At 35.2% G+C, this 72,089-nt stretch overlaps 1 protein-coding gene and 1 long non-coding RNA gene across 3 annotated transcripts; both read left to right on the forward strand.

Moving 5' to 3' along the window:
* Nucleotides 1-24,297: 24,297 nt before the first annotated feature.
* Nucleotides 24,298-28,072, forward strand: LOC110874569. 2 transcript variants are annotated; one of them, XR_002556058.2, is made up of 4 exons: nt 24,303-24,541; nt 25,313-25,773; nt 26,053-26,557; nt 27,721-28,072. It is a non-coding gene; the product is annotated as an uncharacterized LOC110874569 (long non-coding RNA). The 2 variants fall into 2 exon arrangements; XR_004867007.1 differs by having other exon boundaries at nt 24,298-24,541; nt 25,313-26,557.
* Nucleotides 28,073-38,991: 10,919 nt separating this feature from the next.
* LOC110878290 (transcription factor TGA1) lies at nt 38,992-43,056 on the forward strand. Its single transcript, XM_022126568.2, has 8 exons — nt 38,992-39,215; nt 39,663-39,892; nt 39,974-40,048; nt 40,703-40,762; nt 41,083-41,160; nt 41,245-41,583; nt 41,853-42,074; nt 42,526-43,056. Exons 2-8 carry the CDS (start codon nt 39,740-39,742, stop codon nt 42,676-42,678), a joined length of 1,080 nt encoding a protein of 359 aa, XP_021982260.1. The 5' UTR covers nt 38,992-39,215; nt 39,663-39,739; the 3' UTR covers nt 42,679-43,056.
* Nucleotides 43,057-72,089: the final 29,033 nt, after the last annotated feature.

Here is a 72,089-nt window from a genome sequence, read left to right on the forward strand (position 1 = left end):
CTGACGGCGAGGAGGGAGTCCAGGTAGTTCCTCAGGAAATACCTCGGGATAATCGCGTACTACAGGAAAATCTTCAATCCTCTTTTCCTTTTCGTGAGTATTAGTGACGAGTGCTAAGATAGCGGTGTGCCCTTTCTGTAAACACTTCTGGGCTTTTAAAAGCGAGATAATGCCTGTGACCTCTCCACCTTTGTTGCCTTTGACGATGAGGGGTTGACCAGAACGACGAGGTATACGAACTGCTTTCTCTTGACAGAGGATCTCAGCGCGATGTTTGGATAACCAATCCATACCAATGACGACGTCGAAGCTTCCAAGTTTGACAGGGAAAAGATCGATACTAAACGTGTGGCCAGACAATTCTAAGGTGCAGTCGTGGATCATGTGCGTGGCCTCGATATTCTTACCATTAGCTATCTCGACGATATGCTTAGAACTTAATAATGCAGGCGAGTGCTTAAGTTTCTTACTAATGCGAAGGGATACATAACTGGCATCGGCACCGGAATCAAATAACACAGAAACATAACGATCATCAAGTAGGAACTTACCCGCCACGACGTTGGGATCGTTCCTCGCTTCACCAGCTCCAATCACGAAAGCTCTGCCCCTCGCATTCCCAGCATTGTTGTTCTGCTCATTGTTCCCAGCTCCCTGATTGTTGTTGCGATTTTGATTCAGTTCAGGGCAATCCTTTCGCATGTGCCCTGTTGCCCCGCATTTAAAACATGCTCTGTTGTTTCCCTGCTGCTGTTGCTGTTGGGGTTGTTGCTGATTCTGCCTTGCCGGGAACTGACTTCTACAATCCTTTGCTTCGTGCCCCATCTTGTGGCATCGCTGGCACTGACCCTTGTTGCATGCCCCGTTGTGGTGCCTGTTACACTTGTTGCACTTAGGGTAGTTTCCCCGGTAGCCACCCTGTTGCTGCGTGCCTTTGTTGTTGTCAGTTTTCCTTTGCTGAGCTGGGGCTTGAGTAGGGTTAGCATCCTTGCCCTGATTTCCATCCCACTTTCGTTTACCATCACTAGAAGTTCCTTCCGCAGCACTGATCCTTTTGGGCAACCTGCCCTCTTCCACAGCCTGATCAGTGAGTTTGTGAGCAAGTCGAACGATCGGCTGAATGGTAGTGTGGTTGGCTGAAGTTACATGGCTTCGAATTTCTGGAGCCAGACCCTTGATGTACAGTTCGATCCTTCGATACATAGGTCGAGACATGTTTGGACAAAGAGCAGCATAGTCGTTGGACAACTTGGTGTAGGTCTCAATCTCTGACCCAACCATCTTGAGTTCATAGTACTCATTTTCCAGCTTGTGGATGTCATCCCTGTGACAGTACTCTTCCTTGATCATATCCTTGAAATCTTCCCACGCAGTAGCGTTTGCAGTCTCCAAACCAAGCATTTGAATTTGCGCCTTCCACCATGAAAGTGCGCTTCCCTCTAGAGTACCAGTAGCAAACTTCACCCAATTAGCAGGGGGACATTCGCAGACAGCGAAGACAGCTTCGACCTTCTCGATCCAGTGCAGGAGTCCTATGGCACCCTCAGTGCCACTGAACGGAAGAGGCTTGCAATCCATGAAGGTCTTGAAGGTACAGACACGTGGTTGCACAGGCGCAGGCTGACCTATCGGGTGAGCTGCGAAAGCTGCAGCCACAGTGTTGAGCAGGTTTGTGAACTGAGCCTGAGTCATGTTGACGTTTCCTCGTCCGCGTCCACTCATTGTCTTCATAACCAGAAAACATAGTATGAGTGCGTGATAGCGAGAATAAGATAGGAGAGAGAAGGTGTATCTATCTAATCAGGCAAACTAGTACGTATAGTAAAGCAGAAAGCATAAGACAATTAAGCAAGTAACTATGGGTCCGAGCTATGAGGTCAGATAAGTCGAGCCTTGTACTTGGAGTGTAGTGTCGTCACGAGTCACGGGTTATAGTCTGGTTTTTCTCAAAAAGATTTTTCCCTTTTTAAAACCAAGTTCACTATAACCAATGGCTCTGATACCAATCTGTCACACCCCCAAATCCCACCTGCGGATAACACCCGCTTCGAGGGCGTGACTGACCAGGATCCAGCCACCAATTATACTAAGCATTGGTTAATATTAAAGTAGTACTTACTAACCATAAGATTAGCAAATGTCAAGTTCAGAGTTTTAAGTTCAGAGTAAATGTAGCGGAAGCATAATTAACAGTTTTAAACATTGTTCGCAAGGTAAACATAATAAATGCCCAACACACGGGCAGACGACCACTACACATCCCAAGCAGCTGCTCCAGTCACTGGCCACCTGCAAAGCATGCAGTAAGGGGTCAACATTAATGCTGAGTGAGTTCACTAATTGTCCAGTTTTAATTACCAAAAACTTGTTTCACCAGTTAATTTATCCGTTTATACATGCCATGGGGAGCTACCCCAAAAGTTAGCGACTAAACTGTTTTTCCAATACCGAACACTAGGTAACCGAATGCGTTTCCGCAGGATGCCCCAATGTCAATGTTCTATCATCATTGACGGATGCCTGAGTACATTAGTTCACGACCGATCCCATACCATGGCACGGTGTGAGGCTGGTAAGACCTAAATAGCGCTATCAACTAATAACCCGTTCGCCTGGCACCGGCGACTAATCGGTATTATGTAGTAGGGACTTGAGTGATAGAGTTGCGTTTAGTGCCGTTAGTTGCATTCCGTATAAACAGTAATTAACTAAAAAGGGTTTCCCAATACAAGGGAAGATAAAGTAAGTTTGTTTCCCAATAACTAGGGAAGGAATGTAGACGGTATCCCCTTTACAAGGGGATAGGGTTGTTTCAGTCTCGTGTCCCAAACCACCGGGACGCATGCTTTTAAGTTGTGAACTCACCTTGGGTTGCTCGGTATGATACGTTACTTGGTTAAGTATGTTGGTCACCACGTCCTAGCATGGTTACCAAGTATGGGTCAAGTTGGGTACAAGTAAACACGTCTAGCATACACGTATACAAGCAGTTAACAGGCAGAAATACAAACAGTAACATGTATACAGGAGGCCCAACAGTTGAAGCCCAAAACAACAAGACCAACAGTCAAGGCCCAATAACATAAAACAGCCCAGTCGAAACTAAGGTGGTTGCGACTCGCAACCGAGGTCACGACTCGCAACTGCGGTCTCGGTCCGTCACGTTTTGGTTACGACTCGTAACCGGAGATTGCGACTTGGCAGGTGTGGTTGCGACTCGCAACCAGGTTTGATGCGTGCTGATTGCGACTCGCAACTGGGAGGTTTCGGCTGGTCATGTGCGGTTTCGAGTAGCAACCAAAGGTTGCGACTCGCAACCGTGATAACGTGCATGGCAATCCCTTCTAGAACCTGCAGACTTGTACTATCCAATGAAATTGCATTTTCATGTAAATGTTGTACCATTTCCACTAAAACATGTTTGTTTGTCTGATCATTAGCCAAAACAGATCAAATATACACATTTCAAAATATTTCAAAGGCATTCAAATTGTTCTTCATGTTCATCATCATTTTACATAACATTCAAGCAATAAACTGAAAATCGTTCAAACAAAGACATATTACTAAAACCCAAAATTGTGCACTTAAAACCTCATAATCAAGCCCTTGATATGATCATTCAAGCAATTTGCACATATCCGAAACATACATTTATAATGACCACAAACCATCTAAACTTCCTAACAAACCGAGATACACACAAGCCGGAATCACAATAATTTGCAAAACAACAAGCATCCTTTTTAATCATCAACATCAACAAGCACAACCCAATAAGGATCATATAAAAGCCAAACACTAACCGGTTACCCATTTAACACATTTTGATCCACACAAACATGTCAAACAAACATCATCCATACACAAGAATCATAGTAACACATAACATATATTTGTCCTAGTGACCTTATTATCACATGAACATCTAGAAAGAGCTAAAACCACTAACCGGTTATAGATTCAAGGTGTGCGGGTATGATGGATCGATGAACGAGCTTCCGGTTGGCGGTTCCGAGCTATAGCCGAGTATGTTCTTGATGTTGGTTGAACCCGAGAAGAAGGAGAAGGATTGTAGTGTTGTTCTAGGGTTTTAGGGTTTAGTGAAGAAGATGGGAGGAGAGTGTGATGAGTGTGTAAAATGGATAAGGGAGGTGGGGTTGGGTTTATATAGTGCACCGAGTTGGGCTAGGGGGGGTTTCCGGGTTGGGTTTAATTCCTACAAGGCCAAGGCCTAGCCGGCCCATTACTAATGTTCACTCGAGACCGTGGTCTCGAGTCGGGTTGCTTATGGTTTCGGCTCATATGTATTACACACACATATATATACATATCTAAATACACCAATACGTAGATACACATAACATGTAACACGAAAGTTCACGGGTTTTCATTTAATAAATATATACACACGTAAGTTACATCGAAGGGTTGTCCGGGAAATTCCGAAGTGTCACATGTTCTTTTTTCGCTCTAGGGTTTCAAATCTTTAGGTCGGTGCACTAACTTGAGGCCCACGACTCATAGCTTGCACTCTTGTTCACGGCCCGTAAGCTAGTGGATTGGGCCTGCCTTCTGCACAACTTCAGTAATCTCTAATTCTGGCCCGGAAATCCTTCAGTTCACTTAGGAACATGTAAAACACTTAGAAACAAACATTTAATCTATTCCATGCAATATTTACAACAAACAACTATCAAAATACGGGTTTAAACACTATGAAAACATGTCTTTCAGACACATCAAGCTCCGAATTCTTTTTAGAAAACATTAATTTTTAACATTTTTAAGTTAATTTAACATGTTAAATGTATGGTTACTCAATTCCTCACTTTTTAGTGTTCCCTAATGAACCATCCCATATATATATATATATATATATATATATATATATATATATATAGATATAGGGTAGGGTTCTAGAGTGAACACTAGGTTGAGAGTGAACTGTGTGAATTAATCTGGACCATTGGATTACGTCATCTAAAGATTTTTAAACAATGGCAAGATTGTAATTATAATGTTGTAACCTCCCTTTAAATTAATTGACATAAGGGTATTTGCGTCTTTTGTAAATTGCATTTATTAAACAATATAATCAAAATCTCTAAAATCTTGCTAGTTTCCGTATATACAAGATACACAGTTGTTAGTGTATACACATGTGTACAGTATCGCTAGTATTAGTTTATACAAGATATACAGATTTTAGTTTATACACATGTGTACAGTCTCGCTGACTATCAGTTTATACAAGATTCACAACTGTTAGTTTATACACATGTGTACAGTTTCGCTAACTATCAGGTTATATAAGATACACAACTGTTAGTTTATACACATGTGTACAGTCTTTTATACATCTATGTATTATATTAAAAAATGGTTACATATGTGTACATTAAAAACATATAGTATATTATGCATGCGCACGAGTAGATTCATATAAAAACTATGAAATTAACAAAAACGAAACATATCATATGTATGCAAAAATAAATAACTTGATCACATATTCAAAAAAAGAGTTAATGCCTAAAAATAATTACAATTTTAATCTCAGAGAAAATTTTCAATATTTGTTGAAAATTATAAAAAGTTAAAAACAATATATTATGATCTATATATATATATATATATATATATATAATAAAAGAAAACAATATTAAAGCTAAAATTAAAACAAAATCTATGGATAAAGAAAATGATAGAGAAATAATTAGAAATGAGAGAGAGAGAGAGAGAGAGAGAGAGTTAAGAGAGGAGAAAATTAACGGATTTTAATTAAACATACTTGGTTAATGTCAATCTTACCCCTTTTAATCTAAAAAATGATAAAGGGTCAAGATTAGTTCACACAGTTCACTCTCAAGAAGTTGTTCACTCTTGAACCTAATCCTATATATATATATAGAAACGGGATCAGGAGAAAACGCTCAAAAGTATGAGAACGGTGAGAACGCTTCCTGGCCTAACACGTGTCACGCCGCTTGGAGAAAGGCGGAGGGGCTTTTTTGTCCTTTCATATTTCTTTTTTTTAACGCGTGTCACTTCATCTTTCCATTTTTTTTGGGCGTTTAATAAATACGCGGCGTTTTTATTGTTTTTAGATCAGAATCATAGTAAATGTTTTGGTGTTTTAAGTGTTGTTTTGGCGTTTTTATTGTTTTTTAGATCAGGATGCAGGCTTTTAATGTAAAAGACATCAGTAATTTTCTTGATTTTATTATATCAAGTGTTTTGTCATTTAGGATACAGGTCTATAATGTGACAGGCAATTATTGCGTTTGAAAAGATAAATAATTTTCCATGTGACAGGTCTTGATTTTATTAACTATAATGTTTTGGCAATAATGATACCATCTCTTTATTTTATTGTTTCTTTCAATTTTCATTTGTCAATTAGTGTTGATTTTTCCAGTAATACTTTGTTTGCGTTTTTGGCGTTTTATATAGCAACCTCGTATTTTGCTAGCATTCGTTCTCACAGTTTTCAAACTTTCAGACGTTTTAGTGTTTGTAGTTTTTGGCGTTTTATACTCATTCTTTTTAAAATAGTAGAGAATTAGATTATAAACAACAGAGAATTACATAACAAACAATATAAAATGAAAAAAATTAAAAATTATAATCTAATTTCTCATTCAAATCTTTACTGTCATCAGCCTCCTCTACTTTAACCTTTTTGGCGTTTTGAACCTGTTTTTGAATGCCTTATGTAGATCCTTATTTTCCTACATAACGGCCGTCTTTAGAAGATGCTTATTTTTTGTGACATCCTTTATGGTGGGTGGATACATACTTGTTTAATGACATGTTGAAGACCAACGTCTGCTCTAATGTATTGATCCTTTCATGCCATCAATATATCCATCAAGAACAAAGTGACATGATGTCATATCAGTGTCATCAGTCTCTTTATCTTGAATATTTGTCCATCTCATTCAGCAAAAGATTATAGAGATTCCTAACTCAGAGAAGGATCCATTCAGTGAAACTTCATTTAGATCAATACTCAATATAGCAGAATCGAGGTTCTGGATCTGTGGCTTTTTTAAGTATTTTTTGGCGTTTTTAAAGTGAATGGTTTCTAGGAAATATGGCGTTTGTTTCTGGTTTTGTTATAAGTTGTTTGTGCAGAGAAATCTCTCTTTATAGGATGTTTTTGGCGCGTAGTTTAGGCGGGATTTTATTTATAATAAATGATATTAATAAAGTAGCTGTCTTTTCAGTTACTGTATATTTTTACTGTTTTTGTTCAGCTTTTTATGAGTTTTTAGGGTCATAGACTTTCCATCTCCCAAGTTTGGCGTTTCTGAATGGGTTTAAGTAGTTTTTGGCGGTTTTTTTTTTCATTTTTAGCTTTTATTAATTAATACTTCTGCAAATTACTTTCATTATAGTTTGGGAGTTTTTGGTGTTTTTACTCCATTTATGGCGTTTCATATGCATTATGACTGTTTGGCGTTTTATTTAGATAATGTATTTTTTTATTCTAAGTTGAAAAATACATAGCAAACAACAGAAAAAAAAATTAAAAAAAAATAAAAATAAAAACAATTCATCTTCCAAATCTTTACTGTCATCAGTCTCTTTCTTCATTGAATCATGTTCGCTGGTGGTTTGGCTTAGCCATGCTTGTGTTTTTGTGGCTGTTTGGAAAGGCAAAATGACATGAGTTTTTTTTTTAATATGTATCTTCAAACAGCTCATTAGTGTCATTCGTCTTTTCATGCCATTAAAATATTCATCAAGAACAAAACATAGAAAATGACATGAGTCTGACCCCAGCATCTTTTTGTTTATGATTTGTCCATCTCATACAACAAAATGTTATTTGAGTCACAACACCTCAGGGAAGAATGCATTATCCGAAACTTTGGCGTAGAACAATATTTGAATATACAAGAAACGATATTTGGCATTTTTGGCGTTTTTCTAAGGAAATAGTGTATCTGAAAGAACCGTCGATTTTTTTTTGGAATCTTTGATGTTTGAGTGTTTTAGCGTTTTCTAAGATGAATGGTATATAGTAGAAAATATGGCGTTTTTTGAGTAGTTGTGTTTGATGTTTTGGGGATTTTTTGACGTTTGTAAGTTGAATGGTATATAGTAGAAAATACGGCGTTTCAGGTTCTGGGAGGTGTGTTTTTATGTTTGGGATGTTTTTGTTTATATAGCAATGTGTTTTAGTCTGTAATGGCGTTTTATTCATCAGTATGGCATTTTGGTATAGAGGTGTAAAGACGCTTTTACCCTTAATGAGGCGCGTCCCACGTAATAAAATTGATGTTATTTACGAAAACGCCACCGCGCCAATCTAGTCCATAGATTGTTTTAGTTGGACGATCGATAAGCGTTCTCACCGTTCTCACACTTTCTACCGTTTTCTCCAAATCCCAACCATATATATATATATATATATATATATATATATATATATATATATATATATATATAGGGTATGGTTCATGAGTGAACAATGATTTATCTGTGAAAAAAATGAACTTTTCCTGACCATTGATTTTGTAGATCTAGATTTTTTCTTTAATGACAAGATTTTAATTATCTTTTGTAACTTATAAGTATTTTAATAGACACAAGGGTATAATTGTATATTTCTATCTTCATTTAATTAATTAATTTTTTCTCTCTGCTGATTTCTCTTTCCAATTAAAAGAATATTTAATTACATTCTCTATATTTTTTTTCTCTCACATATTACCTAACCTAATATTTCATAATTTTAAAAAAATACAAACATTATCAAATATTGTTCCAGCTAGAACACAATTAAAAATATTTAATTACATTCTCTATACATATATGTATTAGATCAATGTTTGATGAAAAAATGTATAGTGGAAACAATATGTAGTAATACACAAGTGTATAGGTCTGATATATATCGACATGTATACACTATGTACTTGAATAATACACAGGTGTATACGTCTGGTATATACCGACCCGTATACACATATGTACTTGAATAATACACAAGTGTATAAATCTGGTTTATACTAACCCATGAAAACAAGATGTAATAATACACAAGTCTATAATTCTTGTATATACTGACCTGTATACACATATGTTAAATATCATAATTTAATTAGGTTTAATATTTAATTTTAAAAGGAACATAACAATTTATTTAAAAAAAACATTAGCCCTTCAATCTCTTATAATTAAAATGATAGAGAAATAATTAAAAATGAGAGAGATAGAGAGTTAATAGAGGAGAAAATTAAGTGATTTTAATTAAAAGTACTTGGCTAATGTCAATCTTACCCTTTTAATCTAAAAAGTGATTAAGGGTCAAAATTAGAAGGGTCAAAATTAGTTCACTCGGTTCTCTGTCAAGAAGTTGTTCACTCATGATCTTAATCCTGTATATATATATATATATATATATATATATATATATATATATATATATATATATATATATATATATATATATATATATATATATATATATATATATATATATATATATATATATATATGGAGAGGCTCATGAGAAAACTGCATCTAAATGAGAAAACTAGAAAACTAACTAAAAAAGTGTAAAAAAAAGCTAAAAACATACCAAATTTTTTTATTTTTTTTTTACAATTTTTTTATAAAAAACGCTATTTTTTATATATATATAAAAGTTCAAAAAAACTTCTTTTTGTTGTATTGCACATGTGCATTATATGTGTACCACATGTGCACTATATCCGTAATAGTGAACATGTGCAATACAACAAAAAAAATTATTTTTTTTTGAATTTTTTTTCATACATAAAAACTAGCGATTTTTTTATAAAAATTTGTAAAAAAAAATTTGGTATGTTTTTTAGGCTTTTTTAGTTAGTTTTTTGGTTTTCTTATTTAAACTATAGTTTTCTCATGATTCATCCCCTATATATATGGTGAGGTTCTAAAGTAAACACTAGTATATTTGTGAACTGAGTAAACAAATTCTGATCATTGATTTAAATCATCAAATCGTAACATTCAAACAAAATTTTAATGTGAAAATGAACAATTAAGGCGAATGATACAAACCACAAAAACAAAAAAAAAAAGGCATGTCAGCAAAATTAGTAAAACATCTCACATCACCTTATGAATTCTAGAAAATAACTTGAACCTGTGATCATGACTAATTTGTTGGGTGGGAATCGTAAACTCTTTTTTTTTTTTTTTTTTTGAAATAAAAAAAGAATGGATGTAGAGTTGGAACAAATGCATATGACATTATGGCATCGCATATATATAGCTATGAAATTCTGAAAATTGAAACACTGATTATATAAGTTCTGCTAACAACCGAATCAAATTGATCCATGTCCATCATCTTAATGAGGAGTCATATATGTTTCATATAATAAAGAATAAATGGAAGAAAAAAAATGTTTCATGTAGTTAAAATATTCATATCAACAATCATGTTAACAAAAAGTTATTACTCTAAAGATGAATACCGATTGAAGTACACATTTTAAACTAAAATTGTTTCACTTTTTTGATGAAAGTGAAAAAATCATTGGTGGTTTGGAATGCAATCCAACACACACAATCCACTAGGATTCCACATCCATTTATGGCTTCCACCATTTCATACGTAGGAAACCTCTTTTAATTGTGTAAAGTAATTCCATATTCTTTTCTTTTGAATTACATTTACATATAATATAAATACTTTTAGCAAACATTTTATAAATAGGTATAATGCTTGTGGATTTTACTAATCATACTAAGTTTTAGTTTAGGTTAACCTTAAGCTTTTTTTTTTTTTTTTTTTTTTTTTGGTTTATAAAACCCAATCTAATATCATTTATGGTTAAGCCAAAATAGAGCTTAAGCAAAAGTTTAGATTTAATAGAAATCCAAACCTAACTGATTTGGTTAATATATTGAATTTCTACAAACTGACTATGAATTGAGACACAAACATACTAGATAACTAAATGCATAATAGTTTTATAATTTTAAAGGGGGATAATACCATTAAAAACGTATCTCTTGTTTAACATTTTAGGTAAATCACACATAATTTTAAACTGACCACATAAGAGATATTGGGCCATAACGAACGCCTCGCGTCAAATGTCAACGTGTTTTGGACGCAGTGACTATGAATGATGTCCCATCTCATTAACGTGTTTTGGGAGCAATGGTTGTGGATGAGAGAAAAACTCCATTGTTAAGTGAGAACCACTCATAATGGATGACCTCGTAGGAAGTTTCTACTCTAAAAATAACAAACAAATCCATGACCTTCTAGTGAACAAAACGAATAATATTAGTTGGTATGAGTAGCTGAATGTTATGATTTTTCATTTTGCACAAAAGCAAGCCAATATGCTTGTGACTGTGTTAGCAGTAACCTCGACATTTGTGGTTGCTCACCTTCTCGTCTTTTTAGCTTCTAGGTTTCTTAGAAAATGGAAGTTTAGGTACCTATGTCAACCCCCAGTCATAAGTAATCATGACGTAGTTATGGGTGCTTGTGACTTAATACATTACGCTTCAATTTTGAACCTCTTGTTTATGAGATTCTTCTTGGAACTTTATAAGCTTATAAATTTTTTGAGTTTCCAAGCTTCCAAGCTCCATTTTTTGTTTATGAAGTTGTAACACTTCCTTTGAAACTTCCAAGTTTATGAGCTTCTTTCGTTATCTAAGAATCTACTAATAAGGTGTTTAAAAGGATTTACACTTGTTTCAAGTAAACTGTTGAATTTGACATTTTTATAAAAGGGCATATCTTTGCCCGAGTATGGCTTGGTCACATGTTCCATGTCTATACTCTACGTACGTGTTTATCATCTTTATTGTAGTAGCTTCCGGGCTTGTAGGCTTTATGGCTTCAAGCTTCATGGCTTGTAGCTTCCGAGCTTGAGCTTATAGTTTCTGTGCCTGAGCTTATAGCTTCTCAGCCTATAACTTTAAGCTTGTGGCCTGAAGCTTATAGCTTCCGACTTCTGGCTTCTGAGCTTATAGCTTTTGAGCCTAACTTATAGCTTCTTAGCCTATAACTTTAAGCTTGTGGGTTGAATCTTATAGCTTCCGACTTCTCTTTTGAGCTTATAGCTTCCGAGGCAGGGGCGGACCTAGCATAGAACAAGAGGCAACCCCCGTTGCCCTTTGACGCTACAGCGGTAGTGTAAAATTAGTGTAAATTTTGGAGAAAATTGACGTTTTTTCTATTTCGTTGCCCCTTTTTATAGAAACGTTGCCCCTTTAGGTTTTTTCTAGATTCGCCACTGTTCCGAGGCTGAGCTTATAGCTTCTCAGCCTATAGCTTTAAGCTTGTGGCTTGAAGCTTATAGCTTGCGGCTTCTGAGCTTATAACTTCCGAGCCTGAGCTTATAACTTATTACTTGTTGCCTTCTTAGCTTCTTGACTATAGGACTATGCAAGAAGCTTTTATGTTGTATCTTTCATGTGTTTTAGTCGGGTCCGCATACTTACTTTCACTATCAATCCTCAATTAGAGGTGTTTATGGTGCGGATGTAAGTGCTTCTGGTCTTAAGCCGTCGTGCTTCTAACTTCTCCACTTATTGGTCTACCTTTACTGCTGTAAAAGCTGCTTAAAGTGACAACTATGATGTCATGATTGATGTGAATAGTGACAAGGTGTCTCTTTATGAAAGCACATGCATTTTTCATGTTCATATATAAAGATATTAAAGATTTTTTAAGGTCCCCTTGTTCCCACACCACCTATATCTTATTTTCACATCCCCTAGTGTATACGGGCCGTATACTTTTATACAGCCCGTATAGAATGTTTTTGAATAGGAAAATGCGTAGAGAATGTTTTTTTTGATTTTACTATATATGACCCGTATATAGTTATATGAGCCGTATACATGTTTATACAATTTGTAAAACTTATACGGCTCAATGGATTTATTTTGTGAGGTTTTTGATGTTACCAAATGTATACGGGCTGTATAACTGTATACGAGCCGTATATAAGGATGTTTTTTCAAGTATCACGTTTTTTTCCGGTAAAAACACCATCATTCTATGGTTTCTAAACTCTTCATCACCTTTAACAACGTTGATCGGAACACGCCTCTTAAATCGGAGCACAAGTAGAGTAACGTTACCGATGAGTCCGTTGATCGAGTAACTAGCAGAAGAACCCGACACAAACAAGTTCTCCACAGTTTGTTATTCAGGTCTCTATTCGGTCATCTTTCCAAACTACAACACATGATAACTTTAAACTTTATATTGTATGATTTGACAAGGAAATGATTGGAGATGATTGCTACTTTTAATAAATTGTCATAGTTGTCAAATTCGATTTCAACAAATCTTTTTCCTTTTCCTTCAATTTCTAAAACATTCTCCGTAACATGAAGATTGAATGTGCAAACCGCAACCGTTTTTTACTACGGAAACGGTGGTTATGCGAAATACAAACCGCAATCTTTTGTGACTATGGGAAACACAAGTTTTCTTTTGAGCTTGATGGATGTCCGTTATCTCAGTTGAGGCGGGCATTGTTTAAATCTGAATATAACTAGATGTTATGTGTAACTTCATTAAACCAAGAACAAAGCCTATTTTCGAAACACATGTGTTCGTATCAGCGTTATTTATCAACCTGTGTGAGCATTGGAAACCCGACAAACAGTCTTGACAACTGTGCAGCTTATCTATCTGTGTGTGTCACATCCATCCTGTTATAGCAATCGATATGATTAATTTTATAGATTTTTTCTAATTAGCGTTGTTAACTACCAAAAGAATGCATACACAAATAGTTCTAGTGGACGAAGCAAAGAGACCGTTGTGTATCTGAATCTGGCCATAAGCGTTGTGGATTCTCAGCGTTATTCGAATGTAAGTGGATCGAGTGATATGCTTATCTATTCTGGTTAAGGTGGGCATGGTTTGTTTGGGAGTAAATCACCACCCAAAGATCAACAACTTGTGAATGGGAATATGGCTATGAAGAATAGTATGGATAAGAAATCACCGGTACGCGTGATAAGGAAAGTTGCCTCGTTCTAATTGATTAAAAGAAGGATCGTTCTAATAGATTAAAAGAAGGGGTTTACGGTGTTTTGGTAGGTTGAAAGAGGTGAATGGTCCTTGTTTTCCATGTATGTGACAAAACAAGGATCGTTCTAATCATCACAGAAGACGTGTCGAGTTCTTCTGCTAGTTATTCGGAATGTTTCGAATCATCACAGAAGACGTGTCGGGTTTGTGTTTCCCATAGCCACTGTTTCCGTATACAAAACGGATGCGATTTGCGTATTCAATCTTCATTGCTTCATTAAAATTACAACACACAATAAAATGCTTGGAAAATTGCATCAACTCTCCTATATCAACATACTCTTCTCCAGACGCTTAGTTGTTATGAATGACAACTTGAGGGGTCTAGTTAACTTTCAGATTCAGATTCAGGAAGCAGATGATTTGTCAAAATACATGGTCAATGTAGTAAAATGTGAGCTTTACACCAACCATATCGAGATACTTTGTGTTTGTTTGATTTGAATTTTGAAAGTTTGAAAGATGTATTCGATGGATGTTCGTTAGTGGTGGTATTACCGGTTTGGCAAAGGGCGGATGCATATGAAACCTTTAAGGTCTCATATAGGTTCTCAGGTAATCTCTGCCTTAGATCGGTCATTCCTTGTGATACATGAACGTTGTATTCTTGTCTTTCTGAACCAACCGAAATCCACAAATTAAACGCATGTACGTGACAAAACAAGGATCGTTCTAATAGATTAAAGAGAATAAACCATTTTTTTACCAATTTTTACCCATAGTATACGGGCCGTATACAAACATCGTATACATTGTATATGATCGGTTAAAATTTTTTCACATGTTGTATACGGCCGTATAATAGTATACGGCCCGTATTAATGGGGTAAAAAATGATCTGGTAATTTTCTTTTACATGGTGTATACGGGCCGTATAATAGTATACGGCCCGTATTCTTAGGGTAAAAATGGTTTATTCTCTTTAATCTATTAGAGCGATCCAAAAAACGAAGAACAAAGTCAAAATGGTTTACACGTTATATAGTGTGTGATTTGATCGGTTGTATTCAGTTATTTCTGTTGATCCACAAATTCCAACAAAGTTAATATTCACTGTGGTGGATGCAAGCATAAAGTTAGAAAAATACTCAAGAAGATTAAAGGGTACACAACTGAAGGTTCAGTGCATAAAAAGTTTCTTAAGAACGATTTGTATCAGGAAGCTCAACTTGAACGAACGATATGTACCAGGAAGCTCAACTTGAACGGACGATATGTATCAGGAAGCTCAACTTGAACGAACGATATGTGATATGCGTGAAGTGTCGTATAATTTTTAATGTATATTTTAAGCCCTTTAACACTTTTTAGCCAAGTTTTAAATTTATAAAACACGATATTCACTAACACTAAACACACATATGGGCAAGTGCACCCATCGTGAACGTAGTATAGTGTTGGTAAGATACCGAGGTCATCCAAGGACACAAGAGCTTTTAGTACCGGTTTATCCTCAACGTCTAATCAAATCAAAAGTTAGAAAAAGATTATTAAACTAGAAAAATAAAACTAACTAAAATGCTGAAAAACAAAATAAAAGTAAAAACAGATAGACAAGATGAATCACTTGGATCCGACTCGTGTGTAGTGTAACCTTTGATTATTTCCGCACTTTTGCACTTTTTAAGAGATTATCTTAGTTATTGTAGTAGGCCCCTCTTTTGAAGGTGACGTTACCCTCAACCCAGTAGTTTGAGTCAGCAAGGATACAATCCTAAAGGGTTGGATTATTGAAAGATAATTAATTAAGTTATTAATGCATAATGTGGTAGGCCCCTCTTTTGAAGGTGACGTTACCCTCGGCTAAGTAGTCTGAGTCAGCAGGGATACAGTCCTAAGTAGCCGGGTTAAAGTTTTAATAGTAGCTTACATATGAGGGGATCAAAGATTTTGGACCCCCGCCATCCAATACCGGTGGGTATTGAAGGAGGTCCTACTAAATTTGACCCAGGTCCTTGCAGGATCTATACACTGAACAAGGCAAGACTCTTACCAAACCGTTCCCTTAACCCCCGACCAGGTAGCCAACATATCTCTGTATAGACCGTGGAGATATGAATGGTGAAAATCTTTTATTTTATATAGACAGTAAAATAATGTCAAGACACCACAGACAAACGATAAGGAAGAATCACCTTCAACATAAGAAACTAGTTATTAAAGTCATTAATACATAACCAAATAAAAAGTGCGAAAAGATTAAAAATAAAAAGTATTACACTAGACACTTGTCTTCACCAAGTGATGTAAGAGACTTGGGCAAACATGGCCTTTGATTGTCAAGAACTCTTACGATCAATCTTGGATCCCAAGACGACTCACACACTCTATGATGGATGATGGATGATGGTGGTGGATGATGGTGTTGTGATGGTGGTGGTGGGTGGGTGAAGTGTGAGAGAGGTAGTGTGCCAAGGGATGGTTTGCAAATGAGCCAAGCACCCCTATTTATAGCCTGAACAGCAGCTCGGGCACTCCCCGTGTCCATCCTCCTTCTCTTTCTTCATTAATTGCAGTTTGTCTGCATTAGTTGACCACGCCCCCGTGTCTGCTGGGCACGACCCCGTGTGCAGAAGCGTATCTGTACTATCAAGATTTCCCTAGATTTAGCGAATCTTAGAGTTGACCACGGCCCCGTGTCCAGTGGGCACACCCCCGTGGTGGGTGATAGAAGCTTCTACAACTTTGTCTTTTCTGCTGACACTTGGGCACGCCCCCGTGCTCATTGAGCGCGGGGCGTGTTCAGCCTTCTGTTCTCTTGTTTTGCTTGGGAAGATGCTGTCGGGAGGTTGGGCATGCCACGTTTGTTCCTTTTCTTGTATTTATGTTAGATTTACCTGCCTTTTTGCTTCTTTTGTTCATTTGAGCTCATTTAATCCTGAAAATACAAAAGGAAGACAAAAACACATTTTTTCCAACATTAGTACTAAAAAGGGTTAGTTTTATGCCACAATTGATGTAATTTATATGTTGCATTTTGTGCACATCAATATGTATCAGGAAGCTCAACTTGAACGGACGATATGTATCAGGAAGCTCAACTTGAACGGACGATATGTATCTTCTATCATGCGACGGACCCAATTCTTGCTCAACTCTTGTGGGCCATTATTCGACCGAGTAATCAGTTGTATTTTTTTAGTTGCTTTTCTTGTTAAGTTTCTGAACCAACCGAAATCCACAAATTCCAACAGTTTCTTCGTAGATTCCGTCCGGTTTTCAAAGCCGGTTGATGAAACCGAAGTTGTTATTTCTGTTGTTCAGTACTTCCGAGATCTGAACCAACCGAAATCCACAATTTCCAACAAATTGCATCAGGAAGGTTAACTTGAACGGACGATATGTATTTTCTATCATGCGACGGACCCAATTCTTGCAAGTTAAATCCACAATCAACGTATACAGGTGCAAGAGAATGGCAAGTTATTTAAGTTATTTCTGTTGATCCACAAATTCCAATGTTTAAATCAGAATCAGGTTCTCAAGACAAGGATCGTTCTAATAGATTAAAGAGAATAAACCCTCGTTTCTTCATCTTCATCTTCAAGAACAACCGCATCCGTTTTAGTGCTTCTCAAAGCCGTTTAATGAAACCAAAGCTGTTATTTCTGTTGTTCAGTACTTCCGAGACGATTCAAGTGAATCCTATGAAAACAAGGATCGTTCTAATAGATTAAAGAGAATAAACCATTTTTACCCATAGTATACGATCGGTTAAAATATTTTTTACCGAGTGTATACGGCCGTATACACCGTATACGTATTCATAGGGTAAAAATGGTAAAAATCTCTTTTATCTATTAGAACGATCCAATATCGAAGAACAAAGCCTATTTTCAAAACACAAGTAGATGAAGTCAAATGTAATCAAACTTAGACATCAGACGTAAATCTTGAAGCAAAAAAAGTTGCATCAGGAAGCTTAACTTGAACGGACGATATGTATCTTCTATCATGCGACGGACCCAATTCTTGCTCAACTATTGTGGGCCCGTATCATACAGTGTTGTAATAGGTTGTGGTTCAGCCAAAATGACATCTAGCATTACTAACGGTTCAAGTAAGTGTCTAAAAATCTGAAAATTTAGGTTCACCTTGTTAGTTTCATTCAATAATGTTGGAAGGATTGTAGTTATAGAACCTGACAAACCAACAAAATCCCAATACTTCAAACATTCTAAACCCTAACTGTGTATGTGCTTGTGCTATAGAAACCGGTGATGAATTTGTGTATCTGAATCAGGTTCTCAAACAAACACTACTAAAGAATGGACCCAACAGTGAAATTAGCGAATCTGGAAGTGATAATGGTTTATTCTCTTTAATCTATTAGAACGATCCAAAAAACGAAAGGGATTTCGAGCAGTTGGTATTAAACCAATCATTTGTTGATCCACAAATTCAAACCAATTGTGGGTTAATAGATTCCGAAGCTGTTATTTCAGTTATTTCTGTTGATCTACAAATACTTCAAACATTCTAAAACCTATTTGGAAACAAACCAACAAAATCCTGATAGTGAAAAACATCAGCAACCATTTTTTCTTTTCCTTCAATTTCGAGAACATTCTCCCTGTGTATGTGCTTGTGTTGTAGAAACCGGTGACGAATTTGTGTACACAACTGAACGTTCATTACTGATCTGGAATTGCAGAACCGTTGTGTATTTGCTTACTCTGGAATTGGAGAACCGTTGTTTATCTGAATCAGGTTCTCAAACAAACACTACTAAAGATGAGTTGATATTGAATCGACATTTCCTTCAAACATTCTAAACCCTACTTGGAAACCGGTGTATGTGCTTGTGCTGTAGAAACCGATGGTGAATTTGCGTACACAACTAAAGGTTCAGTGCACGAAAAGTTGCTTACGAAATGTACGTGACAAAACAAGGATGTTGGGAATTAAATGCATGTATGTGACAAAACAAGGATCGTTCTAATAGATTAAAGAGAATAAACCAAGTACAAAATCATCTGCTTTCTGAATTTGAATCTGAATGTTAACTTTGAGTCATAAACCCTTGAATCCCAACGCTTCTCTAAAAAAATTTGTTTCTTTCCTTTACATGAGGTAAAACAGGTTTCAACATCAAGGGTTGTTTTTCACCCTGTGTGAGCATTGGAAGCCCGACAAACAGTCTTGCAATTACGCCTTTTCAATCAATATTGCATTGTTAATTTTATTGATGATTCGAAACATTCCGAATAACTAGCAGAAGAACCCGACACGTCTTCTATGATTATTCGAAACATTCACGAACCACAATGGACTCAGACTCATACTACTCACCCTCCCCTGAGGAAAAGTTTTCCCGACGACTCAAGACAAAGCAGTTGGTTTGTGTTCATATCAGTGTTGTTTATCACCCTGTGTGAGCATTGGAAGCCCGACCACTAGCAGAAGAACCCGACACGTCTTCTATGATGATTCGAAACATTCACAAACAACAACGGACTCAGACTCATTGTTGCGAATTTGGTTTCTTCGGTACAGGCTGATGAAACCGAAGTTGTTATTTCGGTTGTTCAGTACTTTCGAGACGATTCAAGTGAGTCCTATGAAGCAAGTGTCTATCTATTCAATTGAGAGGAATCATTGCATTACATCCCCGTTGAAAACAAGTGGTTGTAATGACGGGACCATTGATTTCAACGCTTCTCCTTACAACTCTCATCAAATGCCTCACCCTTCCTTTTTATTACAGTCATACGACACGTTTTTTTGTTCTTCAATCTTTGTTACTTGTTAATGTTTTATTTTTTTTCTACTTTTAGAAAGCTTTGACCACCTCACGACTGTAAAATCCCTCAAATACTTTGAGAAAAAATCTATTTTTCGTTTCATACGGGTCGTATGAAAGTATACGGCCTGTATACATCGTTCGTATACATTGTATACGACCAGGCAACTTATTTACACATGGTGTATACGGGCCGTATAACAGTATACAACCCGTATACACCATGTGTAAATAAGTTTTTGCCATTTGTTAATATTTGGACTTTTTTTACTATGAAATACTTGCTAGAAGATAAAAGTAAAGATTTATATAACTTATTTGTTCACCTTTTAGTCAAAAGCTAGCACTAACTGTCACATTTCTTGGGAAAAAGGATCTGTATCACCATCATGTCTTTTTGCATATCAAGAAAAGTTTTAGACCACCCGTACTCGGGCTTCATTTGGGGAGTTTTTTGTGCCCGAAAATGCCAAATCACGCCGGAGATCCACCCCTTGGGCGTGTTTGGCTTTTTTTTTTCGCGTGATTTAAATCACGCTTTGAACATTTTGGATTGGCCAATAACATTTAATCTTCCTTTTTTTAGTCCAATAGCTTTTTTTGTTGGTTTTTTTATTCTTATTTAATTCTTTACACCCTTTTAACATAATGCCCACATCCCCATTACACCCATTTTAGAAAAACGCCCAATAATTCCCTTTGCTGACTGTACTGCCACATGGCGGAAAACACCCAAAGATAGGGACATTATTCACCCTTACCACTACGCATGGTCTTAGTCATGCCTTTCTTTTGGGCGGCCACATGGAAAAAAACACCTTTTTCTTTTGTATCACCAATAAGGATTTTTTTTTATAAAGTTTCTTGCATTCTTATAACCAAAGTGTGCGAAGATGTCGCAAACAAGGCTGGTGTCTTTCTTTGTGAAGAGGAAACAGTAGCTAAGAGCTAGGTTTGATTTGTTAGTACTCTACAACATTCCATAGGTTAAGTCTAGGTCTAACACTCTATGAAAAGTGACTTAATGAAAAGGTCGAACATATATCTATATTTGCACTATGTTTAAACTAGTACATGATAGTAGATATATTCATAGGATAGAAAGGTGTAAAAATGTCCTTTTATTGAAAATAACAAGCTCAAAACTGAATGATGTTCAATGACACCATAGAAGTTTTTTATGCAGTTAAAACCTTGGAGAGATTGAAGGAAAAAGTCCTGAGCCACATTAAGCGATAGTTGAAAAATAATCTAATATGGGTACCATATGCAACTTGTAGGACAGTCCACTTCAAATCAAAGTCAAAACCCCACGTCCCCACAGACTATAAAACTTTATTCTTTGAAATCCTAACACCCAAACCAAATCACGGGAATCCAAACCTTAAAACCCTAAGCATGTCAACACAAAGATACGACTATATATACATTGCACCTTTAGAGCTCAACAACTAGTTAACCAACAAGCATGATTCCCTTTTGTCGGTAGGCTTGTAAACGAACTGAACAAACGCGAAAAGGGCATGTTCATGTTCGTTGGTTTAACTTTAACCGAACAAATGATCGAACATGAATAATTAAACAAATGGGTATTTTTGTTCCTATATGTTAGTTAAGAAAATAAACGTGTTCGTCATTTATGTTCGCTTGTTAATAATATAAATGAATGTAAACGAAGACAAACAAATTAACGAACATAAAACACGAAAAAAAAAACATAACCGAGTGAACATCAATTAGAAGTAATCATGAACGTCAATCTCTTGGGGCTAAAAAGTTAATATAACTAGACTTAAATGTAAGATGAGATCAATTTTAATTTCATAAAACTAGACCAAATTGTAATGGGTCTAGATATATTAAATGAATATGCAAACAAACGTAAACGAACAAACTTAAGCAAACGTAAACTAACAAACATAAATGAACGGGGATAAATGAACAAACGAGACATGTGATCATTTGTTTGTTTAACTAAACGGGCAAAAAAGGTTTCTTCATGTCGGTTCATTTATTTATTAAAAATACATAAAGAACTTCCTGTCACACAGTTTGTTGAACCATCGGTTCATTTACAAGCCTATTTGCTAAAACGAAAACATTGAGATGTATATCGTCAATCCTCGGATCTTGTTCCAATTTTAGCTAAACCAAACACTTGATCAGTCATTACACTAAACTTAACGTAAGAGGAAATGTTACTCAACCGATAGCTAGAAGATGAGTATTCTCACAGATGGCAATGAACGAGACATTGTACATGAGAGTGATATTTATGTATTATTTGATAACGGGGCAACCTAATAAGTAGTATCCCATTTGTTCACGAAACTTGTCATGATTGCACCTTCATCATTAGAGTATGCTTTGACCATTTTCATGCATCTTAGAAGCTATACCATATATTCTCATGGTTACAGAGACTACCCTATCCGGATTAATTAATCAATTATTCAGGGTCGTCTCCGAAAGTCACAAATTATATAATTTGGCCCTCTGCGAGATAAAAAAAAAAGGGCCCTATTCATTAGTCCATTATGTTTGTTTATTGATCCGGGCCAAGTCATTAGTCAAGTACACACTAAAACACTTGGGCTTCGGAACAATTGGGCTTCTAAATAGTTGAGATTTAATGTTCTTGGTTCATAAATCAAGTAACAAAAGTTAATTTTTATAATAACATAGTCTAATTTATTAACACAATACATTAATAATAATAATAAAATAATGGTAATGCTGCATTACAATTCATGTTTATGTAAACTAGATGTAAGCCCCGCCGCTTTGCGGTCGGGTGCTTACAAATTCAGCTGACATGGATTAGTTAACAACTAAACGTCATACATGAGCTACATCCACACAGTTGCCATGCATGCATTAGTTAAGAATTTTACATAATACATGAGTTAGATCTACACACAACCGAGAGACCCACTTTATGATTCAATAAGAAAAATAAAATACAAAACCAAATAAGTAAATTTAAGACAAATTCAGCAAGCATAATAATATACATAATTAAATTTAATGACTTTTTAAGAAAAAATAATATTCAAACATAAACTTTAAGAGCACTACCGTTGACTCAAAGTTTTCTAAAACCAAGGGATGGAAGCACAGGCGAGGCATTGTCGAAGCATATCACCATGACATCTTCACCTTCGGTGTTTTCCGGCGAGCAAAGACCCCTCCTGCGTATCCACTGTTCAGTCAGACCCATGGAAGCCTATCGTAAAAAAACTAAGAACATAATTCCCTACGGCGGAAAAACACGTTTATTTATTGACCAAATGTTGAATAACTATACCTAACAAACATTGCCTAGCCGCGCTTTATTTGTTAGTTATGACAAAGTTTGTACACTTAATAAGTAAACAATTCCGAAAACCTTATATCATTGATTTCTAATATAAATTATAACAAAATTTACAAGCAACAATCAATAACTAAGTCGATCAAGGGTCATCACGTTGCGACGGGACTGTTAAACATTAAAAAATATAGGTAAAAACTTTGAACCACACAAAGACGTTGTGAGACGTTAATTCACGAAATTTTAACAATGCTCATAATTTACGTGATGAGAATAATTTTGTTAACTTCTTAGCATAAAGTCATGGTTTTTATTTCCTTTCTCAAATATAAATTCAATTCACATTTTAAGCAATTAATCTATTATATATAATAAATGTGATAAATTTTGCTGATGTGTCATGCTATTAGCCCCTCTAGATTGTGCATTTTGGCGGGAAAATCCTGTCCACTTTTCTTTGGACGCGGGATCCGGATTAATTCGGGTCGGAATATGGGTCAAGCATGATGGATAATGGATCCTTTATATTTCCTTTTTCCTCTTTCTTCTAACAACCCTAAAGAAACATGAAGTTGAAGAAACCCTAGATCGGCCGCACAAGTTGTTCCTCTCCTAATCATGGCAATTCTCCATCTTCACTTCGCCATCCCTTCATCATCTTCAATGGCGGCCAGAAACACACTCCTCAAGTACTGGCGTGACACCCATTCTTCAATCTGGCCAGAACGTGACACCAGTTCTTCCATCTTTATCCCCTCAAAACCTTAGCATAATTGTTCTTCAGTATTGTGCATACGAAGGTAACAGAGAAGATGTTCAAACCTTCGCCGCTGGAGATTCTTCACCACCGGCCGCTGCTAACGGCGGCGGCACCACCGAAGAGTTCAGTGATTCCAAGTCACAGGTATCTCTGATTTTGTTTGATTTTTCTCAATTACCGCTAGGTTATTAGCCGATCGTGTTTTAGGATTGTAGATAAACGTTCATGAATAAAAACCTATCTTTTCGTTGTTTTTTTAATTACTTCTTCGTAGGTGATTGTTTGTTTCGATTTCGTAAGTGATTTAGGGATGAGTCCGAGTATGGTCCAAGAAAATGGTACGATTTATTATCTCTGTTTTTTTGCGTTTGAAGTTTATCAGATCCCAATCGAGTATCATTTCTATTATCTCTGTTGTGATTTTTGTATGTAATTTGATGTATTGCGCAAAATTTTTAATTTGGTTTGTTAGGTTTGCAATTTTAGTGATGATTGTATTTAAAATTTTGAAACAGAAAGTTAAATGCGTAAGATAGGGTTGTCTCTGAGTAGTCAAAAAATTTGAGGACATCACCAATAACATGGGTAACTGTTTGAATTCTTCTTCCGCTAAAGTGGACGCCACACTCAGCTCCAGAACATCCGGTAAACTTTCGATTTTCTTGAAATCATTGATGCAGTTTTATGTTTCATGTTTCTGTTTTTTCTTGATTTTAGATTGGGATTAGAGGTTTGGAATTGGAATTGAAGCTTTTTTGGTTTAAATTGAGTCGTTGTTTCCCCAATTTTAGTTTCAATTTGATGGAATTGTGGTATCTGGATGCTGGTTCAGGTCAAAATTTGTTGACTTTTGAACAATTTTGGTTTTAATTTTATGAATTAGGGAAATTGAAAACATTTTGTTCCCGATTTTGCAATTATTATTATGTGTTTTGACTTTCGAGTCTACTTGAAAGAATTTAAGCGAAGAATAATTGGTGAATAATATTTTTTATGTATCCAAATCTTCGATTACAATGAAATTTAATGACAAAACATTAATAACTATGGATAAGATCGGTACCACCGGACCGGAACTGCTATCGTACTACATAGTACTAATACCGAAATTTAGCTCAAACTGAAACCAAACACCGTACCATATATTTTCAGTCGGTACCGGTACAGTACAATAGCGTTAAAAGTCCAGAACCGGTACGATACCACATAGTAGTACCAATACTGAAATTGAGCTAAACTTAAAACCAAATACGGTACCGTTTATGTTTGGTCGGTACGATTTCTTATCCCTGTTAATAACTATAGTGATGTTCAAACCAGAGATAAGATAGTAATACACAGAGTTAAATATAAATGATAAATCAAATAATAATAATTACACTAAATAATACTGACAAGTTATGTCTAAACTAGCAGGGATGTCGAAAATTGGTAGCAAAATCAGTTCGTTGTCTGGCCCATCCAGCACGACGATTTCAACGTACAGTGGTGGAAGCAGCAGTATAGATAGTGTTAGTACACCACGATCCGAAGGAGAGGTATTATCATCTTCAAACTTGAAGCCCTTCTCCTTCATGGAGTTAAAGAACGCCACGCGAAACTTTAGACCCGACAGTCTGTTAGGTGAAGGAGGGTTCGGGTATGTTTTCAAATGGTGGATTGATGAACTCACTCATTTGGCTACGAAGCCAGGGTCTGGAATGGCGATTGCTGTCAAAAAGCTTAAACCGGAAGGTTTTCAAGGCCATCACCAATAGAGGTAAGTTATTTGAGGACATCACAAATATCATTTACACATTGTATCATTTGTTGGCTTTGGTGGTTCTCAGTCGGTTGTCTCTGAGTAGTCAAAAAATTTGAGGACATCACCAATAGAGGTAAGTTATTCTCATGTTTGTCTCTATTGTACATGAAGTATTTTTGGTTTTAGTCTTCTTAAATTGTTTTGTATCAATTATAAGTGATGAGAATCCATCTATGATACATTACTTTGAAGCCTCTGTATGAACTAAATGATATTTATCATGGTTCAGTCTAGTGTTTCTTATTCCTTCTATTATAATCGCCATCGATTCTTAAGAAATTGTATCATAAAGATCTTAGTTAGAGATGATGTATAAAAGAAGTAATGTACTTTTCTTCACAATTTATCACAGGTTGTTGGCATGAAGAGGATGTAGCCCTTTTTGTTGGAAAGCGGATCGATTCTAAGTATTTAGCTGCAAATTTTTTCTTGCATATGTGTCTCAAAATCTCAAGTTTGGCTCGTGTTAGGTATATGCATTGGTTTTAAAAAAATGGAGGTATGAAATTAATATTTTAAGTGTTTCTTATCTATGGTTTCAAACAACATATTTTTTGTTTTTTTTTCTCTTTATGGGGTAAATAAAATAAACCAGTTACTTAATAACACCCGATTCCTTTAAATAAAATAGGAGAACATATGCAACTTTTTTTTACTTATATAAGGATGTATCAAAAATCAACCTAAAAATCATTGATGCCGAAATCAGTCACTGACTCGAAAACAAAGTTGCAGGGCTGGATACAACCTTTTTAGTGAAAATACGTAGGCTTTTATCACATATAAACCTTTGTTTTTTAGACTAACAAAATTTATGTGTGCAGAATGGGCCCAAGTACTTTGACAAGGTGAACGTGGTAAGTGTTGGTTCTCTTAAAATCCAAACTTCATATGTCCAAATTGTGCACACTTAATTTATGAAGGAAATCCATGTGGACATTTTCATTTTGCTCAGCAAAATATAAGATTCACAATAGATGGCAGGGCCGTCTCTGGGAAGTTGGGAATTCTCTTAGGCCCTGTGCGAGTAGAAAAATGGGGCCCCTAAAGCCCTAAATATAAACTTGTATATAAAAAAAAGTTGTTATAGGAGGATAATGAGCCGAAAGTAAATACGTTATTGTTTTACTATTTTTAGTTTAGTTTTAAATTTTAATTATTGATTATAAAAACTGAAACCTTAAAAACAGTTTTGAGGGCTTGTATGTGTATGCTTCGAACATTTACAAATACGAATGTCATATTTAAAAAAAAATAAACACTGTCATGAAATATCATAGAATATGTTGCATTTGTCATATTTAAAAAAAATAAACACTTTCATGAAATATCATAGAATATGTTACATTTAAATGAACCTGAGATGTTTTAATTAAATGTTTGATTTTTTTTAAAGTCTAACTGAAACATAGAGGCATAGAGAAAAGTAAAGCAAAAGAAAAGCCAAGGAATATAAGTCAGCTAGGATAGGTTTATAAAGCCCAATTAAAAAATAATTCAGCAGGAAAAAAATATATTATTGATTCTTGAAAGGGTCGAACCAATAATCCCTACTTTCATTTCCAAGCGAATTATCCACCGGATTACATAGGCATTTTGTAAGTACACATTTTCTTTAACTTTTATCAGTACTGTATATAAAGTTTTTAAATTATTTTGGACCCCAAAGGGTTATGGGCCCTGTGCGGTGGCACATCCCGCACAGGCCCAAAACCGGCCATGATAGATGGCTAGCATGTAATCACTGTAGATCCTCATTACGATATTGGGGCATCAGGTATATGAATATTCCATGAAGTAAAATTTAGTAGACCACTTTTTTAGTAAAGACTTGTGGAGGACAATGAGTAGTTATTGCAAAAGTCATTTTTAGGTACCTCAGTTGTAAAAAGCATTCAAAAGATGTCAATTAACTATGATGGGGCTTTGATTGCTGTTGATTTGGATAGTTTATAAATTTTAAGATGACTAAGGTTTTTATCTAAAGAGATGATTAATTTTTTTATTGATTATATTGTAGTCTTGAACAAAGGATGGGGCTTTGATTGCTGTTGCAACCAGTGCTATAGTGGGTAAAGATTGGAAAATTGGGGTTTTGAAACACTAGATAGTTGCAACTCAGGGTATTTGGATAGAAGACGGTCGTCAACGGGTTCCTTTGCATGAATTTTGTCTGTTGGAGTTTCGGTTACAGAATGAAGGGAATACTCCTTGAAACATACTAAAGGAGATTGTATGGAACAAAGATACAGAGGTTACACAGGTATGTGGTGTTGTTTATACGAAATCATGTTTTTTTTTCAGTGGAAATGTTGTGTTTTGAACCTGCAAACGCATGGTTAACAGACTTAGAAGTTACCCGTTGTATTGTACTTCGTGATTCTTAAACACTTGGGTTTGGGGTGTATTTGATGTGGATTCGAAAGGTTGTTATGCGATATTAAATTGTCATAATCAGATAATAATCTCTAATAAACAATTTTCATTGATAATTGTTACCATTATTTTCTATTATTGTTGCTTTTGATTGTAATTTAAATTTTCCTACCCGGGTATCTACCCGGGGAATAACCTAGTTATATACTATAAGAGAAAAAAGGAGACTTGCCCAAAATTTGAAATTAAAATTTTATTTTAGAAAAACCTTGGGAAAAAACCATGAACACCATACCATACTATTATCACTATTCCCAAAATTTGTTGAGATTTGTGTCACAAATAACTGAAAAAATGGGTTGGCATTGAGATATGGATTTGTGTCATAATTTACGAGGAAGATGAAGTAGAAAACCAAGTATTCTCTACAATAATAATTTTAGTTTAAAAGTGGAACACAAAGTCTACTTCAGTAATATTTAGAAATGAGAAAAAATTGTTTCAGTTATGATTAATTCAATGTATTTTGACTGCCCACATCCGAACTCCATCCCAACCAAAAAAGCTTCCCACATGCCATCTGATTCCTACATCACTGTCTAACCACCACCACCATCGTCCTTCATCCACACCATCACCATTAACAGTCATCACTCAAAATCAAATCGATGTACCAAACAAAAACAAAAGGTAAAACCAAAACCAAAACCAAAACCAAAACCAAAATCAAAACCGAAAACATAGGCTCAAAGTTGTTTAAAGAGGGAGCTGCCAGGGGGTTGCAGGTAAACACTCTACCACAACAGATCCGCCGCTAACAACCGCCATGCTCCCAAAACATCGGGTTGATGGAGCCGACCAAGGTCTGGTAAAGCTCCGCCGACCTCCGGTGAGATTCGAGGAAGCTTCTTCTTTGAGCAGAAAGGCTACGATTCAATCTCCCAGCCATGAATGCGAAGACCTCGTCGGCCGTCGGGCAGAAGCTCAGCTCCGGCGGCTTTCACTTCTTTCTTGTCGGCTTCCCACTGCATCTTTGTTATTTGTAGTATACCTTGGCAACAATCGAATCTAGGCTTCAATATTTTGGTTTGTGGGTTTTGATTTCTTTCACTCTCTAATCTGTATTCATTTATCTCTCCTTACTTGAAATAGATCCACCTCTCTCTTCCTTTATGGTACACATGTAAAAACCTAGATGACTAAGCATTAAACCAGCCGGTGGTTTTGTCAGAAACCACTATCCAACATTTGAAGTACAGAGTACAAAATGCAATGCCCCTAATTTATGCAAAATAAAAAGTATATAAATTGTTCACCGTCACGCACAGTAAACATGGGTATGAATGGGCTTGAGGGCCTAACCTTGGATTAATGAAACCAAAGAAATATGAAAATAAAAGATGGGTAAGAGGTCTCGAATCGGAGACCTGTCTACTAATCAGGAAGCGTGGAACCAACTGGACTACCGAAGAATTCTTGTTTTTATTGGGACTATATATATTTTATATACAAACAATGCAAAAAAAATGATGGGCCCTAAATGTTTTTGGGCCCTGTTCGGTGGCACGCCCTGCACACCCTATGGGTCGGGCCTTGAATTATTCACAAAGATTATCTACTACCCATGCAATGGATATGTTGCAATGGATATGTTATATCAACATAATGTAACTACGAAATGTTTGACTTTTAAACTCTCCTAAGTTAATATATGATTTAATTACACAAATAGTCTATGTGGTTTGGTTTAGTCGTCACACTTTTGTAAAGTTGTATGCTTAACTTTTAGTATTAATAATTTTCTTTTACTATAGACTTTTATGTATTCTATTTGACTAGCAGGATGCCCATACAACGCGGTGGGAGCGACACATCGCATTGCGATACTTGTTTTTTGTAGTTTTTCTTATTCATATAGTATTTATTGTATGATTATTGTGATAGATATACATCAAAAACGACGTAATCGGGTAATCCATTTCATTGTGCTATGCATGGTTCGGTCGATTCGGTTCGAATGAAGCCGAAACCAAAGTCACCGGTTAGTCTATTTTATTAACCAGTCGGTTTTCGGCTAACCACTTCGGTTTATTCGGTTAGATTGATGGTTTTCGGTTTGGTTCATTTAATTTCAGTTAATAGCAAAAACCAAACTTGGGGTAAAACTTTGGCTTAGAAATATATGAAACTGCGGTATAAATACATGAAATAAACTTATAAATATATGCAATGGAGATATAAAATATGAAATATATGACTTGAAGGTATAAAAGTTAGAAATATATGAAAATATGAACGATTCGATTCGGTTCAACTAATTTTGGTTAAACGAGAGTATAAAAAAATTGATAACCAGTTTTTGGTTAATTCAGTTTTCAGATAATTCAGTTTTTGGTTGATTTTGGTTAGGTTTCATCTGTTTTCGATTTGGTTTAGGTTAATAGTTTAGTTATTACTCACCGATAACCGGCTTTGGTTAATAACCGTTAGATTCGAGCGCGATGCAGCGCGAAACACAGACATTGCCACGGTGTGCATTGTTTGATTGGTTAGATTGTTATCCTTAACCGGAATCGAGGTCATAGATTTGTCTATTTTATTAACTAATCCGTTTTCAGTTAATCGGTTTGGTTTATTCAGTTAGATTGACGATTTTTGGTTTGATTCATTTAATTTCGGTTAATAACCAAAACCAAACTTTTGCTAAAACTTTTGATTAGATTTTGTGAAATTTAGGTATAAATACATGAAATGGATGTATAGGTACATGAAATGGAGGCATAAATATATAAATGGTGGTATAAATATGAAATACATGAACTGAAGGTGTAAAACTAGAAATATATAAAAATATGAATGGTTCGATTCAGTTAATTTTGGTTAAATAAGGGTACAAAAAAATCGATAACAGTTTTTGGTTAATTCGGGTTCGGATAACTCAATTTTTGGTTGATTTCGGTTCGGTTTCGGTAAATGATTTAGTTATTACTCACCCTTAGACACTGTTAATTACGTAACATATCACTTTTTATGATTAAAAAACTATAGCAATACCATACTCATATTAAAGAGAATAAAATACATATGGTGTAATTTAAAAAAAATAATATTGGCATACCAAAAAGTTATGACCGTTTAAAAATTGTGTGTGTGTGTGGGGGGGGGGGTAGGTTTTTATAAGAGGATAAAATGTAATAACTACTAACTAATTATCTATAATTTTGTTAAAGATGAGGGTTTAATCACTTGACATTTTGTAGCTATTAAACATTATGGGATAATGACTAAGTACGTTGGGCTTTAATCACTTGTACACTAAGGCATCATCTAGTTGTACCTTTTAATCCACACGTCAATAACTAACCAAGACAACTATCGAAACGTCAACAAAAATGAGTAGCTCGTCACGGCACTTTTGGATTTTTTATAACATTATAGTTTATAAGATATGAAAAGAATACGTAAAATAATTATAAATTTGCTGTGGAGGGAGAAAAGTGTAACTAATTACCCATAATTATGTTAAAACTTAAGGATTTATGTGTAATAAGATGAGGGACTAAAAAATAATTATTATTTAAAAGACTAATCTACCCTCATTTTAGGGGTGTATTTATAAATTAAGAGAGAAAAAGTTCTTATTTTTTTGGTATCTTAAAATGTTCATCCCTCATGTAGTATATAATATAATAACTAGCGCGATGCGGCAGGAGCGACACAGCGCATTGCGATACTCGTTTTTTGTAGTTTTCTTATTCATATACATAAAAAGCGAAGTAATCGGGTAATCCATTTCATTGTGTTGTGTTGTGCATGGTTAGGTTATTCTCCTCAACCGAAGCCGAAATCAAAGTCATCGGTTAGTCTATTTTATTAACCAATCAGTTTTCGGTTAATCACTTCGTTTTATTCGATTAGATTGATGTTTTTGGTTTGGTTCATTTAATTTCATTTAATAGCAAAAACCAAACTTTGGCTAAAACTTTTTTGCTTAGAAATATATGAAATTGAGGTATAAATACATGAAATGAAAGTACAAATATATGAAATAGAGATATAAAATATGAAATATATGAACTGGAGGTATAAAAGTTAGAAATATATGAAAATATGAATGCTTCGGTTTGGTTCAACTAATTTTGGTTAAACGAGAGTACAAAAAAATTGATAACCAATTTTTGGTTAATTTGATTTTCAGTTATTTCGGTTTTTGGTGGATTTCGTTCGGTTTCGTATGTTTTCGGTTTGGTTTAGGTTAACGATTTAGTTATTGCTCACCGATAACTAGTTTGGTTAATAACCGATGGTGCGTGCGCGATGCGGCGAGAAACATAAACATTGTCACGGCGTGCACTGTTCGGTTGGTTAGATTATTATCCTTAACCGAAATCGAGGTCATCGATTAGTCTATTTTATAAACCAGTTCTTTTTCAGTTAATTGGTTTGGTTTATTCGGGTATATTGACGGTTTTTTGGTTTGATTCATTTAATTTCAGTAAATCGTCAAAACCATACTTGGGCTAAAACTTTTAATTAAAAATACATGAAATTTAGGTATAAATACATGAAATGGAGGTATAAATATATAAAATAGGGGTATACTGAAGGTATAAAAGCCAGAACTATATGAAAATATTAATGGTTCGTTTTAGTTAATTTTTGTTAAATCAGGGTATGAAAAAATCGATAACCGTTTTTTGTTAATTTGGGTTTCGGTTAGGGGTGAGCAGAAAACCAAAATAACCGAACCGTAACCGAAATAATCGATAAAACTGGACCAAAAAAACTGAACCAAAATAAAAACCGACGGTTCGGTTTTCGGATTTTTAATAACCGAATTTCGGTTTGGTTTTCGGATAACCATTTTCAATAACCGAAAAAAACTACTGAACCGAACCAAAATGAAAAAAAACATATATTTTTATGTTTAAGTTTAAGTTTTTTAAGTGTTTAACCCATACTATTGGAAATTAATAATTTATTCTTGAATATTAAGTATATATAATAAAAATTAACATGTTCATTTATAATTGATATGATTTATTTATTGTTTACAACAAATAACAAAATTTAATATATAAATTGTATAATCTTCAAAGTATTATAAAAGAAAACGTCTTAATAAAACATTCGAGAAACATAAAAATAGATTAGAAGGTTAGGTTTATGTGAGCATTATTAATTAAAAAGCTAAATATAGTAACTTAAATGTAAACTTATAAGAAATATTTTTAAATTTTAAATTATACTTTTTATTTTTTAAATCTTACATATTTTGTTTCAAAAACTGAAATAACCAAAAAACCGAACCGGTGATAAAACCGAAACTGATAAAAATCGAAACCGAACAGTTTTAAAAAACTGAAAACCGACATTTCGGTTTCGGTTTTGATTTTGCCCAAAAACCGAACCGAACCGTGCACACCCCTAGTTTGGTTAATCAGTTTTCAGTAATTCAGTTTTTGGTTGATTTCGGTTAACGATTCAAACCCTTAGACATTGTTAATCACGTAACATATCAATTTTTTTAAATAAAAAACTATAGCAATACTATACTCAAATTAAAGAGAACAAAATACTCGTTTATATAATGTAATTTAAAAAACTATATATTAACTTACAAAAAAAAGTTATAACCGTTTAAAGATCGTAGGGGTATTAGTTTTTTATAAGGGGATAAAGTGTAACTAACAACTAACTATCTAGAATTTTGTTAAAGATGAGAGATTTTGTAGTTATTAATGTCTAAGTACGTTGAGCTTTAATCACTTGTACACTGAGGCATCATCTACTTGTACTTTTTAATCCACACGTCAATACTGATCAAGACAACTATCGAAACGTCGACAAAAATGAGTAGGTCGTCACGGTACTTTTGGATTTTTTAAAATATTATAGTTTATAAGATATGAGAAGAACACATAAAAGAATTATAAGTTTGTTGTGAATGGGGAAAGTGTAAGTAATTACCCATAATTCTGTTAAAACTCAGGGATTTAAGCGTAATAAGATGATGGGCTAAAATATAACTAATGTTTAAAAGACCAATTTACCCTTATTATAGGCGTTCGTTTATAAATTAAGAGGAAAAAAGTTCTTAGTTTTTAGGTATCTTAAAATGTCCTCCCTCATACATTGTTATAATATATAGTATAAATATAGATTAAGTATACAACATCATGTTCCTTCTCTAATTGATTAAGTATACATGCAACATCATATTCCTTCTTTGCTCTACCAATTGTTTTTTTAACGGCGTACGGTTAAGATGTCGCTAATCGGGTTAATAGTTAGTATTAAAATCTTCCTTGTCTAGATTTGAACTCAGGACCTCCAAGAGAAGCAAAACTTCTCACCTCTCCCTTGACCATTAGGTCAAGAAATCATTGAACTCTACGCATTGTTAATTCATTTTTCGCAAGTCACCATTAATTGATTTATTTCAAAATTAATTAACTCCTAATTAATACAATATGGACCACCAGTAACAATGTCATATTAAATTGTCATTTAACTCGGCTGAGCGTTTTGCATTAACCGACTCGACCCACATAATACCCGATCCGACCCGATATCCGATTTTATGTAATATCAAGGACCGGAGATTGGACCCTATAGAGAATGTCGGGTATCAGATATAGACGGAATCAGGTATTCGGTCTTCAATCAATGCCCAAGACCGATTTTCAAGGTATTCTAAACCTGCATATACGTTCCAGATTACTTCATATTTGTTCCAGATAACTTCGTTGTTGCTGCTATCATCATCAAGATTTCAAAGTAGGTTAAACCTGCAATTGTATAAAGGGTCGCTTGTATAAAAGTTCCCTGGTATTGATTTATACCTAATCCGCTTGTATCAAATGTTTATATAGTGATGGTATTGTGTTGATTGTTGTCGTCATCCACATTAAGTTAAAGATTTTTGTGTGGCTGTGTTGATCATGATTCAATGTTGGGCTAATAAAATGCTTTATTGGATTAGTTAATGCGTAAAAGATTTAGTCAAAATTGGACATGGCCAGGTATAAGAATATCGGGTGTGGAGGGGTTTGGGTTGGGAGTATTGCTCGACACATGACGAGGGTGGGATCCACAATTTAATACTAAAAAACTAGGGGTGTAGTGTGGCGTGGCTAGCCATGTGGATTTTTTTTGGTTTGGCAACGGCTACCCCCAATGGCTAGATCAGACCAGCCAACTAAAGCCAGCCATGTCACCCTCCCCCCCCCCCCGGCCCACACCAGGCTCAATCCGCACGCCAAAGGGGCAACGCCATGCCCAACGCTTGCTCGGTGTGGTGTAGACAGTGTTAAAGCCAAACTGCCGCCCCAACCCACGCCCCACACCCCACAGTCTAATGCATTCTATTATAATAATTTCGGTTCGGTTTTAAACAATTCGGTTACCTTCGGTCTAGAACCGAGAACCGACCTAAACCTGATTTTTGGCTAAAATAAGAACCGACGACCTCGTATTATATATAATCTTGGTTCGGTTTCGGGAAATTCTCGGGTCGGTTATGAGATATTTTCGGGTTGACCCGAATTTTGCTCACCCTACATCTAAGTGGAGAAAAGAATATTAATACTTTGTTTGAATACAGCAACATTACGAAATAACAAACTAACCAATAAGGGATATAAAACCCATATTTTTTTATTTTTGTAATTTTGCACACTTCCGCAAAAGAGTACAGTCCCACAATAATCTTATCCACTGACAAACCGACGTTTTTATTACCGAACTAGATAAAAAGGTTGTGAAACTACGTGTATCATATTTTACAGAATGATGTTATATTTTGTGAAAAATTCGGAAATAATGTGTTCTTTCAATAACTTTATAAAAATTCTGACATCTTGTTAATAAAAAGCAACATTTCCGTGATCTTCATATATATGGCACGCCTTTATTTAAATAAATATTAAACTTATATGTATCATGGCATCATGTGCTACGATGTTCATTCGAAGGGACGGACTGGTAATAGTATTTTCGATACTAATTATATAACCCTACAAAAAGTAACTTGGGTTACCTCTAAAGAAAGAAAAGTCATGACTTTTAAAAAACCATACATACATACCCTTTGCTTAATTATTATATATATATATCTATATACATTTAAAAAACCAACCGGTGCCGGTTAAAAACAAACGCCGGTCAGAAAAGGGATGACGTTTTGGTTCAGTTACCTCGCCCACATGAAACGCACTGTTTCAATTAAATTTAACAACAGTTACAAAAAAAAATGCTACACAACCCTACAGCGTCCGGCGCACCGTTTGAAAAATTAACTGCCAATCATCACAAAAACCTTCAAGCAACCGTCATCTTCCCTTGCGTCAAACAACCGCAGTCATCTACTAAACATCACAAAACATTCAAGCAACCGTCGTATCTCCTCCAATCGTCACAAAAACCAACATTCAACGGTCATATCTCCTCCAAACAGGCACCAAACCCAACATATATATATATTAGATGATTTAGGGTTTCCTTGCCAGAAAAATCACAAAAATATATTATATTGGTATAAGATTTTTCTCAGGGTCTCGAGTTTACCCCCATTTTCACCGGTGCAACCACTACTTTAAAACGACGAACCAGCGGCGGTGGACCTCAAGGAGTGAGGCGGCTGCGTTTCCGACCAATACGAGGCAGCCGACGAGTCTGCATGTCTCGATCTAGACCATTTTTCGAGCGGTTTTTAGGATTACCGATGATGGTCGTTTCCGGCGATTGAAGGTGATATAGATATAGGGTTTCGATCCCCTCCGGCGACCATGGATCTGGACTAAGGAGAAGAAGAAAAAAAAGGTGAGATGATGTATCGTTTTGGAGGCTGCAAATGGAGACGTGCCGGTGGCGGTGGCCGTGCCGGCAATGGTGGCGAGTATGGAGGTGCAGCGATGGGTGTCTGGGTTGGGTTAAGAGAAAATCGCGAAGTCAACCTGTTTTGATCGGAAAATCGCGAAGTCAAACCAGAACCGCTTCAACGGAAACCAAATCCCCACGTCCCGTTCTCACTGTTCAAACTCCATCCGTAAACAAATCTTTGTTTACTCGATGTTTCATCCTCTTCAATGGCCGTTAACAACCATCGGTTTGATCGTTAGATCTGGATGACTCAAACAAATTTTGTTTGTTTTGAATCTGAGATCTGTAAAAATGTGAAACCAATTTGGGGGAAGGTTTAGAGATCCAAGCGTAGGTTAGGGTTTGTAGATTTTTTTTTTATTTGAAGGATTAAAAGAGTCGGTTACCGAGAGAGTAAATAAAAGATTTAAGAATTTTGTTGGTGAAAAGAATTAAAGATATTTTATATGGGTTTTGAATCTATCTGTTTTTTTTTATTTATGGTAACTTATTATATTAGAGTTAATTGCCTGGATGGTCCCTGTGGTTTCACGTTTTTCCACGTTTAGTCTCCACCTTTAAAAATAGCATGTATGCTCCCTATGGTTTGTCATTTTGTTACTCGGATAGTCCCCTAACATTTACTCTGGGACTATCCGAGTAACAAAATAAGGCTACACGGTATGGGGGTCGGCCCCGGCCCGTCGCGGGTCGGCGACGGTCCAAACACCGTGCCGCCCCCATCCGTCTCCGTCCTCTCCGTCCCATTCTAGCCATTTGCGACGTACCGAGATTGTGGGCCCCCTTGTTTAAAACAAAATATTTAGAGTAAAATGTTAAAAGTGGTCCTTAATGGTCCCTAGGTTTAGGTTATTTTTATCACTTTAATTCAAAAATAAAACCTGAAACTTTTGGTATCTGGGTCTTTAAAGGTTTCTTTTTTTTTTTTTTTTGTCATTTCCATTCAATTGACAAATTGGGTTAGAACTTTTTGTTAACCTTTTTTCCTTTTTTGTCGTTTTCCTCACTTGATTAAAATATATTATGGCATACAATGACGATTATACCCTTCATTAAAATAAGAAAACCGACAAAAAGTGGATAAGTTAACTGGAAATTCTAACTCAGTTTGCCAATTGGATGAAAATGACAACAAAAATGAAATTTCAGAGGCCCCAGATACAAAAGATTTTATTTTTTGCACTAAAGTGGTAAAAGTGACTTAAAGTCGGGGACCATTCTGGCATTTTATTCAAATGTTTAAGAAACCATTTTGGCATTTTATTCAAATATTTAAGAAAATAATAGTAAAAGTTGCTCATGGCTTTATAATCTAGTGGCATCTTCGGAGTGGGATAAGACTTTGAGACCAATAGATCATGGGTTCGATTTACACAAGGGGTTTTTCCCATATTTATTCGGTTTCCTCCTGAATTGGTGTATAAGCATTACAACCTAGTGGAGATAGATATGATCGGGTGGTTCCGCTGACGGCACGACGATACTACAGTGCTCCGTCAGCGATCCAAATTTACTGTTAAAAAAGAAGAAAAATAGTAAAACTTGATTTAAGAAATCTAGCTTATAAGACTATGAATAAAAGTTAATAATATCTTGCGTACTTTATATTTCCTCTTCTAGCAATAAGGCTTTCCAAACATCAAATATCCAACACTCTTGGTTCATTTACTTTTCCCAAATCGTTATTCGGTTTATCTTTTATCACCAAACATCTAGAAAAGGCTGTGAAAGTACCTTTCTTTAACACGTTATTACAGAAAAAAAATATCCAAAATAAAGTACTATTTCTAAAAATACATAAAAAATTTCTGACATTTTATTTTATTTCTATTTCTAAAAATATATAAAAGTTTTCTGACATTTTATTCATAAAAAAGCTAATAATAAATATATTATATAGTTATTTATGGATCATGACATCATGTGCTACAATTTTCATTCGAAGGAACGCATTGGTAAATAATATCTGTTACAGTCACCCACACCCACACTCATATTTATATGCTTTTTTGTCTTTTATATATAATATACACACACATATAGATATACATCGAATATATCTATCTATATGTATGTATACACATTAGTCTGTATATAAATTATAAAACTACTAATTTCATCAGGAGTTGTGGTCTTTGAATTCGATTCTTCGAATCAATCAAGAACAACTGGAAGCTAGGGTTTTGTTCAGAAGATTCATCGAATTTGCTAATTCATGTATCGATTCAGCTCACACTTCAACGTTCTTCATTACAGGTTCGTTTACTTCATTCAAAATTTTTGTTTTAGTGTTTGAATTTGTTCTAATTTGAGCTTATTTTGTTGTTTTTTGTGTTCACTTGTGACTTATCTGTTCTTACTATTATTGAATTCAAATAACGGTTCGTTCGTTCCGTGCATAGTGTTTTGTTTGGATATCGATTGAGTTATTGCAGGTAATTGTTGTAAAGTTGACTTGTGATTGAAGTTATGATATTGTTTATTGAATTTGTAGACTAGTAGATTATGTAATATTGATCTGTTGGTAAGATATTATGTGAATTTACTAAAAATTTGAATTAATATTAAAAAGATTATATATTACAAATTCAGTTTTTGATTGTGTCTTGGTTTGACTTTATGAAATTAGGTAAAAGTGTTGAAGTTGATGGTGATAATGATGGATGTATGTATGTATGATTGATTTTTGTTTCTGGTTTGTAGTTTTGCTTTAACGGTGCGGATGATAATGAACCGATGCTAAAGCTTAAGTTATTATTCAAGTCGCAATTTCATTTGACATGAATTCATCATCCACTCAATATCTGAACTCAAAGAGGATGGATGTTTATGAACCGATGAATCCGTTTAGCATGTGGGGAGATTTTAAAGGGAATATTTATCAGGATGCAGCCATGATTATAGAGGTGGATGCGAAGCTAGAGAACCAGCTGGTACGCGTTTAGATCAGTTGCGTGTTTTTTGCAAATCTTTTCCATATACTAAAAGTAATATGTACAATTCTGTTTTCTTAGTCAGAGGATAATTCACACACAACACATGGACCTTCAAATCCATGTGATCAAGAAGCAAGTAAACCAGTTGATAAGGTACAACATATTGCATCTTCTTTGATATTGTAGACTATCAGTTTTACTTTTGATGCAACAAACTTTGAATTTGTTACCATTTGACATAAACGTTAACCTAGAGCGGGTTAGAGGATGATGCGGCATTAGTTTTTTAAGTCATTTTTGACAAATAAGCAGCCACATGTACAACAGATAATGATGCCTTTTGACAGGGCCGGACCTATAGTATAATTATCTGTTGTACATGTGGCTGCTTATCCGTGTCAAAATGACAAATAAGCAGCCACATGTACAACAGATAATGATGCCTTTTGAAAGGGCCTCAAAATTTCAATTTTGGCTTGTGCCTCCAAAAAGCTTGGAACGGCCCTGCCTTTTGAGCTTGTCAATCCGTGTTATTGTTGTTTTTGTTTGTTCTTTGCGTTTGTATGTGTGGGTTTTTATATTTTGAAAATGAATCTGATTGGTAATAATTGACATGTAATTGCTTATTTGGCATGCCACACAAGCACACTTTCTATAAAATTCAAATAAGCACACCTTGGTTGCTTATGTAGTTGTAGTCCTGCATTGCATTCTTATTATAACAACAATGCATGTTAATCCTTTTCATGCTATTTTATTTTTCTTACCATCTGGTTCATTTTTCAATAAGTGAAGTTTCGTATACAGGTTTTGAGACGCCTTGCCCAAAATCGTGAAGCAGCTCGTAAAAGTCGGCTGAGGAAAAAGGTTGAGAAACTTCTCAAATTACCATTCTCAAAACTGCTTTTTGTCTAGGTTTTAAGCTTAAAGTTCTAATTTTTTTATAAACAAAATGGTGTCTAAAAGTGTCATAATTGAGCATTGTCAAAATTGGAATACTGAAATTGATTGCCTAATTATAAAATTAAGTTCCCAAATAAACACATGTTATTCAAATCAAACATTCAGGTGTGTTTACATAGAAAAGGAAATATCTTAATATTGTAAAAACTGGTCCAAGTATGAGTCCGCTAGCTCTTGGATCAACTCCGTATAACTAGCTTTAAATCCTGAATCTTGTGTTTTAGGCGTACGTCCAGCAGTTGGAAGCTAGTCGATTGAAACTGCTTCATCTCGAACAAGAACTTGAACAAACTAAGGCACAGGTAAGTCTAGAGTGATGTCTCATCTTTGCCTTATTACATTCCATATCTTAAATTTGTTGATCATACCAAATTTGACTTGAGCAGTGTGCTTTAATGCGTGGTGGGGTCAATGCTAGTCAACTTGGATTCCCTGGAGCTGCGACACATGCAGGAATTGCAGCATTTGAGATAGAGTATGAGCAGTGGGTTGACTTACAAAATAAAAAAACTAATAATTTGAAGACAGCATTGAATTCTGTTATGGATGATACAGAGCTCGACAGACTCGTTCAAGACGCATTGAATCATTATGCAAATCTTTTCAACATTAAAGCAACCGTAGCAAAGGCGGATGTATGTTATCTCATATCGGGTGTTTGGAAAACATCAATCGAGCGCCTTTTCTTATGGATTGGAGGCTTTCGACCTTCAGAGCTTCTCAAGGTAGTTGAACTAACTGACTGTTCACATTATTCTTTTATTTTTATATTTATTATCGACGAATATAGTATAATATCATGTTGGGAGTGCTATATCATTTTGTTGTGAGTGGGTGATTTGGTTAGTGCTTATTCTATCAATCAATAAAGTTCTTTCCCACTTCCATTGAGCTACCACTGTTACACCACAGTTACTTGCATATCTATCATGAGTGCTGGTCTATTAGACTATATTTTTATTATCACAATTTTAATAAAATTATTGCTACGTAGGTTCTTGTACCGCAGCTTCAACTGTTGGACCATCAATCTCATGATCTGTCTAACCTTATTCAAGCATGTCAGCAAGCAGAAGATTCTCTGTCACAGGGAATGGAAAAACTCCAGCAAACTTTGGCCGAGGCCGTAGCATGTGGTCAAGCTTTGGGAGGCGGCTGCTACGAGATGCGTAATGCAATGGATAAATTAGAAGAGCTAGTACGCCTTGTTATTCAGGTAACAATGTGTCCTTCTCTGCTATGTTATAATGAAACGAGTTTATAAATAGGGTTTGGGAGAAGTCAAGTATCAACCCAAGCACATTTTGGTCATAAGCCATTTTGACCCGTTAGCCGACCCGGTCTGGCCATTTTATCAAGTATAACTGTATAAGTATAATGCTTGATTTCATTATTGGAAACAATCCGATTTTGTATATTGCATTTTATAATAAAAATATCATGTAATGAAACAAAAATATTATTATCCATGTTAGCTATGTTTGTAATGGAACAAGTTTATAAATAGGCATTAGAAGAACCTAAGCATCAACCCGAGCACATTTTGGTCAAAATCCATCTTACCCAAACCCAATTAAAACTTAAAAAAGATCCATTTTGACCAATTAGCTGACCAACCAATTACATGATTTCATTATCGATAACAATGTGATTTGATAAACATACAGGCAGATTACGTGCGTCACGAAACACTGCAACAGACACTACGCAACCTAACCCCCAGACAGGCTGCTCAAGGGTTAATCTCTTTAGGCGAGTATCTGCAACGCCTTCGTGAACTGAGTTCAGCTTGGGCTATGAGGCTTTGTGAACCGGCCTAATCATGTTTTCTGAACCCACCCACCCGAGTAACGCACCGTAGTTCATGCACGCCCCCTTGTGTATAAAAATGGAATTATTATAGCATCTAGTAGTATTTCTACAGTTTTTCACCCGCCTTCCACAATTGAGAAGTTCTGTATTGTATTAATCATGTCAAAAAGTAGCAGCCTGTAACCAGCTTTTGTTTTTTTTTTTTGTATTTATATAGTTTATATTCTCTTCAAGATAATTTTTGGTCAGAATTCAAGATATGGAGATTGTCTGATTGTTTGTGGTATGGTTGCTAAAAGATGTCTAGCATATAGCATTATAATTGTGATGTAATATATAATTATACAACAATTATTATTAATATCATAACATGTGAAACTTGATAAGAGATGGAGCATGTTTGTGAAGTGTTGAATTTGAGAGATAAATTTAATGGACTTTGAGTTTTTTTTTTTTTCTTTTATTTCTATAATTGGAACTATGATGAATGGTGATATTCCTTGCTCCACATAAAAGCCAACGAGGAAATCCACTTCATGAATTATTATAGTTGCTCCATTAGTTTTGGAAGTTGTATGTGGACACAATGATTTGGAAAACCCTAGTAACAGATTCCTTATAGTAATGTTAAATGTGAACCTTCGGATTTAAAGTTTGTATTTATTTATTTTTTTATATAGTGAGCATTTTATTACGACCATCTATCCGCACTTCCATGTTGCATCCTAACTTTATTTTTATCGATCCATCCTGACCCCAAATATCCTTTTCCCCATTTTGTCAATATCAATGTCCTTTTAAATTAATTAAGCGCAAAGTGATCCAATATATATAAACCATGCATTATGGTTGATTAATGGTTTAAATCAATTAAGGACAATGTTGCAATTAGAAAAATGATCAAGGGTTTCGAATGTTATAATGAAAGTAGATTTATTAGAAGACTCCCACGTAGAGGTGCAACCCTAAATCGGGTTAGAAACTTCACCCGACAACCCTGCTCAACCCGAACCCGGGTTGAACCCGATTTATAGCCAACCCAGTTTGGAACCTTTTCAACCCGTAGGATAGTACTCGTTTGGATTTTTTTTTCAGCCACACCGGTTTCAACTTGACAGTTTGTAACCCGCACAACATAACCCAGTTTGCCAAACTGATTTGTACCCAATTGAATGAACCCGCAAGACAAACAACTGTGTTAGGGTTAAGAGATAATTATTGATTGTAAAAGTAATTTGCTTCTCATTTTTTTCATGACAATTGACACCAACTACAATTTTATAACTTGTCTTTTGTTTATATAATATTGTGATTTTATTTGAAAAATAAACCATATCTTAATATTCTACCTTTCTAGAACACTGGTTCTATTCTTCTTCTCCCACCTAATCATTCCAAAATTTTGATGATATTATGTTTCACTTACTTATGAATTTGAATATATATATATATATATATATATATATATATATATATATATATATATATATATATATATATATATATATATATATATATATATATAGAAAGAAGATCATGCGAGAACCACCTCTTATTGTGAGAACCGCGAGAACCAATGTGAACACACCAAAAATGCCTAAAAATAGCTAAAAATCACACAAAATTTTTTTTTTGAATTTTTTAATATTTTTTATAAAAAAATCGCTACTTTTCGAAGCCAATTTTTTTTTTAATTTTTTTTTAAAATTTTTTTTTGGCTTTTAAAAGTAGCGATTTTAACATGAAAAATATTAAAAAATTCAAAAAAAATTCTTTAGATTTTTTTAGGTTTTTTGGGGGTTTAGTTTTTAGCATTTTAGCTTGGGGGGGGGGGGGGGAGTTAGGTTTTTTTTAGCATTTAGCTTGGGGGGGGGGGGGAGGGGGGGGTTTAGGTTTTTTTTTGGGGGGGTGGGAGGGTTTAGGTTTTTGGGGAGGGGGGGTGGGGGTTAGGTTTTTTTAGCTATTTTAGGTTGTGTTCACATTGGTTCTCAAGGTTCTCACAATAAGGGTGGTTCTCGCATGAGCCCCTCCCTATATATATATATATATATATATAGGGTAGGGTTCATGCGAGAACCACCCTTATTGCGAGAACCGCGAGAACCAATGTGAACAAGGGGCAATTTTGTAAATACCAAACAATTTAAAAAAACCCGCTTACCTGCTGCCCTTTTTACTATCGGACTTCAAACAAAAATTAAACTACATTTAATACAAACTTTCATGTCCAATCTACAAACTCTAATTACATCCAAGTATCTGAACATTTCTCAACCTGAATCTATCAAGAATTTGTCGATTACAGTCGATTTCATCATCGTCTCGAATACATCATCGCATCACCATCATCAGTTCACCATATTGAAGCATCTGAATTGAGATTTTATCTCAGATTTGAGATTTTACCAGCAGATATTTCATATTTCGTCATATAATCGAGGTTAGTTCCCAAAATTCGTCCAGTGATTATAAGAATAGATGATTCAATGAGTGTGTCACTACGACGATATCGCCGGGAATCAATCGCCGCCACCAACGGAATTGTTGACGGATTTGTAATATAGATATTGTCATATAAATCGAGAGACCGTTTGCAAGTTTATATAATTCATTTATACTATTATATGATAGATAATTTGTCATTTGTACTTTTATATGATATATAATTTGTCGATTCAAACTTCGTTTGTATTGTGTGACATATAGTTATGCACATGTGCATATTTTGACATCATAGGTTTAACAGAATTGGATATTAAGGTAATTTTTGTGTAATATATAGTTATGCACATGTGCATAGATTGTAATAATAAGTCAATATGCACATGTGCATAGTGTGCAATAACATGTGAATAAGTTAGTTAATGTTGATGCAGATGACATTGAATAAGGTATTTAGTTGTATTTTGGTGTGATGTATAGTGAGATGCACATGTATAAAATAAAGGGAGTAAGGATCGAAAAGAATGTGATATGCTACGGAGGACGATGGCGGACGTAATATTGAAACAAAAAGTTAAAATAGGTTGCTTAATATTTAACAATGCAATTGGGTAGAGATGCACATGCGCATTATTTTTAGTTTTTATGTTAAATGTTAAATGATATTGTCATTCATTTAAACACATATATTATACCATATGCAGATGTAGATATAGGAAAAGACATACAAAGGAGGATAAGTAAATATGCAGATGTAGATATAGGAAAATACATAAGGGAGGACAAAGTAAGCGGAAGAAAATGAAACATTGGGCCAAGATGATAGTGAAATGCGTGTGGACAAGAAAAAGAAGGTTGAAAAATCAACATTAAAGATGACGCATTAGAGTAATGACGATATGGTGGACAACAACGTTGATGGTATGTGTTGTAAAGTTATGTTAATACAAAGTTGAATATACACATGTGTAAAATTATGTATGAAAATTATATAACGTGTGTTTCTATTTTTTTTTTTGACACATGTGTTATGAATTTGGCAAAGGATACCATACACGGGTTGATGGATGAAGAATCTAGGAAAATGTTAAAGGAAGAATCAACAAAGTAGAAGGAGTGCTGGAGGAGGTTAAACAAATGGGAAGAAGATAAATAAAGAGTATTTCAGTAATTAGTAGGAGTGTTGTAGGTAGGTGGTTAGTGGAAACAATATTTCTTATTTTTGTTTTGTTGGTATTAACGGTGATATTGAGTGGTATTGTGATAGAAACAAGTTTGTGTTTTGAAAGATGATGTATACACATATGTAAAATTTGGTTACTTTTAGATGGTGGTTGATGGTTTAGTTATATTGGTCAGTTGATGATGTACTATGTTGTTTGGTATCGTATGAGGGTTATTGAATGCACATGTGCATAATTTGAAAATGTATACATATTGGTAATTTATTTACATGTTTGGTATGGTATGAAGGTTTTTGGATGCACATGTGCATAATTTGAATTGGTATACACGTTGGTAGTATATCCATGGATGGTAATGTAGATGATGATGTAATAGGTTGTATGGTATTGTATGAAGGTTATTGAATGCACATGTGCATAATTTGAAAATGTATACATATGTGTAATATGTTTATACATTTGGTATGGTAGAGAGGTTTTTGTATGCACATGTGCATAATTTGAAATTGGTATACATGGTAGTAATATATCCACAGATGGTAATGTATATGGAAATGAACTGGTGTAGGTTATGTTAAAGTGGTATGTCATATGCACATTTACATTATTTAGAATAATAACACATGTTAGGTGGCCAGGAATTAAAGTACATATGATTTTGTTTAATAATCGAGTGATAAAAAAAGCATCATTCATGCAATCATAAACATCGGAAATTTGTAATCATAATATCAGAATACATAGTTTAAATGATGTTTAATCGAGTAGTTCAACGTAAACATGTAGGTCAAATTGAATGTAAACAGGTTAAATTAAATGTAAACAATAATTCAACATAATCAAATTGAACGTAGCCGTTTCAAAATACATGTAAACAAGTTCAACGTAGATGAGTGTTTCAACTTGAATGTAAATAGTTCAGACTAAATGTAAAACAAACAATAAAACAAAATGATCGATATTTGACGACGAACTTAATCAAATTTAGGATGGTTGGTTGCATTATGATGTCTGGATGAACGTATAAAGGGTTGTTCATGTACATTTATGTATGTAGGGTCTTCATAGTCATCGTAAGTATCTTCATCAGTATCATTATCATCATCAGAACAAGAATCTGTTTCATCACTAGGGGGGTCCGGAATTCTAGTAGCAATGGTAGCAGCTTCATTGTGTATGAATGTTCCTGAATATAAAAAGAATGTTAAAAAGTGAATAATGAAATGGTAAAAAAGTGATATTTAATAAGGTAAATGTTATGTGTAAGAACGTTGTATAAATGATAAACATATTGTTGGTGATGATTATAGGGTAATGGTAACGTGATGCACATGTGCATGATTATGTACTAATATTGTGAACAAATTATTGTTGATGATTATAGGGTAATGGTAACGTGCTGACATGTGCAGGATGTAGATTATTGGTGATGGCTATATGGTAATGGTAAAGTGTTGCACATGTGCAGGATGGTGTATTTATAGGGTAATGGTAAAGTGATGCACATTTGCAATATGGTGTTGTTATAGGGTAATGGTAAAGTGCTGCACATGTGCACATGTGCATGAGCAAATTTTCAGCGGATGCATAATATTTCAGCGGATGGACATCAGGTTTGAGCGAATGGACAGTTTTGTGAATGGACATATTTTCAGTGAATGAATTAGCAGCGAATATACTTGTTTTTCAGTGAATGAATCAGCTTAAACAAAATCCTAACTTCGAGCGACTGAACTTAAATCTAGCGAATGAACTTCAATCTGAGCCGTTGAATTCTAATCTGCGGATGTACTTATTCCTAATAAGCAGACGAACAATACTGTGAATGAACGTTAATGCAATGGATAAACAATTTAATCCAGACCCGTTAAATTTGATCCGTTAATTCTGCAGATGTAGTTAAAATCTGCAGATTGATTTAACTTCTGCAGATGGAAGGTTCAGCGACTGGACAGATATACTGCGGATGGTGTAATCTATGCGGCGGATATACTTGATCAGCGAATAAACCAATTTCTGCGAATAAACTGATTCCATCGAATGGACTGAATTGATTCCAGCAGATGAAAGTTTTGTTTCTGCGAATGAACTAAAATGCAAATGAACTGATTCTAACAGATTTGAGTTTGTGCTTATGTAACAATGTACTTGATCTTGGTCAGTGATTGTGCAAACAGACAGTACAGTAACACAATCACTTGCGAACCGATGTAGATCTGTCACAAACTGATTCAATGCAACAAACAAAATGTAGATCTGTGAATGAAAACTTGGATTCGTGTGAATATGTAACTTGCAGATTCGTATATAACCAATCAGATTGTAAATACGAATGAACCTGAATAGATCCGTATGAATACTCAATACACAACACTTCGTATAAGTATATGGTAACGGTAAAGTGTTGCACACGTGTAGGATGGTGTATTTATAGGGTAATGGTAAAGTGCTGCACATGTGCAAGATGGTGTATTTATACAAAAAATCACGTCCGACACTCGAATTGCATCAACAATTCTCAATTCTCAGGCATCACCAGTTCTCAGTAGTTCGTCTTCATCCAATTACATTATTAACAAAAAAAATTAATACAATGATTCACTTGTGCATAAACTCAGATTTAATTACTAAAAAATGATAAAAATAATACTAAATAATCAATAGCTTCTAACCTTTTTGTTTAACATTCACATATTCGTCTTCCGTTACACATGTGCAGGATGGTGTATTTATGCAAAAATCATGTCTGACATTCGAATTGCATCAACAATTCTCAGTTCACAGGCACCAACAGTTCTCAGTAGTTCATCTTCGTCCCATCTTCGTCCCGATTACATTTGTAGTTCGTCTTCGTCATATCGATAGCAACACACCATAAACCGTTCGTCATATCGATTTCACCATCTGATATTCCAAAATTCGTATTGTAATCGATATTATTGCAGTATGAATGTGAACAGGGGCTGGAAATACAGAACTGGAGCGCATGTAAGAGACGATCTCTCGAATGAAACCCTAGATTGTAAGAGACGATCGTCAATGTATACAATCTCCGTCTTGAAATTGGAGAGATAAGTCGCCGTCATAGATCCCCGTCATCAATGTATACAATCTCTCGAATGAAACCCTAGATTGTAAGAGACGATCGTGAACAGGGGCTGGAAATACAGAACAGGAGCGCGTGTTTTTTTATTAGATGCCACTTAATTACAATTTTGCCATGTGTTCACATTGGTTCTCGCGGTTCTCGCAATAAAGGGTGGTTCCCAACGGATCCTTATCCTATATATATATATATATATATATATAGGGTGGGGTTCTAGAGTGAACACTGATGTATTTGCGAATTGAGTGAACAAATCCTGGCCATTGATCTACACACATGTATGGCCAGGATCTCATCATCAAATCGTAAAATACACTAGTGTATTTCAAAATCAAATCCTGGCCATTAATCTACACACGTGTATGGCCAGGATTAGTTCACTCAATTCGCAAGCTACACTAGTGTTCACTCTTGAACCTGATCCTATATATAGGGTTAGGTTCATTTGTGAACAATCCCCTTGATAGTGAACTATGTGAATTAATCTTAGCCCTAGATTTATCAAAACACAAGTGTAAATCAATGGCCAGAATTTAATGATGAAAATACACTAGTGTATTTTATGATTTGATGATGTAAATTAATGGCAAGATTTGTTCACTCAGTTCACAAGTACACTAGTGTATACTCTAGAACCCCCACCATATATGTATGTAGTCTTAGGATCCTGTAAAAAGGACATTTTTCGTGAGAAGTGCGGGAAGGCATAAAAATTCATATGTAGACATCATGTTTTGGACTTGAGCATAATGTTTTGGGTTGTTTTGGCAAAAAAAAAAAAAACACCAGACATAACAATTTAAGATACAATGCAATGAATTTTAGGCTTAAAACTTAAAACACCATGCCAAGAACATTAAGTAGTGTGTTTTAAGTGTTAAATAGTGTGTTTTAAATTTCACGCCCATAATACGTTGCATTGTGTTTTAAATTGTTATGTTTAGTGTTTTTCCTACCAAAACATCATGCCTAAGTTCAAAACATGATGCCTACATGTCAATTTCTATGTCTTCTCACAATTCTCACGAAAAATGTCCTTTTTACAGGAACCTCAGCCTATGTATGTATATGTGTGTGTGTGTGTGTGTGTGTATGGGAGGGATAGAAAGAAAACTAATATTAGTTAAGAAAACTAAAAACCAAATGAATGGACCCCCTTTTGCCACGTGTTACACTTTTTTACAGACTGTGTTACGTGTAACAACCAGAGGTTGCCATATGTTACGTGTAACAACTTTTGTAGACTTTTAGCTTTTTTTCTGAAAACGTAAAATTTGTTATGTAACACATGACAGCCTCTGGTTGTTACATGTAACATGTCTGCAAAAAGGTGTAACACGTGGCAAAATAAGGTCCATTCATTTGGGTTTCTTAGTTTTCTTAACTAATATGGGTTTTCTTCATATAGTTGCCCTATATATATATATATATATATATATATATATATATATATATATATATATATATATATATATATAGGGTGAGGTTCTAGAGTGAACATTAGTGTATTTGTGAACAAATCTTGGCTATTGATTTACACTTGTGTATTGATAATTAGGGGTAGGATTAGTTCACTAATGTTCACAATCAAGGGGTTGTTCACAAATGAACCTAACCCTATATATATCTCTTAGGATCGTGTAAAAAAGACATTTTTCATGAGAAGTGTGAGAAGGCATAAGAGTTGACATGTAAGAATCATGTTTTGGACTTGGGCATAATGTTTTGGGTTGTTTTGGCAAGAAAACATCAAACATAACAATTTAAAGCACAATGCAATGAATTTTAGGCTTAAAACTTGAAATACCATACCAAAACGTTAAGTAGTGTGTTCTAAGTGTTAAGGAGTGTGTTTTAGTTGTGTTTTAAATTTCACGCTCATAATACGTTGCATTGTGTTTTATATTGTTATGTTTCGTGTTTTTCTTGCCAAAACATCATGTCTACGTCCAAAACTTGATGCCTACATATCAATTTCTACGTCTTAAACTTGATGCCTACATATCAATTTCTATGTCTTCTCACACTTCTCACAAAAAGGTTCTTTTTACAGGAACCTCATCCATATATATGTGTGTGTGTGTGTGTATGTGTATATAGTGTGAGATTCATGGGGGAACACTAAAAAAATGGAGAAACAAGGAACACTCTTAAAATTCAATTTAACATGTTAAAAATCTAGTTTTTTTGCGCTTTTCCTTATAAATACATGAAGAAGCAAATTTAATAAAAAAATAAAAACTAAATATATAGAAAATGTTTAAAAAATTAAAATAAAAATATTTTATAAAATTAACTTAACAATTTAAAAAAAAAGTTCAGCGCTTTTTCTTATAAAAATGGATAGAAACTATTCTAATAAAAAATCATTTTTGAACAAAAAAAATATTTTTAGCCTTTTTTAACTATTTTCTAAACTTGTTTTTATATATTTAGTTTTTGATATTTTTTATTAAAAATGTTTCTACATGTATTTATAAGGAAAATCGTCGAAAAAATATATATATTTTTTTTATTTTTAACATGTTAAGTTGAATTTTTAAGAGTGTTACTCGGTTCCCCATTTTTTAGTGTTCCTCTGATCGGTGTATCTTAAGTACACCTTATTATATACTAATTTTTTTTATAAATACATTAAATTTGTTATTTGGTGGTGTAGTTTATTTGGTTTGTATTTTATAGGTTTTGTATTTATAAGCTAATTAATGTGTAAATGTGTCTAAATAAGAGAAATTCACGTTTGTTCACAATTGTATTTATAAGCTAATTAATGTGTAAATGTGTCTAAACAAGAGAAATTCACGTTTGCTCACAATTGAAAGTCATGCAAAAATAAATGAATCCTGAATATTAAAAATAGTTTTGATACTAAAATTTAATTGCTTTGTTAATTTTTTCTCTTTTTTTTTTTGAACGGAAAATTTGGACCAATGACAAACCACTGGAGTATCATCGTGTTACCAGCGGAATCACCCGATCATATCCATCTCCACTAGGCATAATGCCTATACACCAATTCAGGAGGAAACCCAATAAACAGGGGCGGATTTACATTTAAATATCGGGTTCCCAGGAACCCAGTCGGTTTGTAATCTTTAGTGAAAATCTATATAGAAACTACAGAAGGAATCCATAAATAAATTGTCAGTGAACCCATAACAGAATAAGTGTTGTGTTCCAGTGGTAAAACCTGCCCTTTCGAAGTGTTAGATACCGAGTTTGAGTCTTCAACAACTCTTGTTTTTCTCTTTTTTTTTTTAAACTGTTCAAGCCCATGTTAGGGTTAAACTAACAAAAACACGCGTGAAAACATAACAATCATATCGAACAACCTCCACCCTCTCCAGCCCCTTGCTTCCCTCAACTTCCAGCCGCCTCCCGCTTCCACCTCCAGCCATCCACCTCCATCTTTTCAGCCGTCCACCACTCCAAATCTCTCTATCTCTCTCAGGTTTGTTATGCTTTTATTGCTTTACCAGATATTTTTTTTAACACTGTAAAAGCTTTCATATTGCTTCACTAAAATTCTATTTACAAATTAATCTTTAGATGAAAGAGAAAACTACTTTGATGATTACTTTTTTGAGTCATCATATCTGATCTTTTATGCAAATGCTGAATGCACCATTAGACATAAGTCTTCTTAATACATTAAAATATACTTTACTTTAAAAAAAATCATCCATTTGGGATCAAAGATTTTCCTGCTATGACATTTATTTTTAGGGTAAACTTAGGTATGGATTTTGACACAACACAAACATAACATGAAATTCACGGGTTTTAGTTTAGCCTAAACAGGTTTGGGTCAGTTTAGGATCGAACCCGCAAACACGTTTAGCTAAATATGCCGTGTTCAGGACACCCTGGCAAGTTCGCGACCCGTTTAATCCGTTTATTTTTATTAGTTGTAAAACTAGGAAATACTATCCATTTAACACCATAGTAAGCTATAAAACAAGGAAATAGTTTACATGTTTTTACAATTTCAGCAACACTTATTATGTCACATGTATGATGCAAAGTGGTCATACTAATGTTGTGCATCAAGAGAAGTAATTAGGGGTTGTTCTGATTAAGAGAAAACCTAGCTCACAAAATAGATTATAGGATAACCTTTTTTTAACTTCTTTAGTCTTTCTCTATTAAAAGTACAACTGTCAATGCATAAAGTATGAATTATAGAAGTTACATTTGGGTTGACAAGATCAAAAGTAAAGTTGTGTTCATTTTACTTTATGAATACAATTTATCGTATTTTTATTTTTACATGTGATGTACCTTACCCGACCTGGACCGTCAAACCGACCGAAGTTTTTTATGTTCAGTCCTAAAAAAGTGAACCCATTGAAAAAAATTTCTGGATCCGCCACTGCCACCAAAATGCCACTAGCTATTACATGCAATGCAGGTAAACGATTCATTTAAATGGATGTCATAATTTTATTTTGGATGTGAAATAAAGGATATCACTTTGATTTGGGCTTTGGCAGTAATGGACCGAATGGAAATTATTCATGAAAAATATTCAAGATGAACCAAAGATGGGCCTGGAATAAAGTCGGTGGAATAAGTGGATCGCACAATAGTTTTAGGTATTTTTGGACGGCAATTATTATTATTATTATTATTATTATTATTATTATTATTATTATTATTATTATTATTATTATTATTATTATTATTATTATTATTATTATTATTTGGAGAGAGATTTATAGAAGTTTGGTTTGTTAATTATATCAGTAGAACATGGGTAAAACATAAACCCTAATTAAATAAATTCAATCATGAATAATAAAACATGTGTACCTAATTAACCAGTAACCGCATCAGAGAATGAAGTAGACGTCAGGTTCGTCAGATTGGTCGAGTTCCCCTTTAGGATGTATGTTCATGATGGTAGTACCGAGTTCTTTAGGGTTGAAGAACTCATAGTAATGGAGAGAGAGAGAGGAGGCGATTTTAGTATTGATATTATGAACGTCTAACCCTAATCCCTTTCTAGTAATCTCCTTATATACACCCAAGGGTAAACCCAATTAGTTAATAAGGGTAATATGGCCCATCAACAATTACCAACTAATTATATTATAGGTTTAATATATTTTGATCCAAATAATATAATTGATTATAATGGCTACACAATTAAATATATTCATAATAATTATATTTAATCTTACATTTTCTCACTTAGCCGAGTAATCATTTATCATGAGTATTAGATTAGTCTGATCAGAAGTTAATACTCATTTTAGCTTTAAACCAAGCACCGTAGCAGAGAAATACAGCCGTTGAATCATCATTCGACTCAGGACCCCCATTAGTTATACTACAGCCTCAATTTAAAACCTAACAGTTATGATCAAAATACAAACAAGCCCTTTAGCGTTTGATTTGTATTTATATCTGTCTATATGTCATTACACCGGCAGAACATATGTTAGAGACATACAAAATCAAACTGATGAGGAAAATTAAAAGTTAAATTAAAAGTTAATCATTCATAGTACGACATGCAGTTGTACATAGTCATCAATAAACCCGTCATTATTATAAGCGCTTACATAATAGTTATGGGTGATAGACTTTTAGTTATAGGATCCTTAAGCATATCATGAATGCATTCGATACAAATATTTTGTTTCCTCAATTTTTTCATAAACGAATAATTAATTCTGTATCGAAATTTAATGCAGCACCTCTCGAACTGTTACTGTTCAAGGAGACATGGTAGCTGACTTTATCACAATAAGTCTTCAATGTATAATTTATATGGAGTTAATAAACTTATGAGTCCACTGATAAATTTCCAACAACATTTAATGACTATTGCTTTGTGATCAACAATATATTATGTCGTTATGACTTAGGTTGTTGTTATCAGTTTATTATGACTCCTCCATGAGAGAGGTTTTGTTTGCTGACATAAGGATATGCCGAATTACATTTTATTATCTTTGAATATTACAAAGTTAGAGTAATCAACCGGTTTGTGTTCTCACTTCTTCTTTAAATTATAGCCTCTCTTTTCTTTTAAAGATATTGTAATAGTCTATTAGATGCTTCACATTAATCTAGACATATCCAGTGTGTTGCGATGTGAGTAATATCTAAACGAGTATAGATTTGATCTTACATAAGGATTCTAATTAATGAAGCGTAAGGAAATAATCTCATTTATCCTATTATCCTCTAAAGGAGAGCAGTATTGTTTGTTACATATGTAAGGACCCATTTAAGGTTAAACTTATGGAACGAAACTAATGTCCCATTGGGTCTGTCTTGGTATGTTATGATATCTATGATGTAAGAGATATCTCTAAGATCTATTATATCAAAGTTTGTGATAACAATGCTTTGACTTATGTAACATATATACTTGTCAAAAGAATATCATCTATATAGGGACAAGTTTATTTTAGTAGCTCTCACTCATCTTGAGATAGGTACATTAATCCACTTGGTTCTTGATGAAAATAATTGCATTAAGATTTCATCACATGTTAATGTTGGCATTAACCCACACATGGATTTTATTAGCTTACAGATTAAGTGTTCTTGACCTTTAGTTTAGAACTTTCAGGTTATTTTCTGAACATATAAATATTTAACTCAGTTGTTAGGGAAAATTGTTTTAATGTTCATCTAATGTAGCCCTAAACTTTCATAAACTACTAGAACAGTGATGAGCCTCAAAGAAATCTTTTGTAAGATAGGTAAGAAAGATTCTTTGATAATTTATCTTTTCCTGAGTATAACCTTTGACAATCAATTATGCTTCTTCGTGTCTTAATGTTTATGTTAGTATTTGGTTTGGTTATGAACACTCTTAGGTAGTTCAATCAAATCTCAAACGTTATGTGAACACATAAAATCAGTTTTACTAGAAAACGGTTTATTCCATTTAGAAGATTAGTTGATTGACGTTAATGGCTTAATTAAAAGAGATAGGATCAGTAAAATTTTTCAAAATCCATTTCAACTTCAGTTAGGGAGGTTATGTAATCATCAAAGTTAGTAGGTTTCTAAACCTAGATGACCCCCTGAGTTGATTATTGAGTTTATTAGAAGTTTCACTTTTATGGATTAGCTCTTGGTTAGGTTGCTATCATTTTCAGGATTCTAAGTTTGTAAGAGTTGGTGCAGTATGGTTTACAAGAGGTGTAATCGGAGTTAAATTCAGAGTAAAATTTAATGACTCTCTTCCCCCCGCCTCTTGTATTTCTTACAAGTCATGATAAAGACTTTTACTGCTCCCACTGATCTTAGAAGTCTTAAGGAACTCGGCATGCTTAGGGTCAATATTTAACAACCAACATATTCTAATAGAGAAAACAAATTAATAACGTTAGTCGTTCTAGTTTCTCTTGTTGAGGATTATGTTAGTTTAGGTAAGAAATCTATGTGTACCCACAATTAAGCAATAATGAAACTTTTGTAAGAGTAGCGTTAGATTTTAAGGAGATAAGTTTTGATGGAACAGTGTCGAGATGGAGCAGTGTCTTGTACAAGAGGTGTAAATTGAAGTAATATGAAGTTTTCACTCCCCACCTCTTGCAACTATTGCAAGTTATTATTAAGACACTTAATGCTCCCACTGATCTTTGATGTCTCTAGAAATGCTACAAGAGAAGTTTCAATGAGGTACATGACGTAGTAACCTATCATATATATGTTAGACTTTATATAATTTCCTTAACGTCCAGACGTTATATAAGAAACTTAGGGACATGTTTAATAGGTGACTATCTAATTAATTTATCCCACTGTTCTTTTGAATAATGGATAGTCTCATTGCTTATGCCTAGTCTAATGGCATAATTATGCAGTGAGATTCTCCCTTGAAGAACCTTAGAGTTGGAATTTTGTATTTGTATTTTGACTATGGACCTTAGAAGAATCCTCTTTTAAGGTTTTAGTGGTTGTAAGGTGAATAACATCTTATTTTCCAGTTTCAAACATTTATTTCTTTGTACATATGTTGCTTATCAACACACCCATTTAACTTTGATACTTTTGAGTGTTATAGTTGATTTATAAGGCATCAAATTGTACAAGTGAAAATTTCAGTATGCAATGTACTGGAAAATGTATTTATTTCCATGTGTAAGCCCTTAATTTTATGGGTCATGGTACTGTACATCATGATGTATTCATGAATGCCACTTAGACATGCATCTTAGGAGTTCTTGTGATTATTCCACAGATAATAGATTAGTCTTAGGAAAAACTTAATCTGGAATAACTTTGGTGATAACATTTTGTTAGAGAGCTAATCCTATAGAAACTTTAAATAAAGCAAAACATGTTAGGTTTAGGAATTAAAGTGGATGAGATATTACTTTATAAAAGAAAGTTACAGTGAGTAAAGTTACAGTGAATAAAGTTAGGTTTAGGAATTAGGGTAATCTGGCCTATCAACAATTACCAACTAATTATATTGTAGGTTTAATATATTTTGAACCAAATAATATAAATGATTATAATGTCTACACAATTACATATATTCATAATAATTATATTTAATCTTACATGGTTCGCAAGTTTGGGATTTAACATCTATCGCATAATAGTTTTTTTGACAGAAGAAAAAAGGATGCAGCTTTTGGGATTTTCTTTTCATGGCAGATTTTTGGAGAAGACACGTGCTACAATTTTTAATGGCTGAGCATAGATTTTAATGCAAGAAGATGAAAAGCATGCGTGGCTAAATTTCTTGTGGCTTCCGTCCGGATAAAGAATTGTCTCGTTTTACATTAAACTTTGTTTTCAGATTCTTATTAACTGGTAAATCTTAACCACTTGTGATGATTTTATGAAATGTTTTTTTTATATTTGAACTGTTTATCGTTTATCCAGTGGCGGACCCAGAAATTTTTTTTCATGTGGTGCGGGTTTTTTTTAAGGATTATTTGTCTATTGCCATATAATAGTTTTTTCGATCTAGTTCGGGTCGGGTCCGTCATATAAAAAGATAATCAAACAATTTATTATATAATCAACAAAAGTACGTCAAACGTCAACACAAATACATAATGAAAATCTAATATATCTAAGTTATTTTTAAGAGTTTTCTTTTTTGAAATCTAGCCATAACCAATGTTTTTAAAACCTGACCAGACATTGAACCAGACTTACTTACTGTCTTTTTTAATTTAAATTATAAAAACTAGATGATAATAATAACTACAATAATTGTAAGGCCCTTACATTTATTGAATATTTCATATGATATATAATGCATTTTTAAACGTCGTTTTTCCAAAACATCGATGAAACGACGTTTACATAGAGTTCAAAATCTTCAAACGATATTTACAAAAGTTAAAAACATCCAAAAGATGGTTATAATAGTTTTACATAAGTTTGGTAACAAAAGAGACTATTAAAGTAGCGGAAGCTTCGTTAGATTATGTGTTCGGTTCTTGACATGGCTTGATCATCCCCCGAGGTCTAAAGTGCATCGTTACCTATCATACAATTTCATTCAAACGATTAGAAATCAAAGCATTTGAACAAAAGAATTAAACACAAGAAATTATATATTTTTTCAGCCCCTTCACCCGGCCGTGTCAGCTAAACATGTATTTTTCACAGAACCTTCACCCGGCCGTGTCAGCTATGCACTTTTCCCAGCCAACTAATTCTTACCGAAACGGACATAACTCTCTCATTTTTTGATCCGTTTTGCGTCACGTTTCTTCCTACGTGATCGTAATTTAATTTTCCATCATATGGAAAGCCTTCGGCTTTATATATTTCTACAAAAATTTTGACCCGCTCATGATTTTATCAAACAAACTTGTTTTTAGCATTCAAACTCTCATGAACATCATGTTATAATTATTTCCTATTATACAAGGTTCAAATCACGGTTTTTTATGCATTCTTAACTCGTTTTTGCTTATATGTTTATTTTGACCCGTTAAGGGTGTTTAAGCACTTTTCTGCATAATTCACGCTCATTTATTTCTAGCATCTTATTTCCACATTATTTATCAAATAATCTTCCACCACAACTATAATTGTGGTGGATTTAATGTGGTATATTATTTATTCCGAGTTTTACCCCTCGGATTAACATTTTACTACAAAGACTCTTGTAGAGTCATTTGACCCAAAGATTAACATCTTTCATTTCTTATACTTATTCTAAGTATTTATTTGATCATAAAACTCTTTTCCAAACAACCTTTGAGGGTCGTTTGCTCAATTTTGCATACAAGGGCGTTTTGGTCATCTTTAACCCTTCTTTTACGACGAAGGACTTTTAAAGCCATGTTTGATCAAAACCCCACTTTTTAAACTATGATCTTGTTTAAAAATCATTATGTTTTTAATACGTAATGTTATAATTTTAAATCATTCGATTTACCTATTAAGATGACCAAATGTCCATTTTTGACTTTGTCCAACTCTGTGACAACCCGAACCTTCACGGTTAGTATCGCTTTCTTAACTCAGTTAAACCTAACTAACTCGGTTAGAATTGGATAACCTACATCTTATTAACATTAGAAAATATAGAAAATATGTCACAAACTGGTAACTTGCATCTCGAATGGGCCTGATGTTACATCTTGTTAATATCAGTAAGTAGGTCGACTCCTTTATTGTTAGTTATTTACTAATCAGCCCAACACCCTATATGTATTGTAATCTAAGCCCTATTGTATTGTCTAGTTAATAAGGTAACCGGCCCAATTTCTTTATTGTTAGTTAATCGGCCCAACTCCCCTCTTATTTAGGCACACGTATTGTAAACTAAATCAAACTCCGATTAAGTATAAAATCATAACAAACCCTACCTCTCCTCATCTTTGATTCCCTGATCGCACGAATTCTGTGGACGAGACCCCCTCCCTCCTTTGAAGCATCGTTCCAGTAATTGTTTCTGGTTAGTGAATTCATGATTCGTTAAATCCTCAACTATTTGATTGTGTTACATATGGATTATGCTTAATAAGATTTCATGCTTATGTGAACGATTTGATTAACAATTATGATATTTGCGGTTACTTGTGAGCTTAAATAAATTAATCAAATTAGTGTGCCATAGTCACCTGTTACTTTGAGTTGAGGTTTTGACACATCTGGCCGAGGACATGCTTGTCGATTATTGTATATATTAGCCTGCTTATTAGTTGCAATGTTGTTGACTTATGGGTATTGGTTATGAGATGCTGATTAACATATAAGTATTGTGATTCTTGATTTATTATGACTTTGTTACACACCCTAAATACCCTGGTGATCATAATGTTGGTTCGTGAATTTATATAGTGGGTGATCATGTTGATGCTTCGTAATATGTGCTAAGGGAGAGGGATCGGTTGTGGGCTGGTTTGTTAATAACGAACGGAGTTGAATGATGGGCTAGGGTTCTTGCATGTTCTAGGGTCTAACTCGGTTAAAAGGGGTGCACGTATGAACTGGAAGTGGGACTTAGGTGTAGCATGTTAATTGATCCTTATTAAACCTTGGTTGATAACATGTGACAGTTGAAAAAAAAAAAATAAGGAGAAACATATAATGTTAACACAAACACTTGATAGAATGATTTAGGAATGGGCCGCATATACTCACACAATCACGAACTAGGCTGTTGTGCTGAATGAATCGCACGGCCCAACCGGCCACACGAAAAGGGAACTGGGTTATCATCATAACGGGCTGGCGGTGTGGGTAACCACTTTACGTTTGGGCTGGCGTGACAGTGGGCCGCGTCGAAAGGGGTAACGGTTCTGATTAAGATGGGCCGCTCACTGATTAGTGGGTTACGAGTAAGGATAGGGTTATACATAGAAATTGTTATGTGTAACATGAATTAGTGCATGAGATTTAATGGTAATTATGTAATCAGGTAAACGGGTAACATTAATTTAATTGTTGGGCTGTTCAGCAACATGAATGCGGCTGGGCTGCGTGACTCCGGGTCACCAGCTAAGCCCACATTCTTGTGTGCATTAGATTGTTACTTGGGCCATTTAGTTAAAGAATCACACATTTATCTAAGGCTAAACCGAGTGGGCTTGGGGTTATTAGATCGGCCGGTTGAATTGCAGGGTAATGGTTCGGGCTGGGTAACACGATAGGTAACAGGCTGTACATTCAGGATTGGGCCGAGTACTTCTCTGGGCCACATATTATCTTGGACCATTTCATTAGTTTTGGGGTCACACATATATATTAGAGAATTTACATTGGGCCTTGGATAAGCGAAATAAGTTTGTATGTGGTACAATAAACTGTGTTAACATGGATGATGTGTAATGGGGTTAACTGTTATAACTTGCTTGAGGGGTGTGAATAACATGAACGTGTAATGTGAACGTCACAGGAGATCCGAATACTTGTTATACATTGTTATGGATTATTGTGTTACATGACCTCTTACTACGACTGCATAATGATTTGTGATTTATGTGAACACTACTTGTGCAATGTGAATGTTGAATGTGGGATTTACGTGCATGTAAACTGACTGTCTTCGTAACCACGATAGGGTTTGATTAATCAACTGTTAAACAAGCACTTAATCTTACCGAGCAACCCTAAGGTGAGTTCATTGCATTTTCTCAAGCATGCGTCTCGGTGGTTTGGGACAACTGGTAAACATTTGGAAGGGAAACATTGGGTAAATAACTTAATCGGTTTTGGTTATTGCCTGGAGGGCAATGGGGGTAATTAGTTGATAGCGCTATTAGGTGGGAAACCTCACACCGGGCCGTAAGGACGGGCGTGAACTAATTATCTGGGTATGGCTATGGTTGTTAGAGGCACACTCCTCGGATACATATGGGCACTCTCCCTAGGGTATCTAACGAAGGCAACATAGCAAACGGTCATTAAGGGGTACCCACTCCCCGGATACTTATGGGCACACTCCCTAGGGTATCTAACATGAGCAACATCAAAACGTCAAACATCATAACAACAAACAACACATCATTTTGCAAACTGTTTTACTCACTTGATCGGTAACACAACTTGGTAAACAAACACAAACCTTGAACTCACCAGCGTAGTCTGACACACTTGTTTACATGCTTGTAGGTAATTACTGGAGGAACTTGGGAACTTGCTGTCTGATGCTGCTGGAGTGGTTGTGGTCATGATATACATTTATACTTTTATGCTTCCGCTCAGTACTTTGGTTTTGGTTTAACTTTTCCAAACGATACATTTCCTTCAATTGGGTATTTCAATACTTTATAACTTGTGTTTGATATGATTGGTGGCTCTTTGTTGGATCGTTACACCTCCAATAGGGACACGCCCTAGGTGGTTATTTGGGGGTGTGACAGTTTGGTATCAGAGCCACTGGTTATAGAGAACTCGGTTTTAAAAACGTTTTCATAAAACCAGACTATAACCGAATTGATCCAAACGATGACCATGACACTCAGCTTCAGACTGCAAGGTTCGTTCCTCGTTAGCTTATGCTTTACATGCCTAGTAAAAGAAACTATATTTATAGCATGCACAATACGACATGGTAGGCATCATGACACATTGATAGTGTAACAGAACACATACATCTAGTAAATCCTAACCTTGTTGGTAGTGCTTGTTTTGTGTTGATTGGGGTGGGAGAAACTTCAAACATAAGTTAAGAAGCATTGAGAGGAGCATGCAAACCACCTTATTATCATGGGTGCACACATAATAATAACGCGTGGTGCATGCAAATCCCAGTGAGGCTTAACGAGTGTAAGAGGGGTTCTTCCCTATTTGTGTATGAACATGGTAGTTAATCGTTCCCAACGTGATAAACCTGAACACTTTCCTCGTTTTCGACCCCTAAATTAGTTCATTTCCATATATAGAAACAAGAGTGGACGAGGAAACGGACGTAGCAACTATTGATTGAAGCCTTGTGTGCTTACTCTTTCTGTCATTTTTTTTTCCTTTCTGCGTTAATACCCTCTTTTGGAACGTTGTGAGTGTGCATTCTTTCGTTTAACTTGCGTTACGTCATCAACTCGACAGGCATGTCTACACCGTCCGCATCTTCCGACCAATCCCGGGCGCCAGGGAAGGCACCCGCTGATACTCACTCACCCCCGCGTCAGATGGAGACGCGTGCTGCTTATTGGAAGAGACTCGCACAGGGCGGGGAGTCGTCCTCCCGACCTACGCATGCACTACCAGTTAACTCCCTTAGCGCTCAGGCCGAGTCGGCTGTGAGTAAGGCCCTCCGAGATTATAACCAGATTCTAATAGAACAAAACCAAGTCTTAATGGAGCAAAATCAGAAATTACTAAGAAAGGTTGATACCCAAGGAGGGCGATTGGAAGCTCAAGAGAAGCAGATACAGGAACTTATTAGGAGGACTACTGACTTGAAGGCAGAAGCCCTAAAAGGGCGTGAGGTACAAGGTCTAATACTGAGAGACGCTCGAGTGGATCATGAAAGGCTTAACTCGCTTGCCGAAAAGGTAGGTATGATAGATTGGAGGGTCCATCACTTGGAGGAAGCCCGCTTCGCACCTGAACCCGAGCCCGCCCCAGTCCCGGCACCTCCCGAACCAGAGGCGGAAGGGTCTGATGAAGAGCCCGAAGAGGAGGAGGAAGAGCCGGAGGAGGAGGAAGAAGAGCCAGAGGAGGTTTCGGATAATGACGGAGACGATGATGATGGTAGTGACCTCGGGGATGGTGACGTAGACGACTGACTCGTCTTTCAATCGTTTATCTAGTTATTTTTCCTTTCAGTTGTTTTCGTATAAACAACCATGGTGATTAAAACCTTTGCGAATATTCGATGTAGTGACTTATATGGTTTAATTTGAATGGGTTTCTTATTTTATCGTTTAAGGGATATTTCTTGTACTAAGTCGTCACCTTACCTCTTTTTACCCTTGCACCACAAGAGTCACATCTTTGACTCTACGACAGTTACCTTAATTATGGTAAACCTCTCGCTGGCCTTTGTACTATCCGGTGCCTATGGGTTGATGCAATGCCTCTATTGGTTGATGCAATACTCTTGTAAGTTTTGACATGGTCGTTGACATGGACTTGGTTATCTAGGTATCAAGCGGAAAATTCTCTGCAAAAAGAAAATCGTGCGTTCCCTCTCCCCAGTGGGGAATCCTTATCAGTTTAAGATCATCGTAGTGGTGCCGTTGTTGGCATTGTCACAATCATGAAAGCCCAGAAGTGTCTACGGAAGGGCTACCCTGCCATACTAACTCTTGTCACCGATTTGCCGCTTTAAGAAAGGAAGATCGAGTGTCTTCCACTTATCCATGAATTTTCTGACATGCCTCCTGAAGAGTGAGCTGGTTTACTTCCACATCGTTAGGCGGAATTTCAGATTGACCTTATGCAATTTCAGATTCCTTATGGGAAACAGGAATCCCTTAGGTTTGCTAGATACTATCACAGCTTCATCATAGGATTTTCGAAGGTTTCGCAGCGGGGAGCTGTGAATTCCTGAGAAATAAAATCGGAGAACGTCCTTACAGCTTTTGAAACCCAACCCTACAACACGCGAAGCATCGCTTCTATCCGAGGGTACCGATGATCCAGCGATATACCATGATGGTGTTACGGAGAGGAACTGCACGACCTGCAACCTCCGGTGGAAACCGTGGTCATTGGATTTAAGTGGGAGGCATTGCTTGGACGGTACCGAAGGCAGCAATTAGACCGATCACAAGGGCCTTCAGTGCACCCTTGTCTCAATAGAGCTAACCATGTGGAGGCATCGCTAGAATGGAATTTCCGAACGAACACGGGATTAGGAGAACTATACACACGCATCCCTGTAGATGAACCTTATCACTTTCACTTGTCATCGCCGCTGGAAGTGAAGCAGTCACAGTTACACGCGTATGTCGTTTTGCAACACTAACCTTTACCCACCAAACTCTGTTTTGGACAAATGATACACTCGCGCGACCGCAATGTGACGAACCTCCCTGTTGTGCCATGCCGCCATGCACCACTACTGGAAATTATTTCTAGACAACAAATTTGCTGGCCAAATCCTTCGGATGTTTAATGGACCCCTGTTTCGCTCGATTCTTTGTACGAACCTCATTAATTCCCTGTTTCTTTGATTGGCAACTGATATAACAAAACGCTTGCAACCATACCATGATTTCCACCGATCACAAGATTAGCCCCCCCCCCAGCCGTTGTAAAGTATCTATAGATCGAGTTCGTCGGAATTCACTTCAAGCCATTGTTTTAGATCAATTTTCGGGACGAAAATTCTTTCAAGTTGGGGATGATGTGACACCCCGCGAAAACGCTTAACAAAACTAGCTTCCTCAGTGACCGTTTGCTAAATTTCGGGACGAAATTTCTTTCAAGTTGGGGATGATGTGACAACCCGAACCTTCACGGTTAGTATCGCTTTCTTAACTCAGTTAAACCTAACTAACTCGGTTAGAATTGGATAACCTACATCTTATTAACATTAGAAAATATAGAAAATATGTCACAAACTGGTAACTTGCATCTCGAATGGGCCTGATGTTACATCTTGTTAATATCAGTAAGTAGGTCGACTCCTTTATTGTTAGTTATTTACTAATCAGCCCAACACCCTATATGTATTGTAATCTAAGCCCTATTGTATTGTCTAGTTAATAAGGTAACCGGCCCAATTTCTTTATTGTTAGTTAATCGGCCCAACTCCCCTCTTATTTAGGCACACGTATTGTAAACTAAATCAAACTCCGATTAAGTATAAAATCATAACAAACCCTACCTCTCCTCATCTTTGATTCCCTGATCGCACGAATTCTGTGGACGAGACCCCCTCCCTCCTTTGAAGCATCGTTCCAGTAATTGTTTCTGGTTAGTGAATTCATGATTCGTTAAATCCTCAACTATTTGATTGTGTTACATATGGATTATGCTTAATAAGATTTCATGCTTATGTGAACGATTTGATTAACAATTATGATATTTGCGGTTACTTGTGAGCTTAAATAAATTAATCAAATTAGTGTGCCATAGTCACCTGTTACTTTGAGTTGAGGTTTTGACACATCTGGCCGAGGACATGCTTGTCGATTATTGTATATATTAGCCTGCTTATTAGTTGCAATGTTGTTGACTTATGGGTATTGGTTATGAGATGCTGATTAACATATAAGTATTGTGATTCTTGATTTATTATGACTTTGTTACACACCCTAAATACCCTGGTGATCATAATGTTGGTTCGTGAATTTATATAGTGGGTGATCATGTTGATGCTTCGTAATATGTGCTAAGGGAGAGGGATCGGTTGTGGGCTGGTTTGTTAATAACGAACGGAGTTGAATGATGGGCTAGGGTTCTTGCATGTTCTAGGGTCTAACTCGGTTAAAAGGGGTGCACGTATGAACTGGAAGTGGGACTTAGGTGTAGCATGTTAATTGATCCTTATTAAACCTTGGTTGATAACATGTGACTGTTGAAAAAAAAAATAAGGAGACACATATAATGTTAACACAAACACTTGATAGAATGATTTAGGAATGGGCCGCATATACTCACACAATCACGAACTGGGCTGTTGTGCTGAATGAATCGCACGGCCCAACCGGCCACACGAAAAGGGAACTGGGTTATCATCATAACGGGCTGGCGGTGTGGGTAACCACTTTACGTTTGGGCTGGCGTGACAGTGGGCCGCGTCGAAAGGGGTAACGGTTCTGATTAAGATGGGCCGCTCACTGATTAGTGGGTTACGAGTAAGGATAGGGTTATACATAGAAATTGTTATGTGTAACATGAATTAGTGCATGAGATTTAATGGTAATTATGTAATCAGGTAAACGGGTAACATTAATTTAATTGTTGGGCTGTTCAGCAACATGAATGCGGCTGGGCTGCGTGACTCCGGGTCACCAGCTAAGCCCACATTCTTGTGTGCATTAGATTGTTACTTGGGCCATTTAGTTAAAGAATCACACATTTATCTAAGGCTAAACCGAGTGGGCTTGGGGTTATTAGATCGGCCGGTTGAATTGCAGGGTAATGGTTCGGGCTGGGTAACACGATAGGTAACAGGCTGTACATTCAGGATTGGGCCGAGTACTTCTCTGGGCCACATATTATCTTGGACCATTTCATTAGTTTTGGGGTCACACATATATATTAGAGAATTTACATTGGGCCTTGGATAAGCGAAATAAGTTTGTATGTGGTACAATAAACTGTGTTAACATGGATGATGTGTAATGGGGTTAACTGTTATAACTTGCTTGAGGGGTGTGAATAACATGAACGTGTAATGTGAACGTCACAGGAGATCCGAATACTTGTTATACATTGTTATGGATTATTGTGTTACATGACCTCTTACTACGACTGCATAATGATTTGTGATTTATGTGAACACTACTTGTGCAATGTGAATGTTGAATGTGGGATTTACGTGCATGTAAACTGACTGTCTTCGTAACCACGATAGGGTTTGATTAATCAACTGTTAAACAAGCACTTAATCTTACCGAGCAACCCTAAGGTGAGTTCATTGCATTTTCTCAAGCATGCGTCTCGGTGGTTTGGGACAACTGGTAAACATTTGGAAGGGAAACATTGGGTAAATAACTTAATCGGTTTTGGTTATTGCCTGGAGGGCAATGGGGGTAATTAGTTGATAGCGCTATTAGGTGGGAAACCTCACACCGGGCCGTAAGGACGGGCGTGAACTAATTATCTGGGTATGGCTATGGTTGTTAGAGGCACACTCCTCGGATACATATGGGCACTCTCCCTAGGGTATCTAACGAAGGCAACATAGCAAACGGTCATTAAGGGGTACCCACTCCCCGGATACTTATGGGCACACTCCCTAGGGTATCTAACATGAGCAACATCAAAACGTCAAACATCATAACAACAAACAACACATCATTTTGCAAACTGTTTTACTCACTTGATCGGTAACACAACTTGGTAAACAAACACAAACCTTGAACTCACCAGCGTAGTCTGACACACTTGTTTACATGCTTGTAGGTAATTACTGGAGGAACTTGGGAACTTGCTGTCTGATGCTGCTGGAGTGGTTGTGGTCATGATATACATTTATACTTTTATGCTTCCGCTCAGTACTTTGGTTTTGGTTTAACTTTTCCAAACGATACATTTCCTTCAATTGGGTATTTCAATACTTTATAACTTGTGTTTGATATGATTGGTGGCTCTTTGTTGGATCGTTACACCTCCAATAGGGACACGCCCTAGGTGGTTATTTGGGGGTGTGACAAACTCTCATAGAACCTCAAGTTCTAAATGAGTAGTTAACTTATTACGCATACCTGGCTCGGATCAATATATTGACCCGCTAATACCTTGCTTTAATAACCGCTAATTACTATCGCAGCGGATATCCATTAGTTGTTTACTCCTGTAAATATACAACTCGACAAATAATCATTAGTCGATATTGCCAAAGGGTGATATCTTCACCTTTTGACCCGTTTGGTTTAAATGACCGTTTATTTTATTTTATTTTTTTTTTTTGCGAAATGATATTTATTACCATTTCATCTACATGACTCGCTCTGGTTTACACCATATGGTCATTTTACTTATAAACTAGTTCTTAACACTTTTAACCCATTATAGCTTACACCATAAAGTGTTTTTCAAAACTAATGGTTATTGCCAACGCGTGACCAAATTACCGTTTTGCCCCTATTATTTGTTTTGGCTTTCCATATAAGGTAACCATTTAAAGTTCATTTTCCATTCCTCATAGTATGATCGAATTACCGATTTAACTCCTTTTTAACCGTCAATATAGTTTCTTATCATCTTCGATTATCTTGTTCCGTACTACATGCCGGAACATCATATTTCAATTGTTCCTTTATCTTATTCATAATTTATACGATGAGAGAATATTCTACAATTTAAAAATAGTGTAAGCTATACTTACCTTGCATCCTGATTATGCTTTTTCTTCATTCTTGATTCGTTTGATCCATTTCCTTCCCAAGCTTTCACCTAGCCTGTCAAACGTCAAACTATCATTGAAATTTGTAAGATGGTTAGATTAGTCATAATCATTTACGACTATTCCATCTTACGATTTTTATGTCGAAATTATCATTCAATCATATCAAGGGTCAGTTTGACTTTTTAAAGTCAACTTCTATTAACGTAAATAATTACACGAAGTAGCTCAACTACTCGTTTAATTACTTTGTGAATTATCCGATACGCATCATTCTTATGCTACCATTTTAATCACTTATTAACCAAGTTCTTGTGACTATAAGTTACCGAGTTAATACGTGATGATATTAAACATCATTTAACATGAACCTATCATCAATTGTTATCATATCATATGAAACTCATTTCATAGTAAGTATGATTATATACTCAAACACCCAATTTGTTCAAGTATTTCCTTATTACTATCATGTATGATGATTCTAATCATAATTATATCATCAATTTCATCATATGACTAAAACCCACTTATCCTAGTGTAGTAAATCATCAAAACATTCAATTCATAGCATCATATGTAAAAATTTTCACTTAGGGTTTTGTTCCTAGGCGATTATACATCATAATTCAGCCATAATTCGTGATTATGATGTTTATCTAAATTTCACAACTTCACAAATCATCAAAATTTTACATACCTGATGATCCCCTAGCTTGGGTGATCATTAATTCACGTTCAATTCTGAATTTGGGCTTCGTTTAGACCTTCATTTTGATGATTTAGTTGAAATTTAGGGTTTTGCTCCATGGGAGCTTCCTGAGTTCGTATACAGAACACACACCATGTGTGTGTTTTGTTATAAAGCTTCTTTTTATATTTTAACTTTCAAGTTTATCCAAATTTGGCCCCTCTTGTTTGGTTAGTTATTGAGTAGACCACAATCCACTTAATTCCAATAATATTCCCTCTAATTAACTAGGTTAACATTCCTAGTTAACTTAGTGGGTTTGGGTAGATTACAACTAAGTTTATTTTAAGTCCCGTTAACTCGGGCCTTTTATAAACTTTATTTCTCAAAAGTATTCTTTTTCCCTTTTTATTAAATATTAGGTTTAGTTATATAAATCCTAATATTTTCCGGGTTAATTTTACCACCAACGGCACTTTACCCGTCTTTTAGTATTAACATGGTTTGATTACCAAACCCGTTTTCGAGGTGTTAAAAGTCTACCCCCTTAAAGAGGTTTCGTCCTCGAAACCTTTCTTACATAGTTCATTGAGTTTAAACTCAATGCACTTGATCTCGATAATCAATTGAGCATTGCTCATATTTTAACCAATTGTTAGTATTACCATAAAATTATGGTAATATATATTTGGTTACGAAGCATATACGTATCTCATACGAAATACTGCAACTCAAAATAACGTAATTTCATTATTTCAACCGGTTTCGACTCCAACCCGTTTGGTCGATCTTAGGATCCGACCAAACACATATTTGTGACCATAGTAGTATAGGGAATAACCTATTGAAGTTATACCTTATGGTCACTTTGTTTGGTTAGTTATTTGATAAGTTGTTTATATGCCCTTTAAAAATGACTAAAAAATGCCCTTTTTGTGCATAAAATCATTTTAGGCAGATGTAATCAAAATTTTCAAATCTAAAATGATGTAATAACATTTTCAAACATGTTTGGGCTTATAAGACTTATCATATGACATATATAACCATCCGACCTTATATTTACGCAAACGACACGTTAAAGTCGCGTAAATTACCCTAACGAGTCGTAACGGGTCAAAAGCACTTAGGATTACTTTCAAATCAGAATGTAGACTTTGTTAAACCATTTCACATGAGTTCCAACAATCATTTGGTTTACAAGACCTCATTCTATCCTATCCCTCGGTTTAAGTCCCGACTTATAAACATAGTATTCCGATACTAGGTGCTACTTGATTCCTTGTTCCTTCAAGCGTTGTTTGATCTTTATTACAAGACTTAAGCAATCACAAGTGAGTACATAGTCCCCTCTTTTAATGCTTTCAAATATTTTGGGGTGAAACACTTCTGCCTATTATTACTTTCATGCTTTCATGACATATACATGCTATGTTCATCTAGTACACATATAATACATGATTTCAATTATGTTTCGCTTCGTATGTTGACTTAGCATGCCTAGCACATTGATTTCAAAATTACTTTTGCTACATATGTTGACTTAGCATATCTAGCACATTGATTTCATGGACATTATACTTCGTATGTTGACTTAGCATACTTAGTACATGGTTTACAAAGACATTTTACATGACATGCTTACATTGATTATGACATTTGGTATGTTTAACGAGACAAGATACATTCATTAAAATTAATCACGCCGACCGATAGTATGTAATGGTACCATAGGATTGACAATCCCGTTCCCGCTTCCTAGGTTCGTTTGGAAGTGACTTTAGGGAACGACAAAATCTGATGAACACTTTGATAAACCTTTGACTTGATAAGGGTTTATCCGATAATCAACAAGGCTTGAGTGTATTCGATGAACAACCCCGATAAATGTTTATAACAATAAAAGCAATGGTTTTCAAAACATAACTTTTGATTTAAACTTTTGTTTATTCAAAGACATTGTTTTGTACACGACATTTGGTTACACAAGACATTTGGTTATATATGACATTATTGCATGTGGTTTAAGTAAAGACTTTTTACTTACCATACAAGACATGGTTTATACATGACATTGTTAC

The sequence above is a fragment of the Helianthus annuus genome, chromosome 9, assembly GCF_002127325.2.
Source record: "Helianthus annuus cultivar XRQ/B chromosome 9, HanXRQr2.0-SUNRISE, whole genome shotgun sequence".
Lineage (NCBI taxonomy): Eukaryota > Viridiplantae > Streptophyta > Magnoliopsida > Asterales > Asteraceae > Helianthus > Helianthus annuus.

Coding starts and splice junctions, on each gene's coding strand:
- LOC110878290 (XM_022126568.2), top strand. CDS start 39,740: ATGAATTCATCATCCACTCAATATCTGAACTCAAAGAGGATGGATGTT. Junction 40,763..41,082: donor AAAGTCGGCTGAGGAAAAAG/GTTGAGAAACTT, acceptor CTTGTGTTTTAG/GCGTACGTCCAGCAGTTGGA. Junction 41,584..41,852: donor GACCTTCAGAGCTTCTCAAG/GTAGTTGAACTA, acceptor ATTGCTACGTAG/GTTCTTGTACCGCAGCTTCA.